This window comes from Tinamus guttatus, unplaced genomic scaffold, assembly GCF_059628265.1.
Source record: "Tinamus guttatus ecotype Peru unplaced genomic scaffold, ASM5962826v1 Tinamus_guttatus_pri_ptg000340l, whole genome shotgun sequence".
NCBI lineage: Eukaryota > Metazoa > Chordata > Aves > Tinamiformes > Tinamidae > Tinamus > Tinamus guttatus.
The window spans coordinates 695,098-767,186 of NW_028288874.1; the positions used below are offsets into that span (position 1 = coordinate 695,098).

General features: G+C 37.9%; 1 protein-coding gene across 1 annotated transcript; it reads left to right on the forward strand.

Moving 5' to 3' along the window:
- Positions 1-21,941: 21,941 nt before the first annotated feature.
- Positions 21,942-48,427, forward strand: PPP1R3A (protein phosphatase 1 regulatory subunit 3A). Its single transcript, XM_010219723.2, has 4 exons — positions 21,942-22,735; positions 43,360-43,418; positions 43,530-43,666; positions 45,887-48,427. The coding sequence occupies exons 1-4, from the start codon at positions 21,942-21,944 to the stop codon at positions 48,425-48,427; spliced, it is 3,531 nt and encodes a 1,176-aa protein (XP_010218025.2).
- The last annotated feature ends 23,662 nt before the right edge of the window (positions 48,428-72,089 follow it).

The following is a 72,089-nucleotide window of genomic DNA, read 5'->3' on the forward strand; positions in this document are numbered from 1 at the left end:
ACTCGGGTGCTCCATGATGCCTGGACCACGGCAGATAGACATTGCCCTCTTTGTCTCATTTTATTCGCATAACCAATATTCCTGGTTCATCTCTTGGAAGCCCTGTGTGTTGCATTGCTCTAACATTGTGGAATTACTTCTAAAATGTTAAAAAAAATGTAGAGTTTTGAATCCATTTCAGGTTAAATGTTGTTCTGGAATGCACCATTTCTCTCTGTTGCAAGAGAATTCATTATTGTAATAACCAATGTTTGAATTTAGTCCAGTAGAAAAGGCAGGAGCAAATAATGCTTGCCCCAGAAAGACGATGGACCACTAATTTTATTATACATCTACAAAAAGTAGCAAAAGCTTCTCGTAGTGCAGCCTGTTTTCGTGTTTGTTACAAATCGTGCCCTTCCTTCACGGCAATGAGTGTCCAAGGAGCTGTGTCCGCCTGCGCTTGGCAGTCAGGGTGTGCAGAGAACCGTGTGGGCAACTGATAAAGGTCTGTGGGGACCCTGAACGCGCCTCATGGCGGAGCCTGCGCTTGGACCTTTTGAGTTGAAAGTTGGCGATAGAAGTCAAGTGTTGTTCAGCGTGTAAATGCTTTAAACATTAAGTGTAACTGCAGACTGCCCTTCCTAAGGGTTTTAAAGCCTTTTTTGGAAAGCAAAATTCTGTAGCTTCTGAGCCGTATTTTCAGAGTGTAACCTAACAAAACAGACTGTAAGTCTAAGTCTGACTGTAGAGAGTAAACTTAAAACTTGCACTGAATCCAGTGGGGATTTTTATTTGAGCTCATGAAATTCTAACCTCATTGAAAGCAATGGCAAAACTTTTAGGTTTCCAAGAGTCCAAGAATTTCCTTCAATCCCTGGGTTATTAGGAACTACCCTCAGATAGTGCCAAACATTTAATTTCAGAATTGGTTCTAGAAATAATCTATCCAGAAATTCACTGGTATTATATATGATCCTATGTATTGTTTCAGCATATGAATCAGTTTGGGGACTATGCCTTATGCCAAGGTTGAAGTAAATGTACAGTAGTACAAAGACTACGTACTATCTTGGTCCATGTGTACATCTGCTAGCTTATTCATAAGGTCACTTATTCATAAGTGACTAGAAAAATGCATAGAAAGATTCATGTTGAAAAAAAAAAGAAACACAGTACAAACATTGCAAACCAAATGAGCAAGAATCCAATACCATATATTTCTTCCAAGTGAAAAGTGAGGACCTCAAGTATTTTGGAATTCAGTGATGGCCCATCCTGCATATCTGAACATCTCCAGACTGCTTAGAGTGGCATTAGCTGAGTCACTTGCTACTTTCAGCGATAGCTCCCTCATAGAGAAGCTATACTTAAAAAATCAATAGAGAAATCAATACATTTTACCCAAGTTATCAGGTGTTCTCCAGATGCTTAACTTGCTAAATAGTATTTGATTCAAATAAAATGTATCTCACATCCTTTCTATTAAAGTGAGAGCTGATATATATTTCTCTTCATTCCTCCCTCCATCCCCTGTTGAGTAGCATTTGCACTCTGGCACCAATTTATGTGGAATTTCAATATGTTTGTGAAATAAAATTAATTAGCATTTTCTGTCTTGGAAAAGTGTCTTAACATCATCCCAACAATTACAGGAAATCAAGTTGTATAAAAATGGTTTTTAGTTTTATTTTGCAAATAAAGAAGTATAAAAACGCTGCATAATGAAGGGCTACACCAGAGAGCTCTATGAGTAGTTTGAAAAAGCAACAGTCAATGAAGTGGAAAAATGAGGGAACAAAGACTGGATTTCACAGTAAACTGTTTCCATTGGATTTCATCTCTAGATATTACATTGATATTTTATGTGCATACAAATTATATTCCATGGGAACACTAAGGGGTAAATTAACAGTGCATTGCACATAGATTAGACATGCAAATGACAAAAATGGGAGGTAAGTGTGTAGAAAATGTATCTCTAAATCAGCATGTACTTAACACGTTGACAAACAGAAGCATCAGGAAAGCATTTTAAGACATGCTACATTTTCCAGGGAGACACGCAGCTTTCAGTAAACATTTTGGTAATGCTCAAATTCTCTCACAACATTTGTCTTTAATATAAGACTGATAAACATTTTTACAAGCTAATTCTTAAAATAAATACAAGAAAAAAAGGAAAATTCACAGACTGTAAGGTTTTATAGTGCTAATGGAACACAGTACCTCTGATCTGAAGATGAGAGTCACACTTCGATAGCCCCCTTTACTCAACTTCTAGTGAGGAGGGAGTTTCAGTTATTTACCAAGTTATTCAGTTATTTACCAATAACCATATTACCAAAGGCATCTATCATTGTAATTTGCAATAGTGATAAATCTTATTGACAGATCTAACCAAGATTTGATGGAATGGAGAGACTGATATTACGAAAGTCTGGGCAAAAGACTGACTGTGTGGGTACTTTATGCTGTGCAATATGGATTGTATCTGTTTAAATGGACGTGCGTCCATGTGATAGAATTGTAGAGTGTGATGTAGCTGGAAGGCTCCTCTGGTATTTTTTACTCTATTCAGGTCATCAGAAATTCCATCTAACAGTAAGCTGGTAGTAGTGATGTTGTTGAGGTTAGGTGTCACTTCAAAATATTATGTACTACTATAAACTACTTTCCTGTCTAGACCAGCTGGACTCTTAAAGGTTTTTTACAGCTCCATCATCAAGATGGTTACAAGTTACATGTCATTAAGTGCTGGCTCGTATCTGTATCTTATGTCTATATTTGTTCTTCCAGATAGAGGTCTGTGGGGGTCCCACAGTTTTTCACTTTCTTTGCAAAAGTAGAGACAAGAAAGTCATGGAGTTCAGAAACAGTAGTTCAAACATTTTGGAGGAAACAGCTAGGAAAATGGCAGTGCAGGGTCATACAGAGCTCTCTTGGAAGAAAGGATATGAAAATGTCTTGAAAGAAAGTTAAGGATTTGTCATGTTTGAGCAGTTGGACTGTTGACACAAATTGCCAATATCAGCCATTATTTTGTTTCAGACACCATCAATGTACAAAATGACGTGTCTCTTGTCTCAGTCACTTGCCTCAGTCAAGAAGATTGATCTCAGGCAGTTTTGTGCTTGGCAGCCAGGATACATCTGATTTACCCAGACCCAAGCAAGACCTCATAAAGATTGACCTAGCACCCTGCCTTCAAAACCATTTCTAGCTGGCCTTCTGACTCTCAGAACATCTCATTTTGAGATGGATGGCACTGCTGAGAGGGCTGAAAGACATGACTGCAAGTTCCTTAATTAAAAGTCGCAGTTCTGACACAATACTATATAATACTTACTTTCTTTCTTCAGAGTTGCAGATCGCCATTTTGTGAGTGGGTGGCCCCATCTGATCTGCTTGTCAGAAGTCCTGTTCTTGATTCACCTGTTGATTCTCCTCGATTCAGTTCCCTTTATAGTGACTGTGCTGTAGACCTGCTTGACAGCTATATTTAAAAAAGCAAAAGCAATATACGCTCATACATGCTTCTGAATTCAAGTCAAAGAGAAGAAAATTTCTCAAAGATAACAATTTAAAAGATGTATAGGAAAGAGGAGGTAGCAAAAGCCTTCTTCTTTCCAAGGCCTCTTTCTGGTCACGTAGCCAGCAGAGAAAGGGTGCACTGCAACCAGGAATGGCATGGGAAAAAGCCCGAAATGGCCAGGAAAATGCTAAGGCAATAAATGACATAATGTACAAGTAGACTCCATAGGAGCACATGCTACTTCCGTGTTGCTGTTGTCCTTTACATAAACCTCAACTCTCACTTGCCCCCATTCTACAAACTGGGAGCATTTCTTCTGTGATTGAGCTTCAGCAGACACTCTGTCCTTCCTTCTATTTCTCTCATTTTGTGTTTCCTTTTGACTTCTCCAGGTCAGAGGAGCAGCTGGTGTCATCCTGTGCCATTTTAAGGTTCTGGGCAGGTTTTGAGCTGTCTCCAGGAGCATGGGGCAGTAAGCACCTGTGAGCTGATCTGCACTGAACCAAGAGTAAAGTCTTTTGAACCTTCTTTTATGCAAAATGATGGTGTTGGCAGTTTTAGGAAAATAGAAATGGTTTGTTTCAACAGATCATATCTTTTGCTGAAAAGCCATGAATATTGAATATATTGAACATCCGTCTCCCACACAGTTAAGAAAGCATATGGTTCTATAGCTTACCTGCTATAGCAGGTAAGCAAACTCATCATTTAGTCTGTTGCCTCTTTTAAGTCACAGAACATAGAAATTCATAAAGGCATATTCAAAACTAATGTCTTCACTCACACAGCCCGAGAGGGCCAGACTTTGTGTCATTACTGGCATACACTTTTCAATAAAAACACACACACTATTCTTTTTGTAATGAATAAAGATTTGTCTATGGTCTTTGCCTGGAAAAATTCCGAATGTAGACAGGATTTTGTTAGGATGCTTTACGGAAATTTGCAAACCCGGAGATAAAGAAATCTTGCTTTTTCAGAACTGCTGATGAAATCATTTTCAGAAAAACTTAATTTGCCTTTAAAAAACAAAATGCTGTTTTCTGTTAGAATAAATATTTTGTTTATTCTTTTAATATATACCCACTGTAATCTACCATTTAAATTACAGCATAAATTCCCAGAAATATCTACAGGTTCTGTTGCCATGCTTTTTCTTTGATCTTTCAAGGGAGAAAATTCTATTAAAGTACAGTTAGCAAAATTAATCTTTCCAGTTGCTTTTTGCATATATACATCAAACTGCCATTTCAGAGAGCAATTCATTTGCCTGACATATTGGATCTTGGACACTTATCAGATTACTTTGTTAACTGCAGAAGTTTAGTAAGCACCTTGTTTGTTCAACAGCATTTCATTCATCTCTTCATGTTCTATTAAATGGATTTCTTTGATCATGGAGACTCTGATTCTGACCCTCATACATTTCGCTCTTGTTAATTATTTTAAACGTTTAGTGGTAGCTTGTGTAAAGGAACCCCCAAATGTGCATACAGTCATTGCCTTCTTGCACTGCAAAGAGCAACAGCTTCAGCAGAAGTATCAGCCTAGTGAACATCTCATAATCCATTGAGTTGTGCATGTTCATCTCAACCAAGGTTCAAGTCTTCTGGAGATAGAAGGAATGCAGTTAAGTGTTTAAAAATGGTTTTGAATTTAAATAAACGTGCACCAAAAATAGTATTGTTTTCTCAGTTTTAAGATACATCAGGTTGACCTAAAGTCTTTATGCTTTTGATAAACAGTAGTCACCAAGTTAGCTGCAGAATTATTTCCTTATAAGATCGTTTAACTTCGAAACTTCATACTATACAGGTCACATGTTCTGGTGATATTCAGAAGGGAATTGTCACTTTCAGACAACTAATATCAGTCATTCTTCTGTCTATATTTGGATTGCAGGCTCAGGAAAGTGTGATGGCAGTTATTAACTGCTCTCAAGAAATCCACTTTCAAGATGGATTGATTTCTTGATTAATGATGGAGATTATCCAAGTATTAATCCCAGTTTTTTATAATATCACAAACTTGGTATCATTCTTGTTCTCTCCACCCTTAAAATTACTATGATTACTCTAATTGTTAGAAAGCTATTATTTGATTCAGATTTGCAGAGTAATTACCAGCTAGTAGCACATCTGCCATTTCTTACTAAATTTTGGTTTGCATTGTTGTATCTCAATTAACAAAAGACCTACGAACTGAAGCATTGCTGCATGAATTCTAGTAAGGCTTTCAAGCATGACATAATTTTTGTCCTGATTGATTATGACTCTTACTGTGTGTCATTTAATTTGTTGCATTGCATTTCAGAATTGTTCTGTGAACTCCGTGCTTGATGTTTTATACAATGATTTCTCAGTCTGCCGCAGTGAGATGTGCATGGAGAGTTTTTAACTGATGGAGCATCCTTTATGACATTATTTTTACTTTTGTTTTGCAGGTTGTGTTCACATTATCTTTTTTCTGTGATTGTGTCACAGGCTGCAGGGATTAAACAGAATTACAGTTTTTAATCTCAGCTCGGAGGTGGTACTACTAACATAATGGGATAATGATCTCCACATATCTAGCTTCTTTTTCATGAACATGAGGAAGAGTGAAGGCAGCAGACGCAGTGGCTATTAATACTGGAGTATCATTGATTTGTTTTTTTATATCACCAGTTCTTCTTATGGATAGTTGTTCAACTTGTTGCAAAATTATCAACCATTTAAGAATGCCAACAGTTTGAGCATTTGAGCATTCGTCGATACAAACACACATACACAGATGCACACATACACGCACTCACATGCATATAGATGTATCTATATATACTTCAAATGTCTGGGAGCATTTCTGTTTCAGATTGAAAATCTGTCTACCTTAATATTAAATTGTTCAAAATGCATCAAAAATATACTAATAGTTTGGTTGATGAGCAATGCTGCTTTCTTAAAGCTGTAAATACTGCTACATCATCAAGTTTGGTTTGTGTATGTTTTCCATAGAAATGCTTTCAAGATTTTTTTATAAGCTATTATCAGCTAAAATCTGTTTCAAAGTATCTGCATGCTTTTCTCAAATGCTTTCTGCAGTCTCTCTTTTTAAAATAGTCTCTACCTCAAGTAGTTTTCCTTTGCCATTTTTTTTTGTTTTTCATGATGTTATTTACTGTTTTCCCATAACTATGATCTGAGACTTGGAAAGTTGAAAATAGGGAGAGATTTTTTTCTCAATTCTAGGAAGACAGAAATATATGCCATTTGTATTTAATGGCTGCTTTAGTTGCTTATTTAGATACTTTTAATGTATTTACATGTATTACTGTCATACCAGGAGCCTAGAATGTTGCTTGTATATTAAAATTAGTAAATAATTCCAAAAGCCTTGAATAGACTGGATTCTGGTTCACGGCTTCAGAATTATTAGGAAAGAGGAACAAAGAAGGATAATACATTTTTTCCCTGAAGTAGACATGTATATCTCAGCTACTGATCCTATGCTGTAGAGATATTGCTTTATTTGAAGTGGTGTCCAGGTTTTTTGTAAGTCATTAGTTTTTGACACTACAGTACTACAGCTATATATTTTGATTTTTAAAATGGTTGTTTAATAAGACGAACTGCATATTGTATTATTAATCTGCTCATATGGCTAAGTCCGATTTGTTTAGAGAAAAACATGTATCTGTCAACATCAACAGTAGAAGTTCAGAGTATTTAAATTGCTTGGGGTAGAAGGGCTTTAGCTCTAATCATTTCCATTCTGATGAAGGCTTGCTTTGGAATTGGCCTCCACCATAGCATGCCACTTACTTACTTAAATTACTTGATAAATCAGTTTACTTAGAATGAAATTTGCTTGTTATCACAATTCATATGTTTCTTATGTTCAAAATACTCATGTCTTTGAAGCAGCTTCTCAAAGAGGAGCTGTGTTCTGCTGCACAGGTAGAGCTGAACTTGCATAAATCATTATGGGAGAGACAAGAATCTTGTCGAGCAACCTTCAGTTTTGTAGTACTCCAAGAGAGTCAAGAACTGCAGCTTCTGCTACGGGGCATGTGGCCATCTTCCCCTTCTCTCCTCCAAGCTCCAAATCAAGTCCACCTCTCCTAGTTGATACATATAGTCTCTTAAAAAAATATGGATTTATTATTATTATGGATTTTGTAAGTGTTGTGTCTTCAAATTTTACATATTTGATAGCATGAAAGCGTGGAAGTACTTTCCCAACAGGAAAAGTTGTCTCCTTTTCTTACTAAATGAAAGTTAGTAAACTGTTGCGTTGCAGTTCATTACTTGAAAAGCAAATGTCCCCTCCTCCAGAGTGGAATGAGAACTCCCCAAAATAAGTCGTTTTAGTTATTTGCTGATGATTTCCAGCTTCAGTTCAAGGTTCTGAGGCTATTTTTCACCACAAATTCAAGCCTAACCCATGTGTTTCTTGGTGATGAGGATGCTCACACTACTTTCTTAGTAGAGAGGGAGCCCTTTGGAAATATAGCAGGCCTGGCATTTTGTCTTGTTTTTGCCAGATCACCTGTTCAGTCTCAGCCCTACAGATACCAGACTAATGCTCTGCAAGTGTAAACTGAGCCAGGCCGTGTCTTCCGAAGGTCTGAGTAGGTAAGCGGTATGTGCAGAAAACACAACACTAAAATGAATGTTAAAGCAGTTAAAAAAATAATGCAGAAATTTTTGAAAGTTGCAAATGTTTTTTGAAGAGCTGACTATCCTGTCTGGAGAAGAAAAGATTTAACAGGACTTCCCAGGAGCAAGTCTTTTAATGGAGACTTTGTTTGCTGAGCTACCATATTGACCAAAGTCTGTTAGGTATTCCTGTGCTGAGGAATCCATCAGAGACAAAAGAAAATTGAATTAAAGTCCACAAGTCTGCACCTGACCAGTTTAATGCTCTCCTACTTCCAATGAAATGTGTCCATTGTTGTTTCCATGGTTGTTGGTAGGATCAGAGTCAAATCCTATGTTATCTTGCTACGCTATTGGGAACTACACTGTATCTTACTGTAGTTGTTGAAAGTCTTATACTAGTATGTTTAAAGAAACCTTGACTTATCGCTGAGGTACTGGAAATACTGAGATCTAAAGTTTCTCTGTGGTATTGTTGGCTGGGGCATATCTAAATGATAACATGGTAGAGTCACATGAAAATTCACAGTGAGAAATTTAGAACAGCCCTGGAAGACAGCAAAGTGAACACAAGCACAGAGTAAAAACTGGAAGAGGAGCAAAGAGGATGAAATAATTGACACAGCTGGCTAGATCCTTGATTGTACCAGGAACAAGTAAGACGTAGAGGAGCTATTCATGGGTTTTGTATTCAACTTTCTACCCAAATCCATTCTAAACCCAGCCTAAAACAGCCTTAAAGATCACTGGAGAACCTGGCCTCCGGCTTCTTCTTGCAGACACATACTTTATGCCAAAGTAACACTGGAACAACATGGTACATGAGGCACCGGGGTGGCTTTCAGATGTCTGAGGTGCCCCTTTTGGAGAACTTCTCCTGTGCTTGGATGCCCCCAGCCAGTAGTCTGTGCTGGCAGAAGGGATCAAAATAGGTGCATTATACAAAAATTTGTTCTTGCCCGTGTCCCCATGATCCATACCTAAACCCTCATTAGCTCAGATGTTAAATTCATAAGTAAATTTTACAACTCAGCATATGATATATATTAGGGATGTTATAACTACTGTGTACTTGTGACACCCACAGACCAGATAATACCAATCTGGGAAGGTCCTGGATAAAATTACACTTCAAAGGAAATTTAAAAGTTTGGGTACAGGAGGGCACATTTAAATCAACCAACCGTAGCTGTGTGTTCTAGGGAGGCTGTACTGTTTTTCTGTGCTTATGGTTGGAGCATTTTCATTTTCATGCTGCCTTTTTAGATAATTCTAACTGTTACAGGCACTTTGAATGTTCCTTTTTTCTTCCCTCATGGTGTCACTACAGGCCAAACCTGCCATATCCTCTTGGATCCGCATATCCAAGTCTCAGGCAGCTGAAAAGGCACTCGTGCTCTGCTCTCCAAGGGAAGCTTTCTCTTCCGTACATTGCTGCAGGGAGCACATGACCTGGGTTGATATTAAGTGGACAAAAATTACATATGTTTGAATGGCAGTAAACAAGTTAGTGTCTTTCTTTTTTCTTTTTTTTTTTTTTTCTACGTAGCTTTCATTTGTGCTCCTGAGTGGTGGGTTTTTTTCAATATGAAAGAAGTCGTGTCTCAGAGTCAGCAGTTGTGCTGAGCAGCAAATGTATCAGAAATCAAATTGTATACTACTTTATGGGATTAAATATTTTACTCAACTTTTAAAATGAATATTTGTAAAAACTGGTGAAGGTGAACTGCAAAAGAGTGCTACTGCAAAAGAGTAACTGACTTTTAATAAGTTGTTAAAAAAATCCCATTTTCATTTTGCTTTTCATGAAGACACAGTTTACTGAAAGCTATAGCAAATGTATAATTTCAAACATGATTTCATTAGGCGCAAGTCATTTTCTTTAGCGCAAAAGAGAAGAGAGCAATTGGCACGATTTGTTTACGAGGGCGTATGTGACCTCCATTGCAGCTGTTTATGTCATACACTGGCATTTCATCTGTGTACTCCCAAAGTAGATCCACTGTAAAAATATGACCTCTCTCTCATTTATGCACACAACCGAGATGACAATGGTCAAAATGCTGAGATTATGTCTTCTTGATATTTTTACCAACCTCAATAATGCATTTCAGATGGAAAATATTATGGTTGTCAATATGCAATTTTGAGATATTGTGTTAATGTCACATTTTTCAAAGTTCAGCATTTGAACCTGTTATTTTCACTAAGAGGGTCTCCTACATCACATGTACTGCCTCAACATTCCTGAACAAGCGTATTCACCCATTTACTTTTCAGGAACCTTTCTGCCTTCTCATTAAATGGCAATTTCCTGTATGGAAATCTAATGTGCTCGCTAATTGTAGGATGATGTTTCAAAATCAGGAAATTATGTAGTTTCATATGTTATATGGATTTGGGGTCTTGGAATTAAGATAAAATGCCTAACTTCAATTGTTTCCTATTTCCTTAAAATTTTCACTTCTGGTTGCTTGCAAATTACTACTTTGACATTTCTGTCATGAAATGACATACCAACCCTACCCCTTCAGCTGTGATAAAAAAAACATTATTAAGATTGCAATGTTAAGGTACCAGAAGTACAGAAAAAATGACTTTTTATCTAAATTGTGCATTCCTTACTTGGTGCTTACCTCAGTTGAAGGCATTCTAATATTACCTTTAATTATATGAAAGCATCATTATTTTCTGTTATTTAATATGCAAAATAAACGTGTTCCACAGATCAAATAGTAGAAATGTGCAGTGAAGAAATGTTGGATTTTGTACCAGAAGTTGAAAGGTGTATAGTGAACTGGGTTGCAGATTAAGGAAGAAAACAGGTTGTCAGTGTTGCAGGCTGCCCAGAGAGGTTGGAAACCTCCATCTCTGGAGATACTCAAAACCCACTGGGACACAATCCTGTGCCGTGTGCTCTAGGTGACCCTGCCTGAGCAGGGGACTTGGACTAGATGATCTCCAGAGATCCCTTCCAACCTCAACCATCCCGCGATTCTGTGATTCTGTGAAGCAATTAAAGCCTGCCTTGAGGAAACGTATTTCACTCTTTCAACTGCTGCAGTATTGCTAGACAAGTTACTGAAATTTTTCAAAACTGGTCACTGATTCACTTCTGATTCATACTGAAAATACTCTGAATGCTCAGCTAAAAACAGGATATTAAGAGCTGAGCTTTAAGCATATGAAATGGTACACAATGGTTTCACAAATGCGATGTCCAAAATGAGCATGTGCGTTTGACTTCAATTCTTCTGAGCCTAAGCTTCATGTTCATCTCCCAGCAAAAATGTTCAGCATATTGAAAATAATTGATATTATGATTTTGAAGGATTATAAAACAGTGATTATATTCTACCTTCTTCTGTCTTCATAGCAGACTTTAAACTACATGGCAAATAAGTCACAGATACACTCTGAAGATAAGAAAAAAAAATGGTTGCTGCCTGCATGAGTAGAATCCTCCTTCACTGGGGGATGCAGGTGTTGTTATACAAAAAGTTAAAACACATTCAAGAAAGCTTAAGAAAGTGTATTGACAGCCACATAATCAGTCTGGAAATATTTAAGTTGGGAGTTTCCAGACTATGGTATGTGTACCACTAGTGATATGAAAATTATTTCAAAGCGGTCTTCAAATAAAATCTGAGCATTTAAAAAGAAGAATGTCTTTTTTTTTTTTTTGCTTGTGAGTTCCTGATACCACATTCCATATGAAACTGGGACATAGAGTTGGAAGCGTATGTATGGTTCGGTATGTGACACATTTCTACCATGACTAGCACGTAAAGTGCAATTCTCTTTCCACACCAAACTACAATTGATAAGTTCAGATTTAAAGAATGTCCTTATAAGCAATAGGTCACAGTAGCTCAAGTGCTTTTTTTTTTTTTTTATGCTTCTTCTATTCCTCTTGCCTTTCTTTAGCATGGAAAACAAAGTTAAATGGCAGTATATCCTTCTAGGAATATCCTCAGGTGCACTTTGCAGGGTTTTGCCAAGTGAGCTAATGGAGCAAGTGAGAACAGTAGTAACTTGTTGTCCTGTGTAATTTTAATTTGCTGACTACTGAAGAGTGTGAGCATTAAATTTCACCCCAGGCATTCTGGTACATACTTCAGTCAGAGACTTTTTTCACCTGCTACAACTCAAATCTGTCCCTGTCCCTCCTTATTCCTAGGTTTCCTTCTAATCTGATTATAATTGCCTGTCATTTGCAGTTTGCTTTCCTCAGACTTCTTATAGCTCCTGCCTTCTCACCCAGCATGTCTGTGCTCCTTGTCCCGAGCCTGGTTAGCACCTTAGTGCTCTCACCACCCACGCAGACCCCAAATTCCACCTTCCTGCCTTCCCCAGGCCTTGCCCAAGTCCCAAGCTTGTCCATACACCAGGACTCTTTGTGGATTAGGCACAGCAGAACCCTTGCAGCTTTTACCTCTCGAATCCACATTTTCGGTGAGCAAATATTTCAAAATAAATTTCACTCCGTGTTTATAATTTGGCATGAGATGGATGTTCTTATGGGAATGTTTGCTCTGCTTTCCTGATAAAAAAAAGCCTTCAGCAATTAAACTTTGAGTGCTGCTCCCATAATATGTGGACATGGGAATGTTTATTTCCACTCTCGACCTCATGTATTTCTCAAAATGCCGAAAGATTTTAGATGGAATTAAGAATAATAAATAAATAAGGAAAAAGACAAAATCGTCAGAAGGCAGATGCTTTACCTAAGTGCAGCAAATTGTTAAGCAACTGGAAATAGCTATAGAGGAAATCCTAAGCATTCAGTCAACATAGGGAACTCCCATATAACAGAGGTTAATTTCTTTCAGTGTGTTTCTCAGCCTTGAGTATAAAACTATTCTGAGTATTACAATACAAAGCCCAATTTAATTTTCTTTTTACAGTAGGATTTTTACAGTGGGTTCCTGGATAGACATATACATTTAACAAATATATGTAAATGAGCACTTAATATCATCATATATTCTATGACAGTGTAAACACCTATGTAAAAAAAAATGACTCAAAACTTAAGGCATAGATATAAGCTTAACAGTAATACTACATTTTTTTACAATGAAGTGTGTCGTGCATAGATTACATTACTTGAAAAGTGACTATTTCTTAAAAAATAGAATGAATAGCAGACTAACACATAATATTTCTAATAATTTGGTAGGTGATCAGTAACATTTCAAAGACATTCACAGCTGGCAATGGAAACATGTTCCTACCTACTTCCTACTCTATATAATATAAATGTAAATATCTGGGTGTGCATGCTTTAGTATATAGTTAAACATATATATATATACAAGTGTATTAATTTGAATCTAATAGAACAGCAATTTGATTAATACAGGGCAACTTAAAAGAATTTCATTGGGCAATCAGTCATAATGGATTTACTCTTATACCAAATAATCTACATGCTGCAGCTGACAAGCAGAATTATTAAAATCATTTCAAAGCTAATACTTTTAGGTAATAATCATTGCTAATCACTGGCTTACGTAAGTAAGTACTGTCTTTTGCTATCTTTAAGCATACATACAAAATGGTACAATATATATTAATACAATGCATCTAGACAAGAGTCCTAAATAGAACTTCTCGTAAAGTTATGGGACTTAAGTGCAGGGCATGTCTTTTGTAGTACTTACAGATGTATCTGAATGTTTAGGTTCGCTGCTGCTTCTGAGAAAGCAAGTGAATTAGGGAATGCCTGCTGAATATTTAGAAAAATATTCTGCTGCATAGCTGTAGTAGCGGGAGATCTGTAAAACCAGTCGACAGGAATGCTCTGTGCTTCATGTGACTGTAGTAGAGGTGCAAACTTCCCCATGATTAAATCATAATTTACATTCCGCTTTTGGTATTCATTCACAAACTGCAGTCTGTCAGCATACAGCATTCTCCACAAAGGATCCAACAAATAATGCGCTTGATACAGACAGTTTGGTGCTGGGGAGGAAGGATAGTGTCTCCAAGGCATGAAATAATTCATAGCAAAGCAAGTCTCCAGCTCCTTTTGACGCCCTCTCTTTCGTGACTTTCTGTGTTGCCTGAAGTCCCCGTGCACAAAGGCAGTTAAGTTTGATGGGTGGATACTCCAGTAATTTCCTTTGCCATCCTCACATCTTCCCACTTTGATGAAACAATCATTTAGTGAAAGATTGTGCCTTATGCTATTTCTCCAACCTTGACCTTTGCTCCTGTAGAAAGGAAAATTATCTTCGATGTATTTGTAAATGGCAGCTAAATTCAGTTTGTTTGCAGGGGAGGAGAGAATTGCCTTTGCAATTAAGGCTATGTAAGATAGAGGTGGTTTTTCCAAAAATCTTCTTTCATCCATACCCACAGGAAGACTGGTTTTAGTGCATAAAGGAGACCTGGAACTTCTAGGTGGAATACTGCAAACCAGTTTTCCTTCTTCCCCTCCTGCAAATGCACAAATTTCTGGAATTCCTTCTCTGTTTTCAGAAATATCTTCAGTCATTATAGCAACATAAAGTCTAGCCTTTAAGTGTCCTGATATTTTACTGTAACTACTCAGATGAAAAATTGGTTCACTGAATATAAACTGCAGGTGAAATGTAAGTTGGACTCTAAATGTGCCGCACTAATGTATCCAGATTCCTATTTTATACTCTGTTAAGTCAATATCCTTACCAGTGAAAACTGAACTGCCTTTGTTTACAAAAGTCAAGGTGCAAGTCCTAGATGAATGAAGAAAATACAAAATAATGATACTACGTTAAGTATGAAGATAAACAGACCGTGACGTTAGCCTTTCACTTCATTATAATCTGAGAAAACACCCTTCAGTGTTCCCCACTGAAACGTAGTGATTAATGAAAAAATGATTGTGGTTAGATAGTATTGTGAAAGGATTAGACCCTTCACTGATATGCAGAACAAATTGAAATCAACATGCTGGTTCCTGTGTTCTATACTTAGTCAAACATGCTGTATTTACTACAATAAATGTTTGCTTTATGCCCTAACAGAAAGTAGCGTGTGAAATGAAACTTGCTCTCAAATTTTGTAGTGGCAGTGTACCTATTCTTGGTGAAATTGAATTAAAGCTTAAATTGCCCCCCCCCTTTTATTTTTTTCTCTTAACTCTTTGATCCTAATTGTGCAGCTGGTTTTCATGCTGAGTATATGCGGGACCAGTTCTGCTGGCCCAAGAAACCACTTGAGGGAATGAGTACCACTCAGAGCAAGCAGCACTGTACCCTGGGACCCTTGAAGCATGAGCTGTGGCATTGCCTTCAGAGTTCTAAGGTTTGATACGATGAAGGATATAATGATTGATGCATCTCATTAATCATAGAAGCTAATTAACTATGTTTTCATATGCTTTAAAGTAAAACAAAATTAAATAGTAGAAATTTAAAAAGAGAAACTTGCTCTTCAGAGGAATGTTTCTCTTTTCTTACTGTATTGTCTTCACAGACACAGACACAGAATCACAGAATGGATGAGGTTGGAAGGGGCCTCTAGAGATCATCTAGTCAACCCCCCTGCTCAAGCAGGGACACCTAGAGCACGTGGCACAGGGCGGTCACATCCCTGGTGGGTTTGGAAGATCTCCGTAGAAAGAGACTCCACAACTTCTCTGGGCAGCCTGTTCCAGGGCTCTGTCACCCTCACAGGAAAGAAGTTCTTCCTCTATGGAGATGAAACTTCCTGTGTTTTAATTTATGCCCAATACCCTTGGTCCTGTCACTGGCTACCACTGAGAAGAGTTTAGCCCCATCCTTTTTACATTCTTCCCTTAGGTCTTTGTACATACTGATAAAATCCCCTCTCAATCTTATCTTCTCCAGGCTAAGCCGGTCCAGTTTGCTCAGTCTTTCTTCATACAATAGATGCTTCCATCCCTTCATCATCTCCATCGCTCTATACTGAACTCTCTTTAGAAGTTCCACATCCCTCTTGTACTGGGGACCCCAGAACTGCACACAATATTCCAGGTGTCTTCTTTTGCATCTTTTTAATGTTCAAGTGTGTAGTTTGTATTGCCGAATGAGATCTCTTCTTCAAAACATCCACGGCAGCCATGAGGGTTCAGTCTTTGGAGGCTGAAGTTGATGCCATTTTTCAGGGTCTGTAAGACTCCAAAAGAAACCCATTTCATTTCCTTTGCATGCTACCTTTGGCACGCAGAGAGGCAGAGAGACACTACAAGTCCTACTAAGCTGATCCCTTGTCTTGTGATATTGGAGCACACCCTAGCTTTTGATCATCTTGACTCGGCAATTTCAGGATTTTTTGCAAGATGGTTTATGGTCTTTCAGTCCCCAAGCCTGTCTTTTAGTTATTCTCCAGACTGTTTTTAGATTAGGAAACAAAAGACTTATAATGTTAAAATTCACTTTGGGACATATTTTGTTATCTAGTATTTCTATATCAGGGCAGAATTGCCAACTACTTGCTTGCAAGTTTATATTTAATAGACAAATTTTCTACTAATCATGTGAATGTGTGTACCTAGTCTTACCTATATTTTGTGTAGGTAAAATGTGGGTATTGTATCCCTATATCTAATTCAAGAAGCCTTGTGTTATTCAAAAATCTTAGTGATGCCGTGGTAAGCTAGAAAATGTTTCTCTTTGGCCTGGAGGTCTCAGAATATCTTCTTCTGATATTAATCTGCCCCATAAGTACTTATTCTTTGCCTGGCACATTGCAAAGTTGCCATAGCCAAATTAAATCCAGAATAAGCAAACACGTATTATTAAGGCTTTCAGTTTTAAGGACGTGCTTTCAGAAACTGATGGAAATGGTTAATAAATGGAGCCAAACTGTAGAGTTCAGAAATTCAAATGTAGTAAAGGCTTTACCTTTAAGTCAAAGCACAAAAGTTGAACTTGAATGCTAAGCCAGAAAAAATGTAAAGGAAAGGTCTCCATGTTTGAACAGATGAATAATCACTTCAGAAAGGATATTATCAGTGAAGCTATATTCTACAAGGAGTGAAACATAAAAGGTAACCAGAAGGAGCTCTATCTTGGAGGGCCAAAAGCCCTGATCTCCAAGCTATATATTTATTTTTTTCAAGTATGCTCTTAAGCAAAATATTCACCTCATACTTCTAGGCATCTTGCTTTCTCCTTCTGTTTTCAGGCTATTTCAGGAACCAACTTTTTTTTTTTTTTCCCTTCTGAGTCCTGTCTTCAAAGATGAAAGGGCAAAAATCTCTTCCTTCTTTCTCCAAACTGAGGTTCCTTCTACAAAATCTAAAACAAAAATCATATTTGGTGGTTATTCTTTGTACAAGTCTTCTTGACACTACCTGAGATATCTGCAAAGCATTGACAAAGCATGACCTTTACTTGCTCAATGTCCAGTTTCATCTGAAATGAAAAATCAGAGTGAAATATAATAAAGAATGGGATAGCTTTCATATCAGATAGACTAATTAATTTTTTTTCATTGTGATTTGTCAATACATTAAGTATTTGGATAATCTGTTGTAACAATGCAATCTCTGTTTCGAATTTTGACTGTGCAAAGAATTATTTTCCTCTGTCAATGTTTTACTCTGTCATCAATTTAAGTTAAAGAGAGTTTTGTCATTGACTTCATTAAAGGCAGAATATCCCTTAACAACAATGCTATTTTTTTGCTTACAATAATACTGATTTTTTGCTTATTGTTTTGCTTTTTAAGCACAAAGACCACAATTATTACTCCCGGCACTGTGAAACTAGGACAGTTTCAGAGAGTGAGATGGTTTCTACTCTGGGTCATAAAAAAATTAATAATGATAATGACTTGTTCTCAGTCACATGACCAAATTTTGTAAAACTTCTGAAATGACATACAATCCATAAGTGAGAGCAAAAAACAACCAAGGACAGTGTTTATCCTCATGCTTTATTCCTATTATTCAACTTAAATCATGTGGTATTTTAAAAATAATATCTTGTTAAGCGAAATGCTGTTTTTTCCCTAACCTCAACATACTTTAAGAAGGCATTACTATTTTAAAATAATCCCCCAATACGCCAACAGTATTTCTTCTAAAGGATATAACTTTTAAAATATTTTCTCCACCTCTTCACCATCTTTTGACCATCTCTACAAGGAGAAAGTTTTTTTTTTTTTTTTTTTTTACAGCTCAGCCTAACAGATTTATTGAATAGCAGTGAAGTAATATATCTCATATTCTCAAGTGAAGTAGTGCAGTGTTCTAGGGCACTAGGGATTACACTATTAGGAAGCCAAGTGGAACCAGATTTTATGCTTCTCATCTTTAGCCCATGCTTAAGAAATAATTGTTTTTCAGTTGACACAGGTATCTTTCCTTCCAGATAAGGGCAAGAAAGATCAGTCAGCCAGGCCATATAATAGATATGTCCTGTCCCCACCAAAAAAATAAAAATAAAGAGGCAGGTGCAAGTAATTTTTAATTAAAAGGCTACTTGGCTGTGCTTTTGATGTTCTGCTGTGTATTTAATTAAGTCTCAAGCCTGCTGCCTCTGTGACAATCCCTCGTTCTCTCTGGGATCATTTACTGTTCACAGGAGCAGTTACTCCATGTAGAACTATGCCTTTTTTTCTTCCCTTTTTTTTCCCTATGCATTCTTCCTCATTTCCACTGTCTAACTCATTTCCACTGTTGCTTAAAAAGGGCTTAGGAACCCCTGGAAAACATCTGTCTTGATCCAATATTTGAATTTGGAGCATCCAAAAATAGTAAGGGGGATGAGGCTTTAGAAAAGAAGTGCTTAGAGAAGTTGTCCTGTGAAGATGTTCTCATATAACCTGTTGCTGGTACAGTCTGAAAGGAAATACCTAAAGCAACAGCAAGTATTTAGGTCTTTTTGGGAGGCCCCTTGAATACAGATAACAAATGACAGTACCACTTTTCGTTATATACTTAGCCCCCGTGAAAAGTCTAATCTAGTGCAAATTGGCTGAGTAAGTCCTAGATCAGACCTGTTCTTCTGAAGCAGAAGCTTGTGGATGGAAAACAGTTTTCACAAAAGTATGCTGTTCCTTTTTTCATCTTGTTCTTTGGTTTTCATCCTTACGGCCAGGAGCATTTCTTTCCTATGTAAAGATAAAATATTTTCTCTTTCCTATATGGTTTATTTCTTATACAACACTTTCTTGTTCCTTATTTTTACTGACCATACTGCTTCTCTTACTTGATAATAGCACAAGATTGAAGACTTTTATCACTCAACACAGCATTTAGGCTAAAATCCTAGCTAAACCTTTGGTCCCACATTTCTTTAAATCCAGGATACAAGAAAAGGAAGTGACCTCAGTGAATGGCAAGACAGATACAGATGCATAGATGGACAGGTACAGGTACACACGGTGTCAGTCAGTTGAAGTCGCTGACTTTTTTTTTTCGAAAGAATGTCCTTGAATATACCTTTGTTTTCAGAACATCCTGCAGCTCATCATTTCCTCATAATTATTCCTAATAATAATTCCCAATAATTTCCTAATTTCCCCCTTGTAATGGCATGTAGTGGTCTTTTTGATGGCTTAGTCAGAGTCTAGCTCTATCTGCTGAAGCTAGTGGAAAAACTCTCTTTGACTGAACTGGTGCTGGGCTGTGTCTCGACAATGAACTACTAGATTTGGTAAGCTTTAAGAAAACAAAAGATACAACAAGAGTAATCAAGAGCAAAATCCTCTTTAACCAGACTTTAGCCTGTCTTCATACAGTCTAACAAGAACACTAGTTTCCATGGTTTTTGCTTTTCTGCTTTTCTGCTAGCAGTGAACTGATGCTAAAGAACACACCTTGGTATGAGACAAGCCCTTCTCTCTTCCATTTGGTCCCAGAGGCATCCCTGCCTTTCTGCCTAACCCTCCTAGTAAGGGGGCTGCTAGAGCATTTGCATTTGTCTCTGCAGGTTTTTATAAAGACACATATAGAATAAAAAAGGGAAACGGCTTGTAACAGAAGTAGGTGCTACCATTATAGTAATCGTGTCATAAATAAGTTCTCCTTGTTTATATAATTCCTATAGTAGTAGTTTACTGGTTTATGCTGGCACAAGAAATGGTGTTGCCAGGAGAGCATGAAGTCTCCTTTCCCAAACTGTACCTAATTCGCACAGTTCAAAACCAAAATGTGGATACAGCAGATTAGCTATGTGCAGAACAGTAAGGAAGGACAGACATGAGTGATGCTTCTAGGTGTAACTGAGAGCAAGTGACTCTGGACTCTCTGAAGGTACTCTGGAGATCTCATTCCATTTTTTTAAAGCAGTTATCAGCTTATAGCTGGATAGCTCTACTACTTGTCTTTAAAGAGGAAATCTTTAATGCTTTTGCTATTGACTCTTCTTGAGAAATACCATATTTGACGGTACTGGTTCAAAATCAGCAATATCCCAGGGGTTATGCAGTTTATGAGAGAAAAATATTTAAAAATCTCTCCTTATGTTCTTTTACCTCAAAGAATGCTAGCAATATGGATCTTTTCATGATATGAGACAGCTTTTGAGAGTTAAAGTGGAGAAACAATGGAAAGATCTGGAGATGTCATCATGAGGTGGGAGATTGCATCATCAGAAAAGGGAATTCATGGGGAAGACTTAGTTTACCCTGTTGTCTGATAATAGACATCTCCAGGTCAGCTTTAAAAGAAAGCACTAGTGACATGGTAACAACAAAAGAAAGGATTCAAGTCAGCCTGCAAGACTTGTGCCATTTGAAAGTTTGAATGAAGAGTTAGGTTACTTGTCTGAACTGAGATTTCGGATGATACCAGTGATGTCGTCAGTTTCTGATGTGGATAATTCAAAGCAAGTCCTGCTATATTTATTAGCTACACCGTTAGATGATCAGCTTAGCCTTTGAGAGAGACACAGGGGAAACAGAAGAGGCAATGCAACGTGAAGGAAAAATGTGGCATTTTAAGTTCAAGCTCTTTGTCCCACAAATGCTGCATCTTTCCACATGTGGGATATCATCAAAGTGAAAGCCAAATGCCAAGTGATTAAGTAGATTGAGATTCCAGTTTCATTTCGCATCATGGGAAGCTATGCTCAAGGGTTGAAAGCCCTTTAAACAGTGCAGCGTTTCCTTTCCCCTGTTTACAGCTTGGGGCACAGGGTTTGTGTTTCAGGATTAGCTGCACAAGTTAATGCTGTGCCTTCCTTTTCTCTCTATTTGTCTGATTATTACTAAATGCAAACTAGCATTTTATATCACTTCTGGTTAATAAAAGTTGTGCTGGCTTATCCTTTGCTAGAATAAATTCTCGTGGCTCTAGGATCTGGCCCTAAGAGTTAGCATGGTATAAAGACATGGCAGAATGAGACAATGCACTTTTATATCTGAAAATACTATAAATAATGGCCTTGAGAATGAACACAGGAATTGTTTACAGCATAGAAACTGTTTAGCTGATAAAATATACATCCTATATATCCTAATAGGAGATTAATACCTCCTCATTCGTGCAATGTGATGAATTTGTTTTGCAATATAAGCTGATTTCTAAAAATAGCTTCATTTACACAGCTTGACTATGCAATGAAGTTAGATTTTAAATATTAGTCTTTTTTTCTTTCCACATAAATCTATATAAAAATAGTGAATACAATATTTGAAACATATCGTTGAAATTATAACACTTAATACTATCAGACCAACATAGCTAACACACCATAGAATCTATTAATAGGCTTGACTCCCTTTTGCAATGTCAACTGTAACATTAATCCTTGTTTTAAGCCACGCTGTCTCAAATATCAGCTGCTACTAGTTGTACAGTTGTCTTTCAGCTTATATCGGAGAGCCCAATGGAGTCTTTTGAAGGACCTAGACGGGTTAGTGGGCATAAATTATTAGAAATCCCTACTGTAAATGATTTCTCTTCAGAAGATGAAGATGTTAAAAGTACCCTTAAACCTCGTTTTTCTCCACTGCCTCGAAGGCGGAGTTCTGCTTCTTCAGAGGAAGAGGAGGCAGACCCCCCTGGTACCATTGCAAGGAAAGTTTCATTTGCTGATGCATTTGGGTTTGATCTTGTGTCTGTTAAAGAGTTTGATACCTGGGAAGTTCCAACTATATCACAAAATGATTACAAGGAAGATGAAGTTTTCCCTGAGGAGGAGTTTTTTTTATCTCAGCTGTTTACACTACCTGCTTCACAAGAAGAACTTTTGCAAAAAGTGCGTGAGCAAAAAGTACTGTTGGAGTCGATTGTGTTCCTGCCTGGGGTTACCTGTATGAATGGTATTATACGAGTCCTCAATATATCTTTTGAAAAAACGGTGTATGTTCGGATGACACTGGATGACTGGCGGAGTTATTATGATATCTTAGCAGAGTTCATGCCCAATTCTTGTGGCAATGAGACTGACCAGTTCTGCTTTAAGATTTCTCTGGTGCCTCCTTACCAGCAAGATGGAGCTAAAGTGGAGTTCTGTATACGGTACGAAACATCAGCCGGCATATTTTGGGCAAACAATGATGACAAAAATTACACGCTTATTTGTCACAGGAAAGAAAATGCAGCCAAGGTGGATAATAAAGCCCACAGAGAAGGTAGTGATAGACATCTTAAAGGCTGCTTAAAGACAACACCAAGCAGGTGAGGTTACATCTTACCTTTTGTTAATTTACAGTATAGCTGACTATTTCTGATTTTCTAACCCTGTCTGCTGAAATTAAGACTTCTCATACTGTTTTCTTCTGCAATTTTTTTTTTTTTTTTTTTTTTTTAGTGATAAGCAAGACTTGGTTGTATAACATGCTTGTATGTATCAGACAACTCTTTCCTGCAGACAGGTTCGTCGGGTCTAATATCATTGTTACAAAAATATAGCATCCCTGCCATGCATTTGAAAAGTAATGTGGTTTCTACAAATTGTGGGCTATGTACTGATTTTAGCCTCTGTCACGTGAAGTGTGTTGACATTACTGAGAGGTCTAATGTAAACTGAAATTGCCGTACAGTTAAGTACTGCATTCAGTTCTTTATGTCCTCAAGGTTTTAGAAGCAAAAAAAAAAAAAAGAAAAAGAAAAAAGAGAAAAAGAAATTTCCCATGCTTCATTGCATATGGATGTTCTCTAAATGTGCTTATTAAAACTGAAGCAGTAATGGAGGTTCAGGAAGCCGATAACCCGGCTAAGGATCCTGTTGCGATTAGAATAGCTGGTACAAACTTTTCTGCCACAGGTTGGGCTGTTCTGCAAGCTGGATCTTGGGTAATGCCTCCTTGCTGCCACTGGTGGAGGCACCTGTGATCAGATTGACAACAGCCCTGCCCATCTCCAACAGAAACATGAGCAGTGAAGTGAATAATGATGTGGATGGCAGAACTGGTGGTATTTTAAAGAAAAAAGAAAAGATATATAGAATTTATCTGATAGGTATTATTAGAATAATTAAATGTCAGCAAGTGCTACGCTAATTATAGAGTAAAATGACAATGAATAACTTATAAAGACACAAAATCAGAGAGGCTCAGAAATAGTAACTTTTGGCTTCCTACTCTGTGTTTAACTTTTCTTCGTGTAAGTAAAGCAATGCTGCGCATGAAAATCCCGTTCTCAATATTTTGCTCGTCAGACTTCCTATAAACCAGTAGCAGAATTCAACCATTGCAGAATCAAATTTACATTTTAACTGTAGCATCCATGGCAATATTTCAAGTCCAGAAGTGAATTCATGTGGAACTTCTGGTACATGTCCTCTTCCCCAGCAGAATGGTGCTGTTTTATTTTCCTGCCTTTAGTTGACTGTAGCCTGGTCTCTTGCACCGACCTGAGTGGATGAGGAAGGGGAAACAAGGCAGCAGCAGAGGCTGGGAACCTGAGGAGGCTTCACCTGCCAGGTGGTTAAATCCTGACATGCGTGCCTAGTTTTGTACGTTGCATCTGTCCTTCCAGCAGTGTCATGAGAACCAGCCTATGTGAATAAGATAGCCTTGGTGCAGAGAGGCCTTGGTATGAGCTCCCCGTGTGCACAGAGGCTGGGTGCTTCCTGGTGGGATTCAGGGAGCCCCTGTGCGTGGGGTGGATGAGCATACAAAAAATGGGAAAAGAAGCAACAAGACTACCCTATAACATAAAATTACCTTCCCTCCTATATGAGTGTAAAGTTGTTTCCCTCTACTTCAGGCTGCAGAAAAATATTTATATGTATATACATATGTCTGTGTGCATACACACATATATTTGTGGTAGTGTGTATACACACATATGCAAGTATACACACACATATACATATTTGTGCACATACCCACACACATATGTATATTGGTGATAATATCAAAAATAGAGTGGTCTTGTGTCTTCACAGGTGTGTTAAGACCTGTTATACATTTTTGGTAAAAACTAACATTTCTTTCATAACTTTTATAACATAACTTTCAAGACTCTTTTCTAGTGGCAGAAGAATGTAAAGGGACCTGATGGTAAGTGAAAAAATGAGCTGAAAGTATTTTTGGAATATGTTTTCAGTGGCCACCATAGCTTCTAAAAGGAAGCTCTGGAAAGCTGTAATCTAGGACCAGTTTTATGCTACAGGGACTTCACTGACTTCACAGGAGTTACAACTTTCACCAGTGTAAATGAGGCTGACTTCATTTTCAGCATCAGGGCCTCCCGTTTGAAAAGAGCTAAGATGCCAGCCTCCATCGCTCGCTTGTTTTTCAAAGTGTCTTTGTACGTGTTGCCCCTTTGAGTGAGCAGGAACACCCTGCAGACATCTGCAAAAGCACCTCATTATTCTCCTTCAGACCCTCATTAAAACTCCTTTCTTTGATGTCTAGGAAAAAGCACAACAAAAACAACACCCCCAAAAATTGGCAAAAAGTGAGGCTGTTGATGTGCTATGACTACTTCATGTCATGTTGAAGAGTACTGCCCATTTCCCCGCTCTCCTCCACCAGCCCATCCATCTCACGTCTCTTGTTCTATGCTCTAATTGCAAACGCTGCAGAGTTTATAACCACAACTCTGAGGGTTTGTAGAGCATTTAGCAAAATGGGGTCCTAGGCCATAACTGGGTGCCCTGAAGAGCTGCAGTGATGCGAACATCTACAGAGAAATAATAACAATTTTGCTTGTGATTCAAACAGTAAATATGCAAGGAGGGAGTATTACTATCCATGTCCACAAGCTGGAGGATTTTAATTAAAGATTTTGTTAAAACAATGCAAATGCAAGGATAATTAAAAGGGCACTAAAGGTCTAAATAAAGGCCCTTTTATCCTTAGGCTCAAGTTTAGAAATGTAACTGTTACAACATTTTTCAAAATCTTGTTTCTGTTATGTTTAAATCTGCTCCCACGATAGACAATTTACCTCGTCAGCTGAAAAATAGGACTGTTAAATAATTATATTTTTTAAGCAGATATGGCTCTTGCAATGTCATTAGTGAGTATTTGTTGCATTAGTAAAATGAAAGGAATAATAGGTATTTTTGGAGGAAGTCATGGAGGAAGCACAATACGACTGTATCACGTAACCCATGAGGGAATGAGCCAGTACAAAGTTGTGAGAATGAGGGCGATTGGGAGGCAATTGGGAGGCACTGGGAGACATCATTATTTTAAAATAAATTAAAAATTGAATCAATCCTCAAAATTTGCACCTGCAGAAATTGATGAGGAACAGCAAAGCTGTGTGGAATAATTAATGTGGAAGCTCATCTAGATTTGCATGATTGAAACCGTATGAGTTAAAATCCTGCCCATTCTCTCTGTTTCATTTGCTAGTGCTTTTATGTCTAGACATAAAAAAATAGTCTACCAAGCTTTCATACAAGTTTTTGTCTCTAACTGCATTTTTCCAAGCTAAAAATAATTACAACATGAATTTTAATACAAGTGTTTGCATTTAAAAAATTCTTTAAGGATTCTCCAGCATAAAATACAGTCTGAAAAAAATTATGTTTGAATTAATTGTTTTTTCCTTCTAACCTACGTGGAAATGTGCATTCAACTTACATATACTCAAAAATGTATTTTGGAAAAAAAATGGTTCCAAAAAATTCATAGACTAATCTTGAACTCATATCATTGTCTATGAAACTGGGAATACTTTTTGCTCCATCAGACTGTATGTCAGGCAAATGCCCATAGTAGATAGCAGTAAGTACATTCAGAAAAAAAAAAAAAAAAAGAAAAGAAAAAAAAAGGAAACAAAAAAAAACAATAGAATTCTATTAATCTATTTTCTTTCTTTTATCCATTTTTTTTTTGCATTTTTTTTTTTTGCATTGGGGACATGGATAATGGTTTTGAACACAAATTTCTCCTGGTCCTAAAATCTGTCATGATTTCCTCACTGACCGAGGTTCCAGGCTCCTGCATAGGTCCGATGCAAGGGGCTGGTTTTCTTGCCCTTTCCACGGTTGGCCTATTTTGCCATCTGTTAGCAGAGCAGCATGAGCAGGAACACAAGGAAAGTGTCTGATAGGCTTTCTGATAGTGCTATAGTCCAGTAGTGGTAATTGTTTCTCAGTACTGTAGGACATCTATGTAGACTCCTATCCTCTGACAAGGAAGGTAAAGATCAGCATTTCATCATAACTGTTAGGGAGTTATCACCCACTTACCTGTCTGAGCCCTCAAGTTGTCCCTCTGAATTGTTTCTGGTTCTGTATTTTTTCTAATTTTTTTCATTCTTGGACTGCATCTGTCTTTGAGTGGTTATACATCGATTTACCTGTCTCTGTGGTGCCCGGTTTAAAACAGGACATAAGCTAGGACATTGAATGGTGCTCTGTGTGCAATGCCCATTGAGGAGGAAGAGTGAAAATCCCCCCTCAGTGGGCAACTGATTACAGTTTCAGCAGCATTAAGTACTGAATGGTCTTAAAGAAAAGCTGTTGAGAACATTTTCGTCTGTGCATGAGTAGTGTTGTCCTGATAAAAAGCTGTTTGAGGCTGCTTTCCTGTCCTCAGCTTGGATCTTACCCCGTTTCTGACAGAAGGCAAAGGAAGTGAGTTGCTGAAGGGAGAACCCAGCAGGATTGTCCTGTGTTCATTCGTCCACTGGCAGGTGGTAGACAGGGGCCTCAAGTGCCCTGGCAGCTGTAGTTCTGCATCAGCTCCCTCCCCTTGGCCTTTCCCACAAGCCCATGATGTGATTAGAAAATGATGAACTTCTGAGGACGCTGTCTGGAAATAGCACTGCAAACACTTTGTTAGGAGGAACAACTGCATTATTGCCCGGTAATTCATTTAAAATATGGTCTTTAAATTATGTTCCCTTTTAAGCTTGGTTCTTTCCGTTATTGCACATCATAATTGACAAGAGGAGAAGAAAGCAGAAAAGCTGTTAAACCATACATCATCTTTGTGTTCTGCTATTTAATCTCAAGGTTGTTTCTGGTATCTCAAGTCACAAGTTACACCTTGTATACAGACGTGGGATTTGACTAAAGTTTATTCCTATTCTTAGGAAGTGACCACAGTCACTGTTTTTACCAGGAGAGCAGCTGCGAGGGAAGTTATCCATTCACAGAGAGCCAGATGAAAGCAGCACTCATCTGCAGATCAACCTGACCCAGTATCCCCAGCCCTTTTCTTGCCTCCTCCCTGGCATTGCCAGGCTTTACCAGCTGCAGAAATAGATAGCACTGGCACCAAAATAATGCTTCTGCAAGCACTTGAAGAGCATGCTGTGAGGGATACAGGATAATTGTTTGAAGGCTGTCTATAACATATTATTCAGGCAAACAGGAGGATAAAAGGAAGCTGTGGAACTGCAATTAGGTGTTAAGAAATGTCTCTTAGCATTATTTTCTGTAAGACTATAGAATTAACTTTAAAGGAAATTGTGACACCCTTACTCTCCAAAGTAAGTTATTTAAAATAAGGTAAGAAAAAGCACTGGAAAAAGGTGTTCTATGGGGAATAGTCCTACTTGGCCAGGAACTGCACTCAGTGACTTTTAATGACTTTTTTCTCTCTGTCAAATCACAATTATTTTAAAATATATGCACACCTAATAATTTAATCATGAAATACACTAAAGACCCTAGAGATAGAAGCCTAAGTTAATGACATAAAGTTTTGAATGCTGCCACAGGAATGCTGAAGAAATAGGTGGAATTTACAGATGAGAAGGGCATGAACACAGAAGATGATATATAAACATCTACAACCGTACATGTGGGCTCATAATTGCAGAATACCCAAAGGCTGAAATACTCACTAACTTTTGCAGTTGTTGACTGTGAGCTGTACTGCTCTGTCTCCATAAATACACTGTTCTGTGAATATCAAAAGAAGCTTCTAAAGTTTTAAATAACAACATCTGAAAATAACCTGGGCTAGCAGTCTTAGTGTAGCATTTACTCAATTTTGCCAGTGGTTTGTTGTTCGTAGTGTCTCTAGATCTGCTGGAAAAACTGCCATCACCAACATAACAGAAATCTGCTCCAACACGTGAGAAATATTACTTGCTTGTTTGCTTGTTTGTTTACAACACATACAACTCATACTTTGAGTATCATTTCTCAACCATATAATGAGCAAGTACTTGTAATTATATGTGCATTGCTTGGATTTACACTTGTGAGATTTTCTGCAGTTGCTAAAGTTTCATCAGCTTATTTAAATGGCATATTGTAATGCTATTAAAACTGACTCTCAGAGCTATTTAGTGCAGCAACTGGCTTGATCCTGCAGCAGGCCCCTAAATAACTTAATGAACATCAAGTCACACTGAACTTTGTGGGATTCTGCATACGTAAAACTGTCCTTGAATATTAATATTTACAGGACCAGAGCTTATTTCTGCACTCTTTCAGATCATTGATTAAAGACCTTTGGGAAAATAAAAATATGTTGCTCAAGGAGCTTCTGTTGTAAAATGACTCTCGGGTTTAGTGAGATATCTGTTTTGCAAAATGAACCAGGCTGGTAACGAACATTTCAGTGGTCTATCACCTCTCTGATGCTCAACTATGGCAGTTCATAAATGTTCAGCTGGAAAAAATATTCTACTACATTCACCTTGGCTAAATATTAGTCCTGAAAAGACGTTGAAAGCCAGTGAAACATTAACTGAGAGCACCAGAGTCATATTTAATCTATGCATTCACTACCAGTGTCATCTGAGCTGTTTATTCTGATTATGAACTTTAAGCCATGATCCAGCCACAGCACTGCAGCTCTGAAATGGAAGCAATTGATTTCAGCTGCTACAGAGCAAGTCCAGGGAGCCAATCACCTGCTGTTTCTTTAATATAAAATGTGGATTTTCTCCCCAATAACAAAACACAGAAGAATGGTCTAAACAAGCACTTTGCCAAGTCAGATGCAGTGTCTGTCTTAAGGGAAAGGAAGAGGTAAGGCATTTTAAACACTGAGTGAATGCAGGATGTCAGAAGTGGATATTTGATCCATAGTTCTTCAGTGATACACCAGAAAATATTAGGTGCCATGATGTAATGGGGGCTTGGTTTTCTGACTGTCTTTCCACTGTCTTCCTGATCTGATACTGTGACGCAAAAGCCAAAGATTTATTATTACTGGTTACTAACAACAGACCCAAAGAGCACTGAGCTGGACAATTGAGTGTGGTGCTACATGAGGAGTCTCTGAGAACCAGATGTAGCTGATAGTTTCTTCTTGCCTTGCACATGGATCTACAAAGTGGATTTACTAAATTTTGCTTTGATGCATCGTAGCTGCCCTTGCAATAAGCTGGCTTGAAATCAGCTGGGCTATCTATTAACAGACCTTCAAGACTTGGATCCCCTCATGTTGTCAACAAAGTGTCATGGAGGTTGGCAGTCTCCTCAAGTTTCTGAGTAAATCTGCACCAACAACAGTAAAAATCTCCATTTTCTAAGTCTTTCTGATAGAGTAATTGATAGGTATCACAGATTGATCTTCCTGCTGTATAGTAGTAAAACAGCATGTAAAAAATAAATTTAAAAAAGTTATAAAAAATCTCTTATTTATAGGAGTAACACTTGGGAATTTTGGCATATTAAGATACAACTGTTTTCCAAGTTACCGAACATGGCTGTCCTCCCTCAAAAATGACTGAGTAAGACCTTCTGTGGTCACTCATTCTGTCCTTTTTCTTAGGGACGGTATCTGTGTCTTAGTCTCACCTGACTGCCATCCATCTATCTACGGTCTCCCTAAGGCATCTGTCATCTTCCTGCATACGTGCCTAGGATGGTGCCACCAGCCTCTAGGAAATGGCTCTCTCCTGATATTCTTGATATGCTAGCAGGGGACTGCTTGCTCTCGCTTGCTCTCTTTTTTTCTTTTTTTCTTTCTTTCTTTCTTTCTTTCTTTCTTTCTTTCTTTCTTTCTTTCTTTCTTTCTTTCTTTCTTTCTTTCTTTCTTTCTTTCTTTCTTTCTTTCTTTCTTTCTTTCTTTCTTTCTTTCTTTCTTTCTTTCTTTCTTTCTTTCTTTCTTTCTTTCTTTCTTTCTTTCTTTCTTTCTTTCTTTCTTTCTTTCTTTCTTTCTTTCTTTCTTTCTTTCTTTCTTTTTTTTCAAGCTCAGATCCAAGGAAACACCAGATATCTGAGCTTAAAGGCTCCTTTTTCTCTCTCTTTTTTTTTCTATTTTTTTTTTCTTTTTTAGACCTATACAAAGTGAATTTAACTTGGGGGAAACCTGCAGATGTGAAGTTGCTTTTCTCTCCTTCCATCTTTTAAAACAGTGGTAGAAAGGAGGAGGAGAATAGTTCTCTACCTCCGGCTCCTCTCTACAACAGCATTTTGATACTGGACCATACTACTTCCAGGCCAGATGGCAGTTGTGCTAGTTAGGTCCTTTGGTGATGTGTGTGGGAAAGGTCTTTTCTAAACTCAGGTGAAGTTTAGCCCCTACGAAACCTGACTCTTGACTCGGCTTTCTCTTTGTCTCAGCAACTCCACGCTGTCGATTAGGCACCACAATAGTAACATATTGCATTATTATTTTGCAGCAGTTTGATAATAGAGCTGTCAACAGATCTCCTAGCCTTGCTCAAGGGAATCTTCCCTTCAAGAATTTCCTGATCTTGCTTCTGAAGTCGTTAATCGACCATGTGGAGGGGCCTAGCAGTTTTGTGACCAATCTTGGCACAAAAAAAAGCTATGTAACATGACCACAAAAGAATTGTTTTCTTTTCAACATTGTTATGCAGATAATGCAATCTATAAAGGTGACAGAGGCATCTGATAAAAGTTGTGGTCTTCCTGTGCAAAGTTGCTGTAGCTTAATTTGAAGTATAAGTTACATGATCTTTTCTGCAGCCTTTGTGTGTGTAATTGTGAGATTTGGGGACAGATGAGGCTATGTCGAAGGTTCAAGCACAGCATCAAATTGATGCTAGGGTCAGGTTGAGACTGATGGCACTAAAGTCTTCAAATGGACAGTTACTCATCTATATTTAAAAATAAAAGTATAAATGTTTTCTATTAAAACTCAAGGTCTTTTATAATGAGCTGGAAAATAAAGACTAATTTCTTGGGACTCTGTTTGCTTTGAGGCTATGATTATTCTCATCCCAAACCAGGGCAATACGTTTTGTTCTGTGCCACCTATGTCCCTGCTTCAATCATAAACTAAGACTGAAAAATGAAAATATTAGTAATTGGAAAATATAATCCCCTGGATATCACCAACCCAATAATCTTAATAAAAATAGGTTTATTACAAACATTGCCTGAACCCTACTGGGAATTATCTTTTCAGAAAAAAACACTCAAAATTCCTCTCAGCTGCTCTCTTGATCAATTGTCCCCCCTCGATACTATTAATCATCATACTATATACCTCTTATACTGAGATATATAGTATCTTTTTCTGCTTCACATTTTAAACTTCTTTCCCAATTTCTCCTTGTTTGGAAGCTGCTGACAGTCTTTTATTGTCCTTTTGCCAGGCCTGCCTTTTCTCCTTTTCTGTTTTCAGCAATGTTTCTAGATGAGTTCACCAAAACAGAGCAGTTATTTCTTTGAGGAAATACCACAGATTAATATTAGGCCATATTCTTGCTCTCAGCATTCACACATTTTACTTGAGCTTCTTTGTGACTCTGTTTTTGTGTGCAATATCTGTGTGAATGTTAAACTGACTCTTGTGATGATAACGCAATCTTCTCTTCATGGCATAGTTTTGAAATAGTAGGTACAGTGCAAACTTCCACTGCCTTGCCAGTGTGCAAATGTCCTCACTACAGCTCAAATGGTGAGAGGGTCATGCTGTCTCTGTGCCTCTATCCTGTGAGTCCTGGCTATCAACAAGGGAGCTAATTAGTGTCAGTCGTGTTTGTTTGGTGACACCTATTTACTAAGAACTAGATTGAGCCTTCTTGAAGACTGCTGGTAGTTGAAGGTCACATAAGAAAATCAATCTTGTCTAGATTTGTAATAACGTTTCTGATTTTACATATGGCTTCATTCTAATAGACTCACTTGTAATGTCATGTTTTAAAATATTATCCAGTATTTTCTGCTCTTCTACTATTTATTTGTGGCTGTCATTGTCCCTTGAGCAGACTTTTTTTTTGCAGTTTTTCCTTTTTTTTTCTGATTTTTTTCCTATGTAGTAGAATCTGACAATGTAATTTACAGTATTCTTTTCAGCTGTGCTGAAATTAAATTCTTATTCTGTTGTGCTTCCAAGGAATCTCCTTTTTAAATGCCTCCTTAACAAATTGAACTTGCAAACAGAAGACACTGACACTGACACACATGACATGCAGTAGCAGCCTCATGGTTCATGACAGGACGTCTTTCTAGTGAGTGATCTTTTGAAGCCAAAATCCTGTCAGGTAGGAATGGACTGTGTGCTTAGCTAAAGTCACCTGGCAAGTAGAATTTAAGGCTAATTCTGTGCGCGGGCTGAGGCTGCAGCCCCTCACTAGCTGTGGTCCCCAACACCCCATGGGGTCTTGGGCTAAGCACTACTGGTTTCCAGCACAGCTGTGGCACCCCTGCCTCAAGCACATGCATTATGATCTGCTTCTCTTAACAGTGTGTAAAAGCCTGAAAACGACTTAGAGCATTTTGCTGAAAAGCGGTACAGCTGAGTACTTAGTTTCCTTGCAACTTTCTTTCAGAGACACTTTACTGATTTTTTCCCACTACTAATGGATTTGGTACTTCAGAGCTTGCACATGCTACAGTGCTGACAGTGACTGCCTTTTTGCTGGCTGCTGTCTTTGTTCTGCTGCACACCTTGTCCTCAGCTCTCAGCCCACAGATCCTCTGCAATCCTCTGTTTGGATTTATGTGCCTTGCACCTCTTGGAGAGTCAGAATTTTTGGTGCACTTGTTTAGGATAAACTCCATAGGGTTAATAGCTGAATTTTGTTTCACTGGATTTTATCCCTACATCCTCTCTGAAAAGGACAGAGGATGCTTTAATTTTCTCCTGTAGTAATATCTTTTTTTATATTGTCTTCATATTTAGCATAGGCTATCACAATATATCTTGTGCAACATACAAAGTGCAACATCTTTTTTATACAGCCTAATCTTCATATGCTACAAAACTAGGTTGAATGATTGAAATTCTTTAGCGATCATAACCTCCCCCATCCTTATTCTCCATTTAGGTAATTCCTAAGAAAAAAATGTATTATCTTATTTTCTAGCAAATTCTTATCAATACTTTTATATACAAATGGTTATAAAGATAAGCTATTCTTATCTAATGGTTTCAGGAGTTTAAGACTGTCTCAGCAGGAGTTGCTGAGGGATGAAACTTCTAATGATGATTTAAAGCAGTGAAGTGTGTAGGCTGAAACTGAAATAATTATTGCTGTAACCCTCTAAGCACTCTGAGTTCCTCAAGAGAAATACTTTGTTCAGAACAGACCCTGAACAACAAAATGCTAAAAAAAGTAAAATAAAAAAAACCTTGGAGCAGGATGATAATTTAGAATTAGAATCAGTATAATGTGAGGATGTTCTCAACAACTGCTCACAAATGCCTCAGACATCACAATTAAAAAGGAATAATAATTATGGTCCCATTCTAAAGTATGTAATATTCTATTCCATTCAATAAGCCATGAACACTTTAAAACCATCAGTGTAATCCACAAACCTATATTTACAACATTAAACTGGATGTTCTGCCTTTTCAATAACTGTCATCTCATTTCTATTATTTTCACCTCAGACTCTAATTGTTTCTTTTATAGGAGCTAACCTACCAGTGTCCTTGGCAGTACAGTTTATGGCTCATGCATTTACAGTAATTGTTTGGGCAATTTGCCACACAGTATAACAATCTTCACATCACAATCAGTTTTTATAATAAACAGCATTAGTTGTGAAAAAAAATACAAGTGATGCATGATTCTTATGGTAGATAAAGGGCACTGAAGATGCCCTTTAGAAAAAGAAAGGAGAATGCTCAAGCCTTGAACTGCTTGAGAAAAATACTGATGTCACAATAGAGCTAATTAATTTGATGGTACAAACAAGAGGGGGAAAGGGCCTTGCATTCATTAGTGTCAATTCCAAATGAGAGCATACCGCTCATAAAAATAATATTCAGACTCATTTTAGGCAAAATGTGCAGGTAAACAAATCAGAAATAAGTGCCGGTTCCTGCAGTAGCAATGATTTTGCTCCATATTTTTATAAAGGGTCTTTCTTTTAGCTGCAGGATGTTGAAAGCATGGTACAACCCAGCTCCTTTGGAGAGCCTGGGGTGGCCAGTGCTGCCTTAATGCCTGCTACCTGTCTGCTCCTGAAAAGCTGAGTGCTTTGCGGCTTGTCTCCAGAGGAAAGAAGTGCTTGCACTTATAGATCTCCCACTGCCTGGTGACTTGGTGGCTTCTCAGTTTTACAGGCATCCAGAAGGGAAAGGTCAGGCAGTGCTGGGTGGGGAGGTATCTGGTTCTCCTCCAACAGGCACAGCCTCCTGTTCTAGAAATTCTCCAGCAAAAGAAAGAGGGCACATGCCCTCGTCTGCCTGTGCAGAAACGGCATAAACATGTAGTCCTCAGCCCTCTTGTCATTTCCCTGCCACCTGACAGCTCCCACTTGTGCTAGGCCCCGCGAAGCACAAAGATGGCTTAAAGCCAAGGTTGAACCTCTCCCTCTTGAGCTCCACTGTGCATTCTTTGGCAGTACCAGGCTTTGAGACCAATATTTATAGGGTGTTGGCACCATATATGATAAGAAATCTTGGAGAGATTGTATTATAAGTCTTTAATTTCAACAATTGATATCATAGGCATCAATTTAAATCATTAAGAGGCTTATCCGTGTACTGAGTTTTGGACTGAGCCTTATGAAGGCAGGAAACAAATTTATCTTTATTTGTTAAGTATTTAATTCATATATTAAGTGAGGGAAATAGAATAGAATTAAATATGGAGATCCCAGAACAAGAAATGTCAAAGTACACGCTTCAGAGCACACTAGGATCCTTCCTAGATATAAGTCTCATTTTTTAAAATTTTGTACAAAGAAAGAGAGAAGAAGACATGATTTTATATCTAAATCTCAGCAGGTGACTAGTACTAGTTTCATCAAGATAATGAGATTGAACTTATCCTTTCCATTTTTGTATAGCACCAGCCTTTCCCCCCTTCTTGATTTTTTTCTCTCCGTTAATTTTTTTTGGCCAGAATTTTTTCCCTTGTCCCACTAGTACTCTAGCATAAATATTAGCATAAATAGAGGAATGTGTTAAATGTATTTTTCCAGTAAGCCAACTGTTTAGGAGATTTATGCTTATACAGAATGGATTGAATTCTTGCTTGACTGTGTCACACAAACCAATGAATAGAACATTGAAGTTTTCCTTAGAACTTTATGCACACGTAGTGTCTTTCCTACTACTTTCTCAATTTCCTACTTCCTTAGAAATGTATTTTTGTTGTACATTAATGGGTTTTAAACAAAATCGCATAGAATACTATTGATGTTCACAGTTATATTGGAAAAGACTGGGGCAGAAAGTATTTAGTTTCTCTGAAATGTCATTTTATGCTAACTTCTCCAAACTGTTTACAGGCTTTCTGTTTCAAATGTGCTAGTAAATTTTAAAAAATTATTTTGGTTCATTCTTTTTTTAAAAAATAGAATTTTCTCTTGTATTTCCTTTTGACTTATTATCTGCTGCTTATGATTTAAAAGCCACCAACCAAACCAATAGCCCTTCCCTCCAGCCTCCCTCAGTCCTCTGAGGGTTCAATCTGAAGGTGTCTGTCTCCAGTGACATCTCAGTCCTGACCACTTAGGTACACTAATTTACTTTTTGCTCTTCTCAGTCTCATTAAATGTTGCTGAGATATTTAACTATTTCTTTTCAATTATCTCATTTTTTGTTATATCACAATGGCATCATTCTTCAACAAGGCTGGCTATTTTCTGTTCTAGATCCAAAAGCAGCAGTGTATTAAAGACTGCTGCTGCACTAGACTCCTGTTTTGTATAGATTTTACTGGAAATTAAAATTGAATTGAGGTCTGGATAGCTCTTGATTCTTGACAGCTTCTCTCATGAAGATATTTTAGCTTCAACTCAACTTCAGGAAAGAAAAAACAGAAGCAAGAAAGATTCTGTGAGAGTCTAATCCCGTCTAGATTTATGAATAAAATTAGATCCTTCATTTTATACGTATTTTTACCTAAATATTTAAGAAATGTATTCTTTTAATATCTTAATTTCAGTTTAACATTTAAAATTTCAGACTAAATAAAATATGCACATATTTTCTTTCAAATATGAGGTATAAAATTGCTTATATTGTATTAATTTTAGGGACTTTACCAGTGCATTTTTATCATTCCATATTTTACATTCTAACAATTTTAGGCTTTTGACACACCCTGCAAATTAAATCCTTCCTCTTTCAGGTGTTAGGATATAGCATAAGTGAATATAACATACCACAATGTGAATTGTGTTACAGTTGTGAATTGTGTTATACAAACTTGTAGAGACAACTTCTGCCGAACTTTTATATGAATTAAAACCACAACAAGCTATAACAGCTCCACCTACTATAAAGAGATTAGTGGCTTCTGGATATAGGCCTAAATCCATCTCACACTAAACCAGTACTGTGGTGAAATTTCTACATATGAAAATGTACTTCTTGGGACATCTGGTAGCATAGGAACATATGAAATAGGACTGGATTGGAACTCTAGGATCATAAAGTCTTTTCCCTGGCAGTCCTAGGGAAGCATGTTAGGTATGCATCCCATTCGTAATGATATGTCTATGAATGTTTTCACACTGAAGTCTCCTCAGTTTCTTGCTCCTGCTATCTGCACAAACGAAAAAGTAAATTTTCCAGGATTACTTTTCTTTTGCATACAAATCTTTAAATTTCTATTCAGAGGTTTTTATGAACCATTTCTATTAATATACTAGAAGAGTCCTGTTCTTTAATGTCTTTTCTCCCTTCTCAATTCTTAGCCCTTTCATATTTTAATACTGGGCATTTATTTCCCTTCTCAGATTTTGTTTTGCTACTCTAAAAATAGAAATACTCATTTTGTCTCCTCAACTAAGATAGATTTTCCATTCCCCCAATCTTCATATAGTCTTCTTCTGCACCTGTTCCAGTTTGAATTAATCCTTCTTGTTCATTATATAGAAATGCTCCAGAAGAGCTCTCTGCAGTGCCAGGTACTGTGACGCAAATGTTTTCTGGACATCTTTTTATTACTGACGATGCCTTGTTTGACATATTATTGCAGAATGTTGTTTGCCTTTGCGTCATGTCCAGCTCACAGTGGTGGCTTGCAAATGGTGTCCAATAAATAAAAACAAATATTTTTCTTGCTTATTTGCTTCTTTTAAAGCCCATATTTTATAGCAGAAACTGTTTCTAGTCCCTATCTGTATGACCTAACACTTTATAATTTTGATTTTCATCCCATATCTATTAGTCTGATCCTCCAGGCCACCCTTTTCTTTCAATCCTCCTCTGTGTTGGTGATGTCTCCCAACTCCATATCTTCCACAAATTTAATTTAACTTTGACTTTTTTGTGCCATGATCTTTAATAAAATTACTAAATAAGTCTGATCGCAAGATCAGTCTGTATGAATTCCACCGTGATGTCTGCTCGGCTCAACAGCTCCATTCAGACCAGCTCACAGTGCTTCCCTTGGCAGAGAGCTCCTCACCCACCTCAGCACTCTTGCACAAATCTCCCTCTTCTCCAGTTTAATTAATAAATTTCCCAGGTGGCTGCATTGCAAATGCTTTAATGAAGTCCAGATAGATTAGATAACTGATTTTTAGACAAGGGAAATACAGTAATGTTGTCAAAAAAAGATACTGTCAGGTGATCATGGCATATTTATGCCATTTTCCATTTATCTTTATTTATTCTCTTTTTAAAGTTTTGGTCTGAATCTACTGTGAAGACTTTTTGACAACACCTGGGTCTGCCGTTGTTCAGACACTACCTCCTCAATATAGCTACTATTTTTTCGTATTCTTCTGATACTGCAACAATGGTATCAGGACCAATAGATCTGAGTAATAAAGTTTTTAAACTAATGTGTGATTTCTTTAATTTGTTTTTTCAGTATTTGGGGTTGGAGATTACCTGTCCTTCTGGTGTATTTAAACCTAAAATTCTGCCTCAAGCCTGGATTAAATAATATTCTTTTCTAAATCTTTATTCCTATCAGTTATGAACTGCTGATCATGTGCCTCTGAATATGACCATACCCCATTACTAGCATTGTGCTTGAAAAGTTTTAGAAGAGTCTTTTGATTTGAGAGTCACAGATGAATTTTCTTAAATCTAGACCAAACCTCACTTCTTCTAAAAAAAATCCTATTTAATTTAAAAGTGTGATTCCAAAGTCTTACTTTATCCCTACCCATTCTAAAGTCAAAGGGAAGGTTTTATTGGCTAATAAATCTTTTTTTATTATGTTTTCTACATCCAAGTTTGACTTTTTTTCTCCATTTGGGATGCATATTCTACATAATTTTGGGACTTTTGAGCTCATTCACGTGATATCTATCAACTTTTCAGTTCTTTCAGTCCTAATAAATAGTACTCAAAACTCTCATTTGTTCCTCTTACATGCAAATTGTAGTCATAACCTACTTTCATTTTTGCTTTCTTTTTATCACTCAGTCCAAGTGAATGGTAGATCCATCCAGAATGAATCATGAGTATAAATATTTTTTTGAAGCTGGTAGAAATTCTTAAATTCCTTATGTACTTTATAAAGATGTATTCCATTTGTCTGAATGAGAAAAGACAACTAAGCTTCTGCAGGTATATAGGTATTTATGTTGGAAGGGAAATTGGATTTTTCTAGCTCAAATTATGAGACTGTAAAGGTTCACTAAGAAAAAAATAAAAACAAACCTTTTAAGACTGAAGAGAAATTTTGTCTCTCTCAATACCCAATATAGGCCCATTTAGATACCTCTACCCCAAACACAATTATCATAAATTCAAAACCTATTAAAACAAGAGTCAAGTTAAAATTATTGATAACAAATCTGGCTGATGGAATTTTAACTCTGAGCCAGGAACTTTGCAGAGAAATAAGGAGCAAAAACAGCAAGTCAAAAACCTTACTGACTGGACAAACACTTTACATAGACTACAAAGAAGACAGGATACTGTGAAAAGCAATGATGTGATCAGTTGTTTTGGTCGTAGAGATTTTCCGCTATATAATTTTCTGCGCTTGATGAAAGGACTAATATTTAAGGGCTCTGGGGAAATTTCAGTGAGGAACCTGAAGAAAGTCTGGAGGCTTGGCAGACCTCTCAAAAATGCTTTAAACTACTTTAGGTATTTAAGATATGGTTGTATATATTGCAAGAAAAAAATGGACAGCTGAATTCAAGTTATTGAATATAAGTTGTGAAAGACAAGCGGTGAAGCAGAGTTACAAAACAGTCTTATAGGATATTGTTAAAACATGGGTTAAATTGCTTTCGTTCTGCTTCAACCATTGTAAAGGAAACTATATAATTGTAAATGAATTTTAAAGATGGTGATTACAAGTAGAAGGCAAAATACATTGTTATTTTTTCTTCTCTCTCTTGTCACTCATTCTTATTATATACCTTGACAGCCTTTCAGTTATGGTATTTATACTGTGCGATGTGTGTCAAATATTTCATGCTTCAAGGCATACATATATGTCTGAGAGTATTTGTACATGATTGTATCAACCTGTAGATTCAGCATCTTCATATCACCATACGAAGGCAGTGTTGCTAAATGACTGTTGTTTTATGTGCATTGAGATCCCCAAAGACTGCAATGACAATATCCTTAATTTAGGTTAATTTTAGATTTTCCACTAGAATAATTATATAAGGAGAGATATCTCTGATACAGAAGTGAAATAAAGAAATAGCTGTTACACTGAAATGAAATTGAGGTGCTGAGGTCACACATTGCATGCCAGATAAAGCCCTAGCCATTTACCATGGAGGCTTGCTGCCTACATTCCAGTTAGAATTTAGATTAACAATGTGGGATTCACTTCAGATAATTTTGGTAATCTGAAACTGACTTTCTGAGGCAGCAACTGCAGCTTCCCTTTGTAGTCAGTTTTGTGCAGAGAAAGAGAAGCACCTTCAAGGATGTTTCATTCCATATCACTGGTGAAGTCTAGGACAGATGGAGCGATTCTCCTTTTTGAAATGTTATTCTCCCTTCACTGATGATACAGAGAATCTATAGGACTGAATCTTAAGCATAGGTGTTTAGACAAGTGAGGTTAGATAAGATGGACCCCTTCTTTGTCCTAAGGATCCAGCTCTAAGCAGCTTTGTCCTTGCCCATTTAAGGAATTAGAAAATAGGTGCTCCTCCTCGGCACCATTGCTTAAGGTGTTTTCTGGGCAGTGTGGACAGTGTACATGTTGTTAGAAGCATTGCTTCCTACCATTGCTTTTTTCGTTTTCTCTTTCTTTTTTTAATTTGAATATGTGTCACTGTTCAAAAAAGATTTTGAGGTCAAGGAGGAGAGTGCAATTACCTGAAACACTTCCCCTGAGGGAGGGGATATCTGGAGCCCCAAATCCAAAGATAGTGTCTGTATTTTGCACTAAGAAGCAGTTTATCAAAAATGAAAAACAATCATTGAATAAGGAATAATCAGAGGGAACAGTCCAGGTTCTCTTTTTATTTTCAAAGAATTAAGAGTAAATTAAAGAGTCAGGCTCCTGCTCGGATATCCAGTTTTAAGAGGAGTAGGCAAAATGTACCCTCCAATTTTCCCTGAAATAGTCTGCACCCTGGTAATTTGTGTACTTTTTGGGTATGTGTGCAGTGTGGTTTTCAGTCTCCTCAGCTCATGATAGAAACTGTGTGTGCCCCACTACATCTCAGATGAGAGCTCCGGCTGCCAGTCGACTATTAAACAAAATAAAATACAGGCATCAAGGGCTCTCCTCCTTCTGGGAATGCTGGCTACAAGAAGCAAGTGGATCTACCTCCATTCTTGTAACAAGCAGACGAGAGCCCCTTCCAGCAGCAAAGGAGTCCAGGTTTGGTTCCCTTGAGTTGTATCCACTTGACTGAAAGCTGCAGGTGGCCAGGTACATTCAAAGAAACGTTGTTCACAACCTTGACTCCTAACTCAAGGCTCTTGCAGATACCCTTTTAAGCACCTCAGTGCTTTACTGTTTCTGTCTCACACTTACGGCCCCAAACCAGTCAGTGTCTAGGCTTATGGAAGCAGGTGGATGAAAAAGGTGCAATGGGGCAGAACAAAACCAGGGAGCCGATGTAACACTGAAATAAGCATTTGTACAATACAATAAATGAATTGTGGTGGACAAAAAATAAGCACTGATGATCTACCTTAAAAACCCACAGGTCTACCACTAATCAGGCCTTGCTCTGCGAGCCTTTTGAAAATGAAATGCAGATTATCCTGATTATAGCAACTGTTGGCAGGGAAAAGTACTAGGTGGTGTGGGTAGGAGAGTGAGAACTGTGTGGAGGCCATGCATGTAGCAGAATTCAACAGCGACATTCATATGGATATCAAGAATATTCAGCATTATCATAATTAATGGTGAAAAGGAATTGTGGAAAGGATGTTAAATCTTGTGCTTCAAGGACAGACTATAACAACAAAAGACCAAGTGGAAGCTTAATAAGGCTGTGTAGATCACCCCATGTCTTTTGCTACAAGAACTTTACATTTTGTTCTGAAGTATCTGATGGTGGCCGGTGTCAGAGATCAGATACTGGACTGGATGGATCTGCTGTCTGCTTTTGTCTGATAACCCAATTTATAAACGCTTTTAAAAAGTTGGTGACAGTCAATGTCTAGATTCTTTTAACAATGTATAAATTTAGCATCCTCCTTCTGAATTAGGCATTTTGGGTGACAGAGTTAATGTTATATCAATTCGAAGAAAGAAACCAGGGTAAAATAGAAGGGGAAAAGATTAATATTTGAAAATTAGAATGTAATTTGCAGTAACGCAGGTGGACGGCTGGTTCAAAAATGTATAAATTAAGACTGACAAAAAGAATCCTCTTCATTAGGAGGGAATTATGAAAGATATTATAATTCACATTTTACATAAGTGACATCCTTTTTACATTTTTTCCTTTTTTCACTAATGGTTACATACCTATAAGCACACAATTCAAGGGTCTATTGCTTTGCATTGATATTGCTGAGGACTGTCAGCACTCAGCATCTCCCTTCAGGTGGTTGTCTTTTAGGACCTGGCCTTTGTGTTCAAAGGCAGCAAAGCAACAGAAAAAAATGCACTGGCTGCAGGGAAGCAGGATTCATTCCTACCGGACAGGCATAGCTTAGCAACAGGATTTATACTGTGTACATGCAGCAAGACTCTTTTGATTTATTTCAAGTAACAAAGACGCCTTTTTCCTATGATCTCTGTATACACACATTTTTTTGAAAAATATAAGCAGCAGAAAGAGCTAGCCTCCCAAACACATATATCCTTCCAGACCCTTGCCTGACCCCAAAGTTACACTCTCCTGTCACTGACCCGTCTAATCACCTTTGTGTTGCTTTCTCAGAAAAGGCCTGAGAAAATCCATCACCTTTGCAATGTTATCTGAAGGTCAACACATTTTCATTTTCTGGGCTAATTCTTTCTTTGACCAAGTCTTAATATCAGGTCATTCAAACAAGCTACATTTGCTAAAGTTGCTACCTTCAGAATTTCAAACAGCATTCCAAATTTTGTGTAATTAATTAGCTATCTTCTTTATACCTAAGTCTAAAAGGAATTAGAACACTAATTTCTGCAGAATAACACAGGAAGTTTCTTTTTTTTAACAGCAAAGAAGAAATATTGGCAACATCTGACAATGGCATATGGAATAATTCAAGGACTTCAGGTACAGCACCCAGTTTAATTAGTTCTTCCTTACTGCACATGTTAATTATAAAGATAGTGTAACAAACAACCTCATGGAAAATATTCAAGTATATTTTTGTTAACTCTTCAGAAACAAACATCCCAGAGATTGTTTATACACAAGTGGAAGACAAAGACACTGAGCCAGCTAATGAAAATATAAAAGGTAAAAATGCAGAATACAACCGGGGTGATCATGGAGATGATGAAAAAGAATTAGAGTTGCTGGTAAGTGTTATACAATTATATCTACGGTATTAAATGATATGAATCCATTTACGCTTCAAAGCTAGTGAAATGTCCCCTTTTAAGAGAGCTGACTGATGTACTAATTTACAAATGTAAAGCCTTGGTCTGTACTTTCATTGAATCTCTAACTGATTCAACAATAGAAGGTGCTTTGATTTCAGTATACTGCCTCAACTTTTTCTGGTCTTAAATTAATGACTTCTCTCTCAGTTCTTTACCAGAGGCTCTAAGTGACAGTTTGAAGGCATTAGAAGAGTAACATTTCAAAGATCCCTCTTCCTACTCTCTAGGTGGATATATTCTTAAATACATGCTTTATATTTGGAAAAAAAAATCATTTATGGCACTGTTAGCCTTTTGGATTTTTCAAAGGATAACAATATAATGTGCTATATGAACAAAATAAATATATATATATTTATACAGCACATTTTTCTAAATCAGCATTTGGCATTAAATTTGTTACAATAAATTTCACACTCAATGAACATTCAATCTATTTGGATTTGTGCGTGTGCATGTGTGTGTGTGGTTTGACTTGCATTTTTCAGTATAAAAGAAAAAATGGCAATAAATGAGACACATAGCAATCTATTATTCTCAGTGTCTATTCTCAGCTCATATCATTTGGGTGCATGGATTCATAATCATAGATTATAATAGCTATCACCTGTGAAAATGTGAGCACTGAATGAGACAGGAGGGGAAGATGAGAACCATTCTTTTTTTCTTCTTGATAGAGAGGGAAAGAATATTTTCCTCTTATTTAAATAAAATTTTCTTGCCTTTTACTTGAAGAAAGTTCAGAATTGTTAGCAATTGTGGGAGCTTTCACTGCCTGAAAGTCAACATCTCCATTTTTTTCATTGGTGAAACATAAAAGAGGGCACCTCTAAAATCACTTGTTTTTTCTCAGTCCACCCTGCTACAAAAAGCAGGATCAAATATAACTATTTGTTTATCAATTGCCAGGGTTGTCCTTACATTAAATGATGGGGGAGCTATAATTTAGATGTTAATTTGCACTATGCGCTCTTTAATGAATTAAACAATGAAGGCTTATAATAGATGGAAATAAAACTGAATCTTTGAGACGCACAGGCATTGGCTCACAAGACAGCTGTGCAGTTGACAAGTAACATGAGCCTTATGTGAGAAGAAGGGGAAATCGTAAGATTTGCATATAATTATTGAGATCATGCAAATGTCAGTTATGAGGAGGGGAAAAAAACACAGGCATCTCACTGTTAAATCCTGACAGTTGGCATCACCGAAGAACTCAAATACAGTTGAGCACTGGTTGGCAGAGGGTCATTAAAACAGAATTTGCAGAGACATTAGCTCCCTCACTTTTCTTTGAGTGACGTTTTACTATTAATAGTTTGCAGAGGCTTTGCAGAAAACATATTAATAAGAGAAACTGTAATGGGGGTATCTACAGCAAGTGCAAATGTATAAAAGGGTGCCCAAGAAGCTAGCCTCTAATTGATCAGCTAGTGCTATCACTGTGACTATGCTAAAGCGAGAGAGAGTGCAATGACAAGCAGGCATAGCTGAATAATACAATATGATATTTGAGGGCTGGGAGGGAGAGTGATTAGTTTCTGGCCTTTTACTTCACTAATCTCATTTCCAACTCATGTCTTACCAGATTGTCTAAAAACAGTCTGGTTTGAAGCCTGTAAAATGGTCCCTGAGAGAAATGAAGCAAAGATAATCCTTACAGTATTTGTCAGTGTGAAATGTGTCTTTGTTTTACTGGACAATACTGTACGTTACCAGGCTTTGATGTACGGTATCAATGCCCTCATTTAAGCACCCCCCCCCCAAACCCACCCCCCACCTCCTTCTTCCCAAACCTAGAAGCGAATGTGTATAGAATGAATTAGCTTCCCTTTAAGGGAATATTCTCTTTAGATTTAATTTGTATAAAATGCACTAGCAGCTTACTGAACTCATGAATAAAAAGAGAGGGTTCTGAATTCTACTTTATTTCCTGTTCTTTTCAGTACCACCATAAAGCTCATTACCTATGTTAAAAAATACATACAATGCAAATTTTGCAAATGGTTTGGAACACGTTTCTATAAAAGCTTTGTTACTAAAAACAAAACTTCCCATCACAAAATCCTACCCCATTCATTTGGCATATTTTTATAAAGTGCTTTTTGATCATTCTTTTCTATTCTATTGTTTCAGCTAAATCAGCACTTCACAGGAGCTAGAGGTACCTCTTCCAGAGATGAAAGGAATTTATACACAACAGAACCAGTTAATTTTCCAAATGAAACCGAAGAATTGGAGAGAAAGCTAACCTACAGAGAAACGAGCAGTGACTTGCTGAGGCACCCTGTGCCTATCAGTTCCTCATCTGAAAATACTTCACAAGAGACAGGAGAAAAATTAAATGATGACAGAAAGTATCCCATAAGAGATTATAACAGTCAGTCATCAGTAAAGGAAGTTACTGCTGGGTCTGTAAACAGCACCAAGCAGTCTTTGGAATGTACTGGTGCCAGTGAAACCCTTTCATCGGCAAAATATTTTCGCAGAACAAAGCAGAATGAGGCTACCAATATTGCGACTACTGTCTCAAGCTGGCAAGGAGAGAGCTACACAGATATTTCAGAAGGTGAAACAGAAAACGCCTCAGGAAGCAAGATGATGGAGAGGTTATTCATCAGTGAGGATGCTGCTGATCCCTCCAAAGAGGCCCATGAAATGCATCCAGAAACCATTTCTTCGGAGCATGATGAATCAGTGCAATTAAATGCGCGCATAACAGAAACGCTGGATGGCAATGCTAATCCAGCTCCAGAGCACCAGGCGACGCAAATGCCTCACCAAACTCTGGATTCATCGTTGTCAGATGCTGACAAAAATGAAGGAAAAATCAAGATGATTGAAAGCAAAGTTCGGGGACATTTAAGAGGAGATTTATATGCAGACAATTTGGCACATTCTGATGTCTCAATAGATTCCACAAAAAGCCAATATACACACAAAAAAGTAGGTGGTGAAATGTCCCAGAACTATAACACTGAGAAAGAAAAAGAGAAGAAAGTCATCGAAGTAGCAGACTTAGCACTAATCGGAGAGGAGGAAGTACCCATGCCTTTTAAGTCATATAGAAAACATACTACTAAAACATTCAACACAACATTTCTGTCAACTGAAGACAACCACTATGCACCCAGACCTGCACAAACAGATCCTCTGACTTCCTCTCTGGCTGATGAAAGAAGACTTGAAGACACTCAAGAACACAGAGGATTCACAAGGTTAAAAGACAGAGGAAAGTCAGACAACAAAAATCAAGGGAGAATGATAGAAAAGGAGAGTGAAGCAAACACACCGGAACAGATAAGGGAGCAAACAGACAGTGAGGTTAGGTGGGATATGAGCAGTAATACCAGGTTTCTGAATATTGCTTCCACAAAAGAATTGTTTACCTGCCAAGAGACAGAGAGTTGTGAAAAGTCTTCTGTCTCTGAGCATGGTATTACAGAGAAAGCAGAGGCAGGTACAGCTTATATAATTAAAACAACATCAGAGAGTGCTCCAGAAAAAATGTCTGCCAGTGAAAAAGCGGTAATTGCTAAGCTACCTCAAGAGACTGCACTAAGTGACAGGCCCACAGAGGAAAAGGAAACAGCGTTTGATACACATGAAGGGAGAAATGATGGTTCACATTATGCTCTTTGTCAACTCAACACAGTGGGTGTATTATATGACACTGAATTTGAAAAGGAATCAGTTTTAGATATTTATAATGCACGCGTACATGAAACACTGCAAGGAGAAACGATGTCTGTATGTAATAGCAGGGAAAAACTTGCCAAAGCAGAGCCAGACATTGGCAATATCCTACCTATACAGCAAGCAGTAAGGGCTTCTGCTGCAGCAAAGAAGGAAGCTTTGGTGCAGGGTTTAGATTCAGAAGAAGCATCTAAATGTCCCCTGGGTGTCCAGAAGCCTCTATACAGCAAGGAGGCAAAAGAACGCATGGAGGAAAGCTATGCTGGAACACTTTCCTACCCCTGTGCTAACCTTGAAACAAAAATGCCATCTTCTGGTGCAAATGCTGTGCCCATTTGCCATTATAAAAGCTCTTCTGTGACAGCTTCTACAGAGTCCACTGAGGCAGGAGAGCATCCATACAGAGACTTTGAATTTGCAGCCATTGACAAGGTTGCTGCTGAGTCAGGATATGATTCAAGTCTACCAAATGAAATGACATGTATTAATAAAAACCTCTCTCCTGAAGCTGAAAGAAAAGAAGTTCCTTCCAGTTCAGACATAGGGATCTCTAGAGAAGGTAGAGGGAGGAATGTAGGTCAATGTTTCCATCAAGCAGAGTTCAAACAAGAGAATTCATTAAGGCCAGGAGTGTTAATTAGTGAACCTACTCAAGAAGTTGAAGGGGCAGACTCTGAATCTGACAGTTTGATAACTGAGGGGAATACTCTGAACTGGCTTGATGACTCAGAGGATGAAAAACAGCACATTTCTGATTCTGCAGCTATTTCTCACCAGAAGAATGAAGAACATGGAATACCTAGTGAGTCTCCAGCTTTAAAACATATTGGCTACAAAATCTGTTATTTCTTTTTCTTTCTTGTATTTGCTGCAACACTCTACCACTATGATTTAATCGTTTGTCTTGCACTTTATCTATTCTCCCTGTACTGGCTATACTGGGAAGGAGCAAGAAGCAAGGAGATTGTCAAGAAGGAATAACACTGATCATCAGAGGTGCTTAAGATCCATTGCCAATAGTCTCCGACTTCTTCCAAACATTTTCACTGTTAAAGGGCTTTTTCATTGTTAGAACCAAAGCAAGTTTTCCACTGAAGCATCTTTTTAAAAAGATTACATATGAAACTTAAGCTTTCATATGAGTAATTATTCTATATAGGACCATTATGTTTGGATCATTAAATACCTATAGGAATATGAGATCCGAAGAACATCAAGTTAAAATGAAATACAGCTGTTGCTCCTTAGCAGACTATGAAGATGCAATGCTTCATATCTCTTTAGCACTTAAAAACATCATTTTTTCTGCATTAATTTCTTTTGCAGTAAAGCTTCATATTTTTCTGGGAGTTTTTCTAAGGGTTTGTGTAGTAGATGACAACACAAGGAATGGCATTGTAACTAACAGTATTTTGATACTGACATTGCAATTGATCTGCTAGTGTAATTAACCAATATGCTAAGAAATATGAAATCTGTAGATAGGTTATTTTTTTCAAAATTTTACTTTGCTGTTCTCACCTAGTGCTCCAATGATACCCGTAGTTGAAAAATGTAAGGCTTTGGCTCCAGGAACATCATATAACTTTTTAAATGTAATTGTGCAGCAGAATAGACTTCTTGTTTCCACCCTGAAGAGCTGAAATAGTTGGAAGGCCACAGCCCCAAGCCTCCTACCATTCATTCACTTGCACAAACATTTCTGATTTTTGTAAATGAAGACTGTGTAATGTGACTGAGAATTTTCTGAATTATTATTCCAGACAAATGCTTCAAATGATATTTTTTCACCAGTGTTGCTTCAGTATATCTACAAAGCTTTAAATAAATATTACAAAGGAGTGCTACGACTGTGTTGAGCATCTCTGAATTAGGCATATTGATTTTATTCTATAGCTTGTGACCAAGACCTAACCAAATGCCAAGTGAAAGCACAGGGCATTAGTCTGGTTTTCAGTAAGGCTACCTTGTGCAGTTTGGGCAAAGCAGAAAAGTTCAGTCCCTGGTCTAAAAAGCCCACTGAGATCATGCATAGCAGGCATCCCGTGTGGCAGGCATGCGAGTTGCTCTGCTGCTCCATTGCCCCATGACGCCCGTGTATGGTCATTGCTGAAGCCTGTTAGGAAGGAAAGGAGAGAGGCATTTTCTGAATGATGGCCACAGACATCATCGTATGCCGGGTTGTAGCATGGCTGCATCATGTTACCAAAGTTCTAGAATTTAAGAAGAATAAAAAACTGTTCAAAGTCATATTTGTTTCCCTCTTTTCAGCACATTGCTTCCATTGCGAAGTATCACGTTGACTTGACTGCAGTATATGGTTGAAACTACCTAATAGTCAGGTTATTTGGTTGTTTTTTTAGATCTGAAATAATTTTGTTTAAATTTGGCTTAAAACTTAGGTACAGTTTCAGAAAGTTAGGAGACTGCCACAGAGGAGACCTGTTCTCCAGAATGGCAAAACTTTGGAGCATCATGGAAATGATGCGGTCAGCGGAGTGAGCAAATGTGTGGATGACCTATAGCTGATGTGTGTGCTGATGGCTGGATATCTGGACAAATTTTTACAGCAATCCATATATGAATTACAGTGCAGTGCAGTATTTTAGGAGCTAAATGTTCCCTAAAGTAAAGAAATTCAAAAGGCATTTGAAACTAGATCCAATGAAAAGTTTAGGCTTAGACTTAAAGCAAGTCTGAGGCAGAATCTATGTCAAGTCCAAAATAACGATCTTTTACTAGAGACCCCAAGTGCTGAAAGTACCTGGCCATATATAATGTGCACAGTATATTTCAAATAGCATGACATTTCCTTAACTTTGGAAGTTCACTCTCAGCATTTGACAAGTCCCCAGCTTAAGTGGTTCAGCATCTAAGTCTCACTGGGGCATAGAACTAGGTATTGCTTCACTTATCAGTACAGTGGGAGTTCTCAGGTGGTATCTAATATATTCTGACAGGATCAAGGTCCTCACTTAGAGGGCTGCAAAGGTGAAGAAAGCACACTGCATCTGCTCTGCTGAAACTGTCACTGTGCAGTCAAGTACATGACTCCCGGGGCTAGAGAGAACAAGCACATAAGACACATTATAGTCTGATAGTTAAAACAATCATGCCAGAAAGAAGAAGCTTTAGATACAGTTCCCAGTTGAGAGCTTTTATTCTGTCTAATTACTCTGTAACTATTTAAAGCAAAATTCAGAAAATTCAGCACATGGACCAAAACACATGTTCCTGTCCTGTAAAGTAAATGCTCTAACCACTGAAGTGCAGGATTAACACCGATGCTTAAATATCCTCAGCTAAGGAATTTATTAAACTCAGGCCGTTCGTCCTGTAGGATGTACTTTAACCATTAGATTATTGTTATTTTCAGGAGAATTCTGTTCCCCGGGACTTGGAATTATCTCTAAGCACAGGGAGACCCTACCTTGATCTACAATTTAGACAGTTGTAAGTGGATCCCTGCTCAAAATAATGGGTAGTTTGCTTTCCACTTAAGGGTATAGACTTTTCATTTGTAACCCATGTCCCAGGAGAGTTTTCTCCTCCAGGAGATTTGAGCCTAAAAGAGAAAGGATGTAGACTTCTGCAATGTCTATTTTTTTAAGAAATCTAAAATCTAGAATCCTCTGCCAGATCTTGTGTAAATGATTAAGTAGCTGGGGTAGCTAAATAACTCAAATGTTTGGGGCACAGGCCTTATTGCAAGTGGAAGTGAATAGACCAAGCCGTCATGGAAAGGGCTAAGGACTCAAAAAAAATCACCATTTGGGGAAGTGCTTGCTCCTTGCTTTTTTTGGTCTGGCAGCCAGGTTATCCTGTAATCATGGGAACATGGTGTGGTGGCCCTTTGTATGCGGTTTATCTTATTTATTTCTATTCAGAATGTGTTGTCAGTTGTCAAAGAGTCAGCTCAAATGGTTGGACAGCAAGAAAAGAAACCAAGGATAAGTGAAGGACCCAGGGTTGTGGGTGGAAAAAAAGTCATTTTTGTAAATTAGTCTTTGAAAAATGGACAGAAAAATCTCATGGAGAGCCCAGGAGGAGCAAAGGAACTGAAAACAAACAAACAAACAAAACAGGTGATAGAGGAGATCTAGCTCCAAATAGCAAGCTTTTTTCCAATTCCAATAGATGAAATGTATTGTCTGCCATTTTAACATGTACTGTCATTCAGAGTGGGAATTTGGGGTAAATATTTGAATGTTAGAAAGATCATATTTCATCCATATACAAGTGGAATACTGTTAGCATTTCTCAGATTTTGAATGGGATTTCTATGTTCTGTATTTAAGATATTTAGTCAGCGTATTGTACCTTTGATTGCAAAACAGGACTCTAGACTAATCTGTGAGCACAGGTGCCTGATCTTTTAAGTACTTATGTACTTAAAATAACAAAGCAAATCATTTTATCTTTTTTTTTTATTTATCATTTGATAAGCCATCTTTTAAAAATCCTCTTTCTTTGTTTGTGGTATGAAAATAACACTTTTATAGAACTGGCAAAATATTCAACTTTTAGTTATTACACACAAGAAATGGTGTGTTGGATTTTTGCAATGGTTCACATTAGCTTGCCCTGTAGGCCTCAGTAACATATTTTTGGTTATAATTTGGATTTCTAGTAATAGTTAGTTCTTCAGACTACAAAAAAGAGAAGTATGAGTCTGCAGCCAATGGCCAAAAAAGGCTCAGCTCTGATGTAATATAAAGACCGAAAATAAGACTGTGGGAAAAGCCTTGCTTGCATTAGTTCAGATCTATGAGGTAAGGTATGTCCCATGGCTGTTTTCTGAACTGTATGTGTAATGAAAAAAAATAATTTTCTTATTGCAGGATCTCTAATTTTTTGAATTGACTTAACTTGGAATTTAGGGGATGGGGGAGAGGAATGGGAGGAAGCTCTGTATCCACATACCTAATTAGAAGACAGTGAGAACAAGCTACGTCATTAATGTTCAAAATGTCTGATGCTGGTAAGAGCTGACTGCTTCTTATCCACCAGTGACTTTTAATTTGATGCTATGTGGACTGCAAAAACAATCGATGGGCTTTTAAAGGCCTATTTAATGGTGGAAATGAAAGATAAGGAAGACAGAGTATGAACTACATGCACAGAGGAAGATTACTATGATAATGTTCTGTGTCAGCCTACTAAATATTTGGTGCCTAAATGATATGCACACCTCTGAATTAATATCTAAGCAGTCTATTATCAAACCTAGAAATGTGAATCCAAATAGAAAAAGTTTTGAATAGGAAGTTATCTAAGTTTTCTAATAGGAAATAGTGATGGTAGTCCTTGGTTTTACAACCTCTTTCTGGTGGGAGGATTAGATGCTTAGCATTGGGTGGCAGGAAGATGGCTTTGTCAGATCAGATTTCAGATTTGCAGAACTTTTGTGCGCTGGCATACCTGTGATGTGGCCTTCAGAGACAGAACACTTTGCAGAAAACAATCCCAGAGTTTTGTGGCTGGAGAAAGGAAAAGTTTAACCCTTTAAGTCAGGGACTGGGGCATTCATCTAAGAAGGCAATTTGTATATATTCCACTTCCAAGAGAAACACATGCTTTTTACGCGAAATTCTAAATAGACAAAAAATAAAAAATAGTAGGAACCTTCATGTCTCCTTAACTGGGTTATCTTCTTCATTAGTCTATAAAATTACTCTTCCAGCCTTATTCTAGTGCCTCTTGAATCTTTTCTTGAAAAATAGGACTGGAAAACTGTTCTGGATGTGGAAGTATTATAGGAAAGGGGGTATCGTCACCTCTGACTGAGCTGAATGTATGTGTTAAATAACTCAAATCCATAACTGTATATAGAGGTCAGGCCTTTCCTGATCAAGCACAGGCAGTTTTGGTAGGCTGAGTTACACATACTGGACCAAAGAAATTGACTAGTAAATTATGGAGATGTCTCAAAAGATTGATGAATGTTGTGGATTCCTCTCTAAGACCTACATATGTGCTTAAATTCGTATGTCGTTCCATTTTAGGCACCAATATTCTTTTGTGGATTCAACTGAACTTTTAAGAATAGCAGCTTTTCTGAGAGTACTTTGTGAAGAGCCATAGAAATACAGGGATAGCAAAGGGACTCAAGATGTTTTACTGACTTAGGAGGTCTTGATATAACTGAAGGTGCAGAACTGAGAGCATAATATTTGAGTAAGGACAAAAGGGGTGGATAGATTTTGTGAAAAGGGGTGGATAGATTGAAGGGAAATGGTGTTTTTACAGTTCTGAACAGAGCTGACATGGGTAAGCTGAGTCTTTTAGTGGGTAAGATATGTATGGTACATAGGTGATAGTATGTGTGTGTGTGTGTGTGAATATGTGAGTGGGTGGCACGGCTACAAGGGGGTGGAAAGATGAGAACTAGACTTCATGCGTGAGTAGAGGAGAAATAATGAACAGAACTGCTAATTGGAAAGTTTCTGAACAGCCTTCTCTAAAGACATGACAGTTTAATGAGTTCTGAGTAGGTTGAACAGAAAACGTAAACATGGTATTAGCCATGTATATTAAAGAAGGAAGAGTTGAAGTATATGCTAACTTTTATCTGCTAAAACTTTTATTAATTACAACTTAACAGATTTATAGTGCAGAATTTCTTGCCCTTGACCTTAATATTCAGTCATTCAAGAGTAGAGCATTCTCTGCAGGGCAAAACCACGGGCTGTTTCTGAGAACGCTATGTCCTCTCAGGAGGGACAGTATCCTGCTCAAGTCACAAACCTGCTTTGTGGCCAGTTGCTCAGCTTAATCTCCAACAAGTGGAAGCCATGGGTATCAACTGTAAACAAGAAACTCATAGTATGCATCAACCTGTAGGTGCTAATGTGGAAATATCTGTAAATCATTAAGCTCCTGCAGTTCCCCCATTGCCTAGTGTAGTCCAGAGCCACCTGGGAGCTTCTTTACTTTGTTTTTTACTATCCATGGCTGCAGGAGGACATTGTGATTCCTTGGGACCATAGGGTATGAGAACATGCCTTGGATCTTCTCTCGTATATGATGACAAGGAGGTCACAGGACATATGGTCTCATACAAGCTGCTATGCTGCTTATGTTTCATGTGTAATTTTTTTCTCCTCTTCACCAGAGGATCTTCTGGGGGCTGAGTGTGCCAACCACTTTTACTACCAGCACTACAGGGCAAGGCAGAAGATTACCCCTTACTGTCATCCTTCCCAAGTGTCTCAAAGGAGAATGAAAACTTGGCCAAGTGATAGGTGTTGAAAAAGACATCTTACTAATAGAGGTCCCTTAATAGGGAGAACTACTCCCAGGACAATCAGGAACAGTTAGGAAGAGCATGAGTTCTTTAAACACAGCAGCGGTGACCTGTCAGGGAAAGTCCTCAGAAGCTCCATGTCTCTTGATACAAGCTACATCTTTCAGTCACCATGTGTAGGCCAACAGATGGGCCAAGATCTGCGACTGAAAGATGCTAGGATAGGAAGCCAGGAAGCCTTCTGTGTCACTTTCTTACCTCCTTGAGCAGTCTAGGCTATTGAATGGCTCATGGACAGCTAGACACACTAAACAATGCTTTGATGGACCTCAGAATTAGGCAAGCCTATGTGAAATGAACTGCTAGTCATAGTAGCAATTGTCCAATCCTAATTTCATGTTAGAGGAGAAATGGGTTAGACTTTTATTTCTATGATATTATATGTTAAAGAGACCATACCAGGTCTAGGAATTGGTTTATCCCTAGTAGACCATTTGACTGATAAAAATATCCATGGACCCTTATAAGTACTAACTACTACCATTTACTCAATTTTGTGATGTAATTTAGGTATAATCCTTTTATATTACAAAGTATTTTTATAGAATTGTGGCACAATTATTAAAAAAGCACCTTAAAAAACAGAGAGCAGAAAGGAAGACAGAGAGAGAGGGCTGCAAAAGAGAAAGTAAGAGAAAAAGCAATGTCTACATTGAAATGGGATTATTATCTTGTTCTACATTCAGGCTGAAATTGTGATTAACATGTCACAGTTCTCTAAAACATGCCACATGCCAGAAGAGGGCACAAAGCCAGACAAGTCTTTTCATTTTTTTTTCCTACTGGTAAATAAATAAATAAGAGCAAAAGCATCAGTAAGAGATGGCTGATTGATGAAGGTGATTGTGTTCTTAGAGGTAAAGTCAAAGCCTCTGTTTGCCTGGGAGGCTAGCTAGGCTGTAGTAAGTGCAGAGTGTTTGGATATGGAATGGCCAGTATGTGCTGAAAGCCAGCTTACACTTCCACATTTCACATACACCCATTCATGTGACCCTTATTGATCACTTAACTTCTTATGTCCTGGAGCACAGATAATTGCCTTCAGTCTCACACTAACATGCATGGTAGACGGCAAATACAATAATACACTGTTTTACTTATTACATGATGTATAATTTGGTACAAATAAATGTTTAAATAACCTGTTCATTAGTTTGAAAATATAAAATGTTGCAAGACTAAAGTGCAAGAAACTCAACACTAGCAACTGCTGCTGCGACCTTTTAGATCAGCTGATCTGGACAAACTTACACCTGTAGCTGTATATCAACTTTTAGTGTAGATATACCAAGTAAGAAGCAAACATAATGATTTTTCAAATGTGTGTTGTCTCATACTGCATAGGGCAATAGCATGACTTGCCATGTAATGAATATAATTTCTTTTTGATTCTATAAAATTAAAAAACTTACAAATTCAATGAAAATTGATTATAAACTAGTTTAATGATTATGATTAGAAAAATAGTTTAATGATTAATGCTTAACTGTAATCTCATTATTTCTAATTTTAATAAAACAGTGCTAAACCATGTTCTATTGTGTGGATACAAAGCTACATTTTTTTACTAACATGCTAGCCATCGCAAATTTTCATATTAATTTGTTCCTTGGGGTATTCAAGGTAGTAAAATTACTGTGGGCAACTCCATAGTCCACATCCATAGGGCTTGACCCAAAGAAGGCCTTAGTTGCTTACCAATTGGGATCTTAATCCAGAGCCCTGAGCAAGGCCTCCATACCCTCTATGCAATGGAATGGAAAGACTAGCTCTTTCAGAGTGACATCTCAGAAATCCACTTACCTACTTACTTACTCATCTCTGATTTGAACAGAAAGGCACCTGGTGAGTCTAGAAAAACCCAGAATTAAAGTCATGACTGAGTATATGCAGTGGGACAGAGGAGCCAATATTGTACAAAGTCTCACCTCTGAAGGGCTCCCTGCTCTGAACTTCCCCAAACTGGGGAAGCCTGAGCTGTCCCACCACTTCACCACACATCTGTTCTCCTGCTCCAGAAGGGCTGGGAAGAAGGGAACTATTTATGTCTAGTCTCCTCAGGGGATGTTCAGGGCATCAGATCTCAGAGCATGCTGTGGTTTGACTCTTTCATGTAGTATAGACCTGTTGTAACTAATTGGATTTTAGTTTTGGATTTAGGTACCTCAGCTCCACCTAATTCTTGTTTTAAGCACCTGATACCTTTATTCAATATAGACTACAATTATCCAGCCTCTCCTTTGCATAAGAAAAGACTGATTTGGAACAGACTTTAATATTACTCTTAAATAAATTAATAATAAAAAGTTGCAATTCCCCTTCAATAATTACCTTGTAGTCTTCACAATATTTTGTCTCCTGTTTGGTACCATAACTATAATTAAGACAACTTTGTTTCCAGGTGCCCATTTCTTAACACCTGTATCTTTTTAGATGTTCTTATTCTGCAAGCACTCACATTCAGTTCAATGTTAGGCAGCGTGCATTGGGCTTTGTACATTTCCGCTTAGCACAAAAGCATATTCAAGAAAGACAGAGCAGATATTTTACTCACAAACAAATTAAATCTTCAAGATTATTTAAGTTATTACCATTAGATTAATGACAGGCAGTTCATAGCCCAAAGCAGACAGATGCCAGACACATTGGTACCGGCAGCCTAACAGATAGAGCTCTGCTATGGAGACTCTAGGAAGAAGTGACTAAACAAACATAGAAGTTTAACCCATGATCCCGCAGTGTCTGCTCCTTTGAAGAAAAAGGAGCTCTTCCAATACTGAAGATGCTAAAGAACTCAGGGAAGAACCTCTCTCACCAAGTCATAAAGAATTTAAATTCCCTTTCAATTACATACCTTGCTGCCTTCACAACATCTTGCCTCCTGCTTGGCATCAAGGGCAAACCTACTTACTAATATGTGGGCCACTTTTCCCTTCTGACATAAAGCTTCCAGCAAAAGCTGTGCTGTCATCGTAGGTATTTCTAAATGGTGCATTGCATACAGGTGAAAATGTGGTCAGCGTATCCTCTGAATCATCATGGACCTGTTCTTCCCAGGTCCGCCTCTTCTGAGCTGCTCAAAATCCAGTGAACATGGTTAAGCACTCGGCCAAGTGTGACTAGCAATCTTCCCTGGGCTGAACTACTTTGAACTATCAAAATAAGGATGTGGTCTTTGGTCCAAAGCACAGCAGAATGAGCCTGTGCTTGGAACAAAGAATGAAATAACTCATATATGGACTGAATAATGTGGAAGATGCTGAGGAATTGAAGGTGGCTGGGAGGACTTAATGCCATTCCAAGTTAATCATTTCACTGATCTTATGAGGTGAGACATGATCTTTAGAAAAATTTGTTTCTTGGTTTTCCTTGTTAAATCTTATTGATTTCATATAAATAAAAGATATTTATAAACTGTAAGTTTCATTGTGCTATTTTGCAGTTCAAGAAATCTGTGAAAATTTCACATTGATACTTACAATTAATTCCCTAAAAGTATTACCAGAAATATTTCCAATAAAAACACCATTGGGCAGCATTGATGATTCTTATTTAAAAGCTACTTGTCTAGGATACCTGGTGGAGCAGGTTGTGTTGATGGAGGCAAGGGTTGGCTCGAAGTCTCATAAATAATCTCCAGCTTTGCCTTTGTGTTTTGGATAATTTTGGCTACATGTTTTGTTATATGCTGTAATGACAATCTATTTCATGACCCATTATTAATAGCACTTGCTGTTATTGCTTACACTGTATATTATAAAGCCTGTATTTTGTAGGCTGAATATTTTCCTAGAAGAAGATATTCAGAAGCACAGCTACCTCTCCATTCCTTGTAATTGAGAAGAAGTTAAAAACATGGAATAAAATTCCAGATAAAACAAGAACACTTTTTTTGAGGGTTCTGTCCCAGGAGATGTACACTATGGAATGGGAAAAAAAGGAGAAGACAGGACAGATGGAAGGTAGACAGAAGACATCGCAGCACAATTCCCTTGTGCTTGGTTGAATTTCCAAACAGAAGTCCCTGTTCAGGCCAGCCATACCCCCTCTTAAGATCTACCCTCCTGCAGTGCCTGAAGAATGGGATTAAGGAAGGCCAGGTTTGGGTAACAAGTCCTCCTTCAGCTGTCTCTGTCTTTCAGGGAGCACGTGGGCATCACCAGAGCTGCTCTGCTTATTTCTGTGCCCAGGGAGAGGCAGCTCCAGCTCACACCCACATCCAGCACAGTGAGAGCTAGGAAATGCCGAAGGCAAAATGGAGAGAAGTCTGTGTAGGAGTGGGGTTTGGCTCGCTGCATAGCAGCGAGCATGGAGGACTGCATTTAACTCAGTGTTTGAACAATACGTGGCACAGCAAGGCCCAAATACTGAAGTCCAAGTGGCAACAGCTGTGTTTTGAAAGGTATTAAGGCAATGACATCAATGAAAGATGGCCAGAACACTTCTAAACTGGGCTCTTACATCTTAGTTAAAAATATGTGGTAAATTCTTTTGAAAACCCTTTTCAGTGCAATTGCTGATTTATTTTTATTCTAACAAGGACAAGATATTAGAGGTGGGGGGGAGGGGATAGTAGGGCAAATGCTAGAGAGGCTGACCAAACAGAGACAGATATCTCTAAAACTTGTTGGCCGTTTAATTTGCTATCCAACAGGAAGCATTGCAGGTCGATGGCGCTGACAGGACCCAGAGCCTGGGGATGAGGTGTATGGGTGCACCAGGAGTGTCCCAGGAAAACTCTCTGTGCCCTCTCTGTCAAAGGGAATCTTCATCTTTGCAAACTCCAGCATTGCACAGATCACTGAATTTCAAATAACAGTCCCAGGTGAAAGACTGCCTGCTTTATAATGAGGCTTTTCTTGATTTCAAGAGGATGATGGAAAATGCATTATATCCTTTGATAATCTATGGCAATGGTTAATTAGTCTCACTGTCAAAAATATATATTTTTTTCTTGCTTGGATCCGTATGCTAATTTCAAACAGGTGTTTGCTTTTGTTTGTACAGATAAAACACTATGGAAAAATCCACGTGGCACTTTAGATAAATGGAGGTTCTAAAACACTTTCTTCTTATAACTTTGCAATTGTACAATTATGATAAAACAGTTTTTTACCTCTCCCTCCACCTGGTTTCTGAAGATTTTCTGAGAGAATTGGCATTTAAAAATTATAATTAGGGAGGAAAAACATAAAACATTTCCATATCTTATGGGGGGAAACACTCTTAGTTAGTAGCTTACAACCAGCCTAACTCTTCATTAAGTGCATGGTGCCAAGGTAATGCTCCCATTACCAAAGTGTCTCTTTGCCCAGCCACCTCGTGATGCAAAGCATGGCTCTGCCCACCCCAGTAATCCGCCCGTACCAGAGTTGCTCATAGGGGACCCTGCAGGGCCAGGACATGCAGAGGGCTGGGGCTGTGTCTGTACTATCCAGGATGGTCTCTTCTAGCGAGCTTAAATGGGTTGTTTGACAGCAACTCAATCAGTCTTTAGGCCTTAAACTTAACCCCTCCTCACTTTAACATTTGCTGCCCGTCTATATTTTAGGCTGCAATTTTTAACAATGTAGAGGAAGCTTTCCCTTGCAGGCACAGAGGCACATCTGCATGTATAGTGTACGTAATCGTAACAGACGATTCTCTTTCTTTCTTACTGCTTTCTCTCTTATTGCAGGAGGCTTATTGTCCCAAAGTGGTGCCAGGCACCAAGTGGGTGTGAAGTCCCACTGGAAAGAGAGGTTAGTAACCAAGTTTGGCTTCTGTGAGGAACTGAATGAATAACATTCAAAACAAATATACTATAACTGATAGTGGTGATGAAGACTTCTTTTGCAAGGACTTGCAGCCTTCTTTTCTTTCACTTTCCTACAGAAAAAGCAACTGCTTTTCTGCTATCCTGTCATTGTGACTATGTTAGGGCCCTTGTGCATCCTTAGCTTCCTCCCATCTTCTCAGCAAACTGCATTTTCTTCCCAAACACACTTGATTCTTCCTCCATCCTGTCTTGCTGCGGCTACTCCATGTCGAGTAGCTCTTTGGGAGCCATGAGCAGGCTTATGGGCCTGCCGGCTCTGACCTACTCCTCCTGCCACTTGCACCACATGAACAAGGCTGCGTGTTGCTCTCCACACATGCCTCTTCCTTCAGCTGAGGTGATCATTTGAGATTTTTTTTTCTGTTTAATCACTTGTTTTCAAAATACTATGGAAACACAATCTCTTAGTGACTGTTACTCCTATTTCAAAATTGGTTGAAATGGGCCAGCAGGTTAAAAAGTATTAGGTGGAACAGATAAGATGATTGCATAAGACATTACTTTAGGAAGTCAGTAAAAAAAATAATGTCTGGCTCTATTTTCATTACAAATACAGCATGCAACTGCCCAGAACACCTGTCAAATAGGACAACTGGTGAAAGAGAAGTGAAAAGGAGTATATTAAGGGATCAATTTCCAGAGGCCACAAAATCTATACACTTGGTCTTAAATCAAGGTAGCATGACATATATTCCAGATGGTCACCCTTGAAAGTAACAGTTCATAAGAGCACTAATTAAGTGCTGTTTGTGGTGGCCACGATGGTGATGGTGGCAATGGCTCAGCAGGGGAACCTGCAAAAAGGCTGGAGTCACCCAGGATGCTCACAGGCAAAGCATGGTGTGGGGAGCAGCACTATGGCATCAACACCCTGCTGCTGCCAGAGTCCCTACACAAGGAAAGAGTTGTGGCTGGGGAGATGGTGGAATTTGGTGCTCTGAGAGAGTGCGCAAGAGACATGGATGCCAAGATGATGCATCCACCACTATGGGAATGATGTCCAATCACCATTGGACATGCAGGTTGACAAGTCTGTTTACTCTTTTGATTTCTCTCTTCAAAGGCCAGCTTTATATTTAATTTTGTCTTCATAGCATATCCTACTGAGGAGGATTGTGCTGGCCTCTTTTCAGTGGTGGTCACAGACAGAACTAGAGGAAACGTCTGAAAACTGAAGCACCAAAAGTTCCACAGGAAAATAAGGAAAAAATTATTAACAGTGACGGTGACAGAGCACTGGAACAGGCTGCCCAGAGAGGTTGTGGAGTCTCCTTCTCTGGAGATCTTCAAAACCAGCTTGGATGCAGTCCTGTGCCATGTGTTCTAGGTGACCCTGCGTGTGCAGGGGGATTGGACTAGATGACCTCTAGAGGTCCCTTCCAACTTTAAGCATTCTATGATTCTATGATTCTACCATATCTCCCATGAATGTTCTGAATGTGATTCCCTTGCTCTCCATATGCATTATTCACAGTAGCAGTATGCAACATCTGACTCCCTGACTGTAGCAGAATCTTCCTTTCTGGATCAAAACCAAATGTGGACATAGAGGACCCCTGGACCAGGGGCTTGTATGTATGGTTGGTGCTGCTCTCTGCTTTCTGCGTGGTGGCTCAGGAGGTACCAAAGAAGCAGCAGTATGGGAAGCAAAACCTCTGCTGGACTAGAAAAGATATTCTAGAGTGAATTTAAACAGCCCTGGTGGCAGCTTAGACCAACTGCAGTGCAAGGCCTGCCAGCAAGCTGTCAGTCGAGGATGTGACTTTAAGCTAGCCAGTGGGAATAAGTGATAGGGGAGCTCATAAGTGAAATGTCAAGGAAAGAGGCACTGCATTTGGCACATTTGTGAAAGTGCCTTGTGATTTTGGGTACTCAGTTGAAATAGAATATGAGCTAGGCACAGAAGTTGCTTTTGGAAATATTAGCTGTGATGTTTTACACATGATGCAGTCTCACAGCAGTCAGCAGGGTGCTGTAGGTCATGAGATAGCACAGAATTTGCACCTGTAGCATTTGCACGGGCCGGGGGGCATTTATGTTTTCACACCTGTGTAAATCAAGATGCACTTCAAGTCAGTAAGCTGACTAGTTTAAAATGATTGCAATTAAGATCATGCAATAAATAGTGGATGTACAATTCTTCAATTATTAGTTTACACTAAAACATAAAACAACTGCATAAACATTTTGTGTAGTTATTTCAAACTGGCTTGATCTTACATGTTATAATTGCTATGCCTTATAGTAAGCAAAGCTAAATGAGAATGAGATTTACAGATGAATGTTAGCTTAAAAGTTAGTTTATCATTAATTGTTATTTTTATATCACAAACTATTTCTGCATCCTGAATTGTCTAGAAACTTATTTTATAAAAGTATTATCTTGTTACTGGGAGATATGATTGTGAGTCACACTGTGGTGAGAAAAACAATGTTATATTAGTCAGCCCACAGCACTGATGTAGCTATAGAACAGTGAGCTGTGTCCTAGGCTCTGCATGAATCTTTAACAAGGCTCTCAGTACTCCACATAGATACTATAGTTACGGTCATATTAGAAATAACAGCTAAAACTGTACAGATATGTGTTTTCCAAATCATTAATGAGGATGTTTGTGTACTAGATTTGGCAAAAAGAACACAAATTGAATTTCAAACGTCCAAAGCTGAGTTGTCAGTGAAAAAAAAAATGGTTTTGACCTTGCAAAGTAAGCATACAATTTTCTTATGTGAGTTTATTCAAATTCCATATTTTAAAATAGCATATGTGCACCTATGGTTTCAAACTGTAAAAACTAAGAATGTAAGAAGAAACTAAGAATGCCTGTTATTTTAAATGACACAAGTTTCTTAGCTTTCATATATTACTTTCAGAGTCTCAGTACCATTAGTCTCAATCCCTTTTAGCCACCACACCACTGAAGTGAGCTAGACAAAGTGAGTAAGTGAATTCTCCATCATTCACTTCTTTATGTTATTGTCAGGATCAATAAATGGCCATTCAAAGGAACCGAGGTTAAACCACTCATTAATCCTGCCTCCCAGAGATTCTGAAATATGATTTTCTTTTCTTTGTGATCACCTTTAAACCATGCAAAATGCAGTTTATGGAAGTTGGGAATAATATAGAAAAGAACTTGATGGAAGTTTAAGCAAGTTTTACATGGGAAAAACTTGCTGTTCACAGAGCAGGTGCTCTTTTAATCTGTAGTTTGGTCACTTGCAATTCTCTCTTTTTATTTTTATTTTTTATTTTTCCCCCTAGGATCTGAGTTCTCTCTGTGTTTAGGTTATTGAAAAAGATATTTGTTGCTTCAATGACAAAAAAAAAATCTCCTTGGGTGTAAGTAGCATTTTGGCAACTTCTTTTTTTTTTTTTAATAATAAATTTGGAATGTAAACAAAAGGAATTGTCAATGCATCAGAACAAATTTTAAAACAAACAAACAACAAATCTGTTTAGAACTGCTTGATGGCTTAGAATGGTTTTGATCTGATTATTTATTTATTTGTTTTATTTTTAACCCTACGATTTATATCCTCTTTTAGTGGTCTTTTCAGTAACGAAGCTACCAGTGGCACTCAAGTTATGCTCTGAAGGCTGAAATATCAGTGTGACTGCGCAGCTCTTCTTCTCTGTCACCTGTGGCAAAATGCTTTCCCTTGCAACGTGCCTGGCAATGAGCTGGTCCTTGCCCAGCCGCGCTGCTCGGAGCAGCAGGTGCTCCAGCTGTTTGAACAGCACCGTGCAGACCAGCTATCAGTCGGGTCTGGTTCTGTTTGATTTGGTGTTTGTTTTGGCAGACTCCCTAGAGCTACTGCTTGTTATTCTAAAACAACTTTAAATCTTGCTTGGGACTGAACCACTCGGGGTAGGTACAAACAGACATGTATCTGAGCTGGAATACACTCTGGTTCGGAAACAGGATAGCTACACATGCCTGAACTAATAACTTACCTTGGAATATGAGTAAAGCAAATTTGATTTTGCTTGCACCGTCTACTTAGACACAACCTTAATTCACTCAGATCTGTATCCATCTACAAAACCAGGAAAGTAAAAGTAAATAAATTCATATCTGAAGTCAGGAAGTGCTGGTGTGAAGGAGAGGAAGGAAGCTTGCAGCTGGAGGCAGGAGGAGGAGGCGGTCGGTCTTTTCAGGAGAGGTTGACTCGAAAATCAACACTCAGCATGAATCCCAGCAATCTTGTATAAAATCAGAAATGCTTTGTAATGTAAAATTAGAAATCAAGGATTTCCAAAAAAAAGAAAAAAAAAAAAAAGAGGCATGCAGGTCTTTAATGAGAAATTACTTTAGTTTCTTCAGAATAGGTAATTTTAAAACCTCTATGATTCTGTATATCCTAGAGGAAGGATATAGAGGAGTAGACATATGCTAGATTTTATTTCTGTGAAAAGTTGTTGAATTTATATGAAAATCTAGTCACATACTCGGTACGAATGAGAAAGAACTATGTATAGGGCTTTCTGTCTAGATAATTCATTGCAGTAGCAACTCTATTCTGTGATGTTAATGGGATACTGTACATGACTTCCACTGTATAGGAAACCACTCTTAAATCCATTCATCTCCTTTCCATCACAACCACAGGAGAAGAAAGACAATGGTAGGATGGATTTTATGTCTATTCAGTTACATTTTGTACACAAAGAGACTACAAATATATTGTTAGTCCTGCTCTTTATTAATTGCCTCCCTGGCTATTGACTTAAGCTCAGGTGGTATATTTTTCAAAAGCCTTAATAACCTCTTTTGTGTTTCTAGCCCAGTGTTCCTCAGTCTTTTCAGGATGACGACTCCTTATTTCAAGTCAAAATTACAACCACCCTGAAAACACTTATTGTAGAGTAAGAGTAAAAAATGTTTACACATGATAATAGCAGTGAACTGGTTTAATTCAGTGGGTTTTGAGAGAATGGCCATGCCAAAAATCAACAGCAAGTGGCATGCCTGGGGCTGTGTACTCGGCTGTCTAGATGTGGGGCATGACCCATACGTGCTCTGCAGTGCATTCAAGTTACCTGCCCACGCCAGGAGCAATGGCAGGCCCCACACGTACAGCTCCTGCACCTCTTGAGAGAAGAGATTTACACCCAGTTTGGAGAGCTAGGAAGCACCCTGCATTTTTTTTTCCAAACTGGGAAACACCAGTCTTTTAAAGCTGGAACCCTGTAGGGGCTGAAATAGCAAGCAGCGAAGGGTCAGCTATGGTGGCTGAGAGGATCAGCTCTCAGACCTCGAAGGTTTTGGCATCGTGAGAGTTATTCTGGGGCTTCTTTTCTCTAACACGTATTGTATTCATACCTCTAGCACTCCACAGACACGCTAATTTTGCCGTCGGTCAGGAATTCCCATGGGGTAATGATGATCCAGCCCTGCTCCTGCAGGCAGCCACTAGCCGCAAACCATGGTGGTGTCTGATATCCGATTCTGCTGTTCTCCCAATATTAATAGAAGCCAGCATTTCCTTGAGAAGCCACACGTACGTGCGGGTTCAGCCATGACCACAGTGCCTCCTTTCACTGCAGCTCAGGCTTCAACTGGCCTTTTAGTTTTGTGAAGTGCTCTTTCTCCGCGCCAACACTGGCACCAATTCACTGCAATCAGCTAGGTAAACCAAACTGCATTTCTGCATGTGAATCAGTTCCTCCTGGAAGCCATCACAGGGTGGTTCAGTCACCCGCCAGCCTTTTAAAATCAACACGAAGGACTTTCGGAGTACTAACAGCTTTCCATATCTGAAATACTGGGTGGCTAGTGTTCCTGAGTTGTACTAAAACTCAGGTAATATGGCTGAAGAGACTGTAGGCACTCTGCTGCCTGTGCAAGGAGATAGATAGTCTGGGTCCAGCTGGGCTGACTAGTTTTGGTTCATGTTTCTAGATGTTCTCTGATTCCCAGGGAGCTAGGAAACAGTTCTTTGCTGGAACTGTGCATCTAGAAAGTTTACTATGCTGGGCAAATTGCTGTCCTGAGATGGTTCTTGTGCCTTAATAGTACTAGATCCAAGTTAAGTGTCCTTGTAGGATAAGTGTAGAATACTGTGAGCAGGAGAAGAATTTGTGGAGTAACATGGAATCCATTCAGGTCCTACCTGACCAGGGCACATCAGTGTGGCAGGAGCCAGGCTGACTCCATGGGGAGCTCCTGGGTGTTGCTATGGTTTTTCTAAGTGTTCCCAATCCTGAAAATGTTTGGAAGATTTGCAAGTGTTTGTTCTCCATGGAGCCAGTTAAGGTTATTTTCATCTCTGAGGCATAAGAACTGCTTCAGTCCTACTCTTCCTCACCCCACCTGATCCACAAAGCCAAGGCTGAAAAGCGATGCTCTGAAACTGCTGCATCTAAACTGTTTGTATTTAGGACATGGGCAAACGACAGTCAAAATAGTACCATCATGGATGCAATTATCTTCAAAAATTTACACACAAACAATTTACTAGGTTGCCTCTTGTGTTTCCTGGTATTTCCAAAGGACTTCAAGGATGACTGCGTGATCTGTCTGTCCTGGTCTGATGCTTTTCAGTTTTCAGGTGGCATATCTGTGAGGCAGTGTATTTTATATCTCCTTATGAATTAACCTAGGAAAATGCAGCTGTTTCCTCTTTAGGAACGTGAGTTTCCCTGACCTTTCAAAATGCTTGTTGCCATCAGTCTTCCACTTCTGGGATTTGCCTATGTTTACTTCATCATGTCTCTAGATAACGCACTAAGAGTTCCTTAGCATGCCCGCTCAGTCAGAAATGCTGGAATCCTCAGAGGGTGCTTTTGTAATGCTCTGTTTATAGTATGTTTAAAGAGGCCAAGTTCCTATAACATAGGTTTCGCTTGTATTCAGGAGCATTTATTCTAGGAATGAATGGACTTCAAAAGCTTACTTTAAAATGGAAATACAACGCACGGGGTATGACTTTGAAGGTGATTCCAGTTATTATCAAGTCAGAAGTTTAGTTTGCTGCTGCATTACTACACTCTGTAAAGGAAATCTAATATGGCACCATGTAAAGCAAACTCAGATATGATGAAAATGTATATCGGTGTTCTCCAGATAAGTACAGCTTAATGTGAAGTGTTTGTGTTCAGGCATATTTTCTCCCAGGAAAATAGCAATGGGTCAAAAGATAGATAAACTTGCTTGAAATGGATAAGCCACACTACACAAATGATAGGTATCTTCTGTGAGAACACCATCAAAATTTCACAATTACTTTGTATCATGTTTTGCATAAAAATTGTGCTGTTTTAGACTAAGATGTCTTTCTTAATTATATCAGGAGAAGTTTTATAGTGACATATTTTCAATGTGGCTATAATATTTAATTTTATAATGCAGCAAAATATTAAACTGGACAACAAAAAGAAAATGCAATGTGTACAGATGATGCAGTAATATGTAGAACAGAGAGCACATAAAATTGGCCATAAAATATGATTAATCCAGTTCTGAGGAAAGACCTTAGTAACTCTCAAGTGATGATCTCATTAGTGAGTTATGGGGGTTTCCACATGAGCGAGGAAATCATGTATAATGGTTGCTCATTACATACCCTATTTATTCTTAGGGCATCTAGAAAAGCTATCCTCCACAATTAGATCAGGGCTAGTAAGGAAAAAAAAAAGGAAACAGAATATTCCCCAGAATTTTTATTTCATCGGCTGAATGGTTTGACACAACAAACACAAATCAAACACAAATTCTTCCTTCTTTTTTTTTTCCCCAAGAAAAAATAAGTTGTTTTTCCCCTCTAGAATTCCCCGATGAAGGAAAAAAGTGCTGTTACCCCAGTGTGGTGATCTGAGTACGTTCTGCGTATGTTCATTTCACAAAAAAACAGGACAAAAGCAACACCACTGCCCTATGTTTCCGCAAATTTTTTCAGTATCAAGGTTCCAACTGCAAAAAGTTGTTGCATTTATGACAGTAACATCTAGAAGTGGATCCACAGTAGCATAACATGAACAAAATGCCCTATTTTATATGTACTAGCAAATATTTTCCATTCAAGAAATCTATATAAGTTGCTACATCTTTTATTATCTCAGAATTGAAGAAGGAAAAGTCACAGATACAGAAATAGCTGGCTTGCTTTTTGTAGACTAGCCCTGGATGGAGGCTATAAAAGTATCCCTTAGTTGTTCTTAAACACTTCTGAACTAGAACTGTTGATATAATAATATATAACAGTTTGAAATAATACAAACACGGGTCAGCAGTGAAGAAGATCCTGTGAGACACCCCATTAGTCAACTTTCATCTGATTAACACTTAACATTTGAGGATTTTTTGCTGTTTGTTTCTCTGACTTAGGCTTGGTGGTAACATTTAGAAAGCAAAAAAGGGAAAATCAGATTTTTTTCTCTGAGTTTCAGTTCCATTGCATTTTCATGCAATGAAAAGAGTTAAAAGAGACCAGTAAAAACTGGAAACATCATACTATTTAACAGAATAAAATTGGAATATCAAAGAGCTCAATTAGCATTTGTGGTACAAATCAGAGCAAAGATAGATTTAGTAATTTGTGAAATTGTTTTTGAAAATAAGTTTTTAGAGGATTGCTTATGTTCCATATTTCTTTGTTCTAGGAATTTCTAAAAAAAAAATGTTAAGGTACATTAACATGTAAGGTACATTAAAATGTACCTTAACATTTTAATATAACTGGTACAAATTTTCTCCAATTATAATTTTAATTTTACTAATAATATGAGTAAAATAAAAATATTTTCAAACAATTCACACTGTGTTAAGATTCCGAATTTCCTCAATGTGAGTTCTAACAAAACATTTTGATAATATTGCTTAAACTTGAAATACAGAGAAACCTTTCACAATAAATCGCACATTATATCCTCAACAGATGGAATACAGTTCAGGTTAGCTTACTCTGCTCTTAATGGAAGGAAATGCTTTCTGTCTGTAGTCCCTCTTCTCGCGTACCTGTCTTAAAAATAACATCAATAAAGATGTGATATGCCAGTAATACTCATTAGGCTAGACCTAGAGCAATTCATATTGTGGATTACATTTCTAGATATTGAAAAGTAATCTAAAAATTCTGACACTAAGTAACACTCACAACAGCCACATAATATTCATATCTAAAATGCCCTAACCAGACTAACAGATATGATTAAAGGGCTGAGCTCTGTCCTGACGGATGGTGCATAAGTCATTTTGGTCAGGGAAACAGGTTGCGGAGCTACCTGTTTCGGGGAATGTGTCTGGCTTCTTACATTTCACATTATCCAGGCATGGAAAGACAAAATCTTGAAGAAGAAATACAGTCTAAAGAAAAAGAAAAAAAAAAGCAAATAATAACAACAACAAACGAACCCAGTCTCTGCAGGCCATTTTTACTTCTCTTGCAAAATTTTTAAATTTTAATGATATTTTCTAAAATACAGCATGTATTACAGGGAAAGTAACATTTTTTTTTTATATATAATCAATACTGTACCAACCCAGTTCAAAGACAAGTCAGACTAACAATACTTTGAGATGGCTGGCACATTATGCATTCTGGAAATTCTAATTTTATGTAAATTTGGGAAATGTATGCATGTGCCAGAGTTGCTCTTTGTTCATGCACTGTTTTAGCATGTCTAAGTAGGAGAGGCTGCCATACAACATGGGTTGCAAAACAGCAGATGGAGGTGAATTTAGTCTCTGAGGAACTCTAATTTCCTCTGAAAAAAATACTCAGGTTTGTTATTTTATTACTATGGGGAAATATATATTTTTAAATGTATTAACAGCTAGTATTTGTCCAGTTGAAAATATCTCAGAATATTTTTAAGAAGTAGTTCTCTGTGTGGACACTAATTCCCTAGTAGAAGCGCCTTTTAGTCCACTGTGAAAATGGATTAAGTTAAACTGGGGAAAAAAAAATGAAGTCTTAGTGTTGAAGAGCATCTACACAGGGACTTAGATCACAGCAGTTATTGTGCTTGAAATTCATTCCCTGACTTACTTTGTTGTACTTCCCCATACAGACAGACCCACACTTTATCACCTTTATATGGAGTAATGTTATAAAATGCTACTGTTTCTTTCTGCATATAGTGATAATATTCTACACTTAAGACTGATTAGGGGTAACAAAACTTTGCAGTCAGAGGTTGAATAGTGCATCCCTGAAATACTCATTTTATGCAGATTTAGAAAATAAATACATTTACAATGGTTTGCTCTTTGTTCTGGCATGTCAGATTAGTGGTAGATGCCACACAGCAGGAGCTATGAAATTCTGGCTGTAAAAGAGATGAGGTTTAGAGTCATTTCAGTCCCTGTCAAGACCAGAGTTCCCAAGCAAAGGGCCACAGATTTAATACTGTTGTAATCAGGATATTTTAAACATTTAAAAGGTTCATGTTTGTGTTGTCAGATTATTTGTGGCATTTCATACCCAAGCAAGAGTGTGCATATGGTGAGGGAGTAGGAAGAAAGGAAGCTTATATTTACTCTTCTCCTTCACATTATTTTAGCTTCAAGAAGATTTGTAGTTAACACAATGCTAATGCAGAATGTCAAATTTCCTGAAATCCTCATTTTGGTTATCGTCTTTCAGATAAAAAGTGCAAAACTGCCTCTAAGTCTTATTGGCAATAGGATGAGGTCACTTATATAAAGACATTGATCCACCATGCATTTTGGTTTGTGCAAAATTTTTCACTAGTTTTAAATGTACAAAACCAAGACAATTGTGGTAAATTGTGGCATTTAGGAAAGTGGAGTTAATTACAGTTTCTGCAATCTGACTTTCCTAGAATGCTGAGGTATATTTGCTTGTAGAAATATTATGCTTTTTTACTAAAAATTCATGATTTGTCTGTATTCAGCTTGGAACTCCTGAACATATAATTAGATATAGGAATATGTTACATTTCCCTGAAAAATACTGAATAAAGTGGGAAAAAAAAAGATGAAATACTGTCTGGAGAAAAATCACATATTTCCCTATGGTGATGAACCTTCAGTTGTTAACATGTTGGCATGGGCTTGCAAAGTTCCCATCCTAAACATTTATCAGATTTCTGGGTTTGAACCAATGTTATTCCATTTGAATATTATTTAGTTCTGTTTGCTCAGGTCACCCCACACTGCTGTCCTTTCCTGTGATTCCTCGTGTATATCTAAGCATACATTGTCTGCATGGAATATAATCTTCAAGGTGAAACACCAGAATATAAGCTAAGATGCCAGAGCTTGGCCTGCTAGTTTTCCCCAGTGATTAAACATTTTTTTCCCCTGACTCACCCTTTCTTGGAAATTTAAATAAATATGTTTAAGGAAATTCATTTTTCTTTGCATTTCAGACCTCTGGAAACACACACAGGGAGTTGGCCACCATATTTCCAATCAGTTTTTCTGGGATGTCTTATAGTTTGACATGATAATATGTTAAAGCACACGCTAAGAAACTATGGAATTTTACGGGGACATTTTTGGTTAAGCGTGTGTGCATTACCAGGATTCTGGCATTTTCCATTCTGGAAG

Coding starts and splice junctions, on each gene's coding strand:
- PPP1R3A (XM_010219723.2), top strand. CDS start 21,942: ATGGAGTCTTTTGAAGGACCTAGACGGGTTAGTGGGCATAAATTATTA. Junction 43,419..43,529: donor GAATAATTCAAGGACTTCAG/GTACAGCACCCA, acceptor TTAACTCTTCAG/AAACAAACATCCCAGAGATT. Junction 43,667..45,886: donor AAAAAGAATTAGAGTTGCTG/GTAAGTGTTATA, acceptor CTATTGTTTCAG/CTAAATCAGCACTTCACAGG.